This window comes from Triticum aestivum, chromosome 3A (genome assembly GCF_018294505.1).
Source record: "Triticum aestivum cultivar Chinese Spring chromosome 3A, IWGSC CS RefSeq v2.1, whole genome shotgun sequence".
NCBI classification, from domain to species: domain Eukaryota; kingdom Viridiplantae; phylum Streptophyta; class Magnoliopsida; order Poales; family Poaceae; genus Triticum; species Triticum aestivum.
The window spans coordinates 257968728-258040816 of record NC_057800.1 but is presented as its reverse complement, the minus strand read 5'-3'; positions in this window follow the sequence as shown (position 1 = coordinate 258040816).

Below are 72089 nucleotides of genomic sequence, written 5' to 3'. Positions count from 1 at the left end.
CGGCGTTGCCCGGATCCGGCCCGATCTGCTCGCCGGCGACCGGATCCGCCCTTCCCGGCCTCCGTCTGACCACTTCCCCGACGAGCTCCCGTCGATTCCGGTCAGATCCGTTGCCACCTCGTAAACCGTGCCGAGTCAACCCTAGACTCGAGGGTGAGATTTCGTCAAAGTCCCCGAAATTCCCAGTTTCACATGCCCATCTTCATCGCATCGTAACTTTGCATGCATAGCTCCTATTCATGCATATAGCATATCAAAATGTTCGCCTCAGAGAGTACATCATTTCATCTCATTGCATCATTTTCATTTGAGTTCATCTTGAGGCCCGAAATGCTGTTAGAAGACTGCTACTTGAGTTAATTGTCAGATCTGCTGCTCCATTTAGATATTTGTCATTTTCGCCATGATTATTGTGTGCATGATATGCCCATGAGCTCTACATATGTTTTGTTAAGGGCTTTTCCATCTTTCCAGAGGTGTGATCCATGTATTTTTGTGATGTGTGTGGTGACTAGCACGAGCTTGCAAAGTGGTGCACTTGTTAATGCTGATTTCAGGGACTTAGCATTTCCACTAAGTCCTTGGTCTGTTTATCTCATTATGCCATATGTTCATGATGTTTCCTAGTGATCCGTGCCTCTTTTGAGAATGATCAGTCAGGATGTTTTGTTAATCTTGTAGTGATCTATCCATCCATGTCTTTGTTTGCAATTATGGAGCACCTTAGCTTGAGTCAATCGAGCTCTACTTTTGCTATTTCGTTAATCTGGGCAGATTATATACTTGTTAGCAATTTTGCCGAGGATGTTGTAGTTGATCCGTGCATGCTATGTTGTTGTTCTTGCCATGTCTAGCTTGTATAATGTGTATTATTGATGGGTGTATGCTTAGCTTGTCATGACTTGCTCTGTAGTGAGTGCATCGAGCTCGTAAACATGCCTACTTGATATCTATTTCAGCATGCTCCAGTTTTCACTAAGTCTGTGGTCTGATTATGTTTTTGCCATGTTCACATGCTTGCAATTGTATTTTCTGATCCCTTTTGGCTCAAGGTCACTAAGGGACTTCTGTTAAGATCTTTGAGTAGCTCCATGACATGCTTTACTTTTCCATGTTCAGGTCCTGTAGCATATAGTTTTCATGCTCCGAAATGTGCTACCTGATCTGAAATTCCAGACAAGTGTTAATTTCACTAAGTCTGAAATCTGTTTACCATATGCATTTTTGCCATGCTTGTTTGAACCTGTTAATGTATGAATTGGCCGTAGCTCAGTGCTAGACTTTTATTAAGCATCATGAATGGATTCCTGTCATGTATTTTGTTGCCATGTTTGAGTGCCGTAGCATGTTCATCTTGTTGCGTTTAGTTGGCTACTTGCTGTATATCGCAGACCGGTGTCATATTTGAATCGCTTGCCTTTTCCAAACCGTAACTCTGACTCCGGTGATCTTTATATCGTTTTCAAGCAATTTCTTCTCACCTTTCCAGTGGCACCCTTGGATTTCCAAGTTGATTCCAGGTTCAATCATTCCTTGTCAAATCATGCATATGCATCGCATACCGCATCTCGCATATCATACCATGTTCATGTGTTGGTTGTTTACTATGTTGTGTGCTTCTTTCCGGTGTTTGATTCTTCAGGTTGGTTCCGGTAACGTCGCGATTGTGAGGACCCGTTCGTCTACGTCCGTTTGTCTTCTTCATGGACTCGTTCTTCTTCCTTGCGGGATTTCAGGCAAGATGATCATACCCTCGAAATCACTTCTATCTTTGTTCGCTAGTTGCTCGCTTTTTTGCTATGCCTATGTTGCGATACCGACCACTTGCTTATCATGCCTCCCATATTGTTAAACCAATCCTCTAACCCACCTTGTCCTAGCAAATCGTTGTTTGGCTATGTTACCGCTTTGCTCAGCCCCTCTTATAGTGTTGTTAGTTGCAGGTGAAGATTGAAGCTTGTTCCATGTTGGAACATGGATATTTTGTTGGGATATCACGATATATCTTATTTAATTAATGCATCTATATACTTGGTAAAGGGTGGAAGGCTCGGCCTTATGCCTGGTGTTTTGTTCCACTCTTGCCGCCCTAGTTTCCGTCATATCGGTGTTATGTTCCCGAATTTTGCGTTCCTTACGCGGTTGGGTTATAATGGGAACCCCTTGACAGTTTGCTTTGAATAAAACTCCTCTAGCAAGGCCCAACAATGGTTTTACCATTTCCCACCTAGCCTCTTTCTCCCTTGGGTTAGGCCAGCCCAAGGGTCATCTTTATTTTAAACCCCCCCCCCCCCGGGCCAGTGCTTGTCTAAGCGTTGGTCCAAACTAGAGCCCCTTGCAGCGCCACCTTGGGGAAACTCGAGGGCTGGTTTTAGTTGTACGGATTGCTTATCCGGCGTTGCCCTGAGAACGAGATATGTGCAGCTCCTATCGGGATGTCGGCGCATTGGGTGGTCTTGCTGGACTTGTTTTACCATTGTCGAGGATGTTTTCTAGAACCGGGATACCGAGTCTGATCGGAATGTCTCGGGAGGAGGTCTATTCCTTCGTTGACCGTGAGAGCTTGTCATGGGCTAAGTTGGGACACCCCTGCAGGGTTTTGAACTTTCGAAATCCGTGCCCGCGGTTATGGGCAGATGGGAATTTGTTAATGTCCGGTTGTAGAAAACCTGAAGTTGACCTTAATTAAAATGCATCAACCGCGTGTGTAACTGTGATGGTCTCTTTCCGGTGGAGCCCGGAAAGTGAACACGGTGTTGGAGTTATGCTTGATGTAGGTTGTTCTAGGATCACTTCTTGATCATACTTTTATCGATCGTGCTTTGCCTTCTCTTCTCGCTCTCATTTACGTATGTTAGCCACCATATATGCTAGTCGCTTGCTGCAGCTCCACCGCATACCTTTATCTTACCCATAAGCTTAAATAGTCTTGATCGCGAGGGTGCGAGATTGCTGAGTCCCCGTGGCTCACAGACACTTCCAAAACTAGCTTGCAGGTGTCGTTGAACCGTGCAGATGACGCAACCAAGCTCACGGAGGAGCTCGATGAAGATCTTGCCCTTTGGGTTGTTTCGTTCTAGTTGATCAGTAGTGGAGCCCAGTTGGGGTCGATCGGGGACCTTTGTCGCATTTGGGGTTCTTCTTTTATTTTGGTTCCGTAGTCGGACCTTGATTGTATTTGGATGATGTAATGCTTTATTCATGTATTTGTGTGAAGTGGCGATTGTAAGCCAACTATGTATCTCTTTCCCTTATGTATTACATGGGTTGTGTGAAGATTACCTCACTTGCGACATTGCTTTCAATGCGGTTATGCCTCTAAGTCGTGCTTCGACACGTGGGAGATATAGCCGCATCGAGGGCGTTACAATCGTCCTATCAACCAAGCTACAATTCAGAACAAATATCCCCTTCCTCAGATCAATGATCTATATGATCAACTTGCTGGTTCATCAATATTCTCTAAACTCGACTTGAGGTTGGGTTACCACCAGATCCGTGTTTGTGAAGAGGATATTCCAAAGACCGCATTCGTCACTCGTTATGGTTCTTACGATTACACCGTCATGTCTTTTGGCTTGACTAATGCTCCAGCCACATTCTCTCGTATGATGAACTACATATTCATGCATTACCTCGACAAGTTTGTTGTAGTCTATCTGGATGATATCCTGGTATATTCGAAGAACAAAGAAGAACATGCTGAACATCTTTGACTTGTTCTAGAGAAGCTTCGAGAACATCAACTTTATGCCAAGTATTCCAAGTGCGAACTTTGGTTACCTGAAGTCACCTACCTTGGTCATGTCATCTCCAAGGACAGTATTGCCGTCAACCCAGAGCGCGTTCAGGCTATTCTTTACTGGACCCCTCCGAATACTGTCAAGCAAGTCAGAAGCTTTCTCGGTCTTTCCAGCTATTGTCGCCGCTTTGTCGAGAACTTCTCCAGGATCGCCAAGCCACTGACCAATCTGCTTCACAAAGGCATTAAGTTTGATTGGACAGACTAATGTCAGGAAAGTTTCCAGGCACTCAAAGACAAGCTGACATCTGCCCCAGTGCTTGCTCCCCCTGATTCTCGCAAGGACTTTGTCATCTATTCTGATGCTTCACGTCAAGGATTAGGTTGTGTCCTAATGCAAGAGCGTAGAGTGATTGCTTATGCCTCTCATCAAGTGCGTCCTCATGAAGAGAACTACCCAGTTCATGACCTTGAGCTTGCTGCGGTTATCTATGCACTGAAGCTATGGCGACAGTACCTTCTCGGTAATCGTTGCGAGATCTTCACCGATCACCAGAGTCTGAAGTATTTGTTTACTCAGCCAGATCTGAACCTCCGTCAGCAGTGATGGATGGAAGCTATTGCTGACTACAACTTCGGTATATCCTATATCCCTGCTAAGGCTAATGTAATGGCCGATGCCCTGAGTCGTAAGTCTTATTGCAATAACCACATGGTTCATAAAGCTCAGCCTCGCCTTCATGAAGAGATATGCAAGTTGAACCTTCAACTAGTTCCACGGGGTTCTCTGAATAACCTTGTCTTGGAACCAACTCTTCTGAAAACAATTAAGTATGCTCAAGCCAAAGATGCTCATGTTGATCTGATGAAAAAGGATCTTGCCTTAGAGAAATCCAGAGATTTTTCACTTGATGAAGATGGAACCTTATACTTCAGAGATCGCATTGTGGTACCCCGATTCGAGCTTATGACAGAGAAGGTGATGAAAGAAGCGCATGACACCCCTCTCTCTATTCACCCGGGAAGTACCAAGATGCATCTAGACATCCGTCAGAAGTACTGGTGGTCTAACATGAAGCAAGACATTGCTCGATATATTGAAGAATGTGACGTTTGTCGTCGCGTCAAAGCAGAACATCAGAAACCGGCTAGACTTCTACAACCGTTTCCGATTCCTGAATGGAAGTGGGATAAGATCCAAATGGACTTCGTCACTGGCCTTCCCAAGTCTCAAAAAGGTAATGATGCTATCTTTGTCGTCATCGACCAATTATCGAAGGTTGCTAACTTTCTGGCAGTCAAGGAGACTATCACTGTTAGTCAATTAGCAAACTTGTATATCTCCCGAATTGTGTCACTCCACGGCATCCCGAAGGAGATCAGTTCAGACCGTGGTAGTATATTCACTTCGAAGTTGTGGGATAGTTTTGAAGAGGCAATGGGAACTCATATCCCAAGGCCAATTCGAGCGAGTCAATCAAGTTCTTAAATACATGCTTCGGGCTTGTGTTATTTCTTTCGACAAGAAGTGGGAAGAATCTCTCTGTTATGTGGAGTTCTCTTATAACAACAGTTATCAGCCGGCTTGAAGATGGCACCCTTCGAAGTGCTTTATGGACGTAAGTGACGAAGCCCTCTGAATTGGTCAGAAACTTGGGAACGGACGCTCATTGGTCCAGACATTATTCAACAAGCTGAAGAGCAGGTTCGCATTGTCCGGGATAATCTTAAGGCGGCCCAGTCCCGCCAGAAGAGCAACTATGACGGGAAACACTGGGGTTCAACTTATCAACCTGGTGAACAAGCTTATTTGCGTGTCACTCCTTTGGGAGGCACTCGTCGATTTGGAGTCAAGGGCAAGCTAGGTCCTCGCTACATTGGTCCCTTCCGTATTCTCGCCCGTCGTGGACTGGTAGCTTATCAACTGGAGTTGCCACCTCAGTTCTCTCATGTTCATGACGTCTTCCACGTGTCGCATCTTCGTCGATGCTTCAAGGACCCGGAACGTGATGTGGATCCGGAACTGATTGAAGTGCAAGATGATCTCACATACAAAGAGCATCCGATCTGCATTCTTGAAGAAGCTGAACGTCGAACATGCCAGAAGGTTACCAAGTTCCTCAAGGTGCAATGGTCAAATCATTCTAAAGATGAAGCCACTTGGGAACGCGAGGATAACCTCCGTGCTGAATACCCCGACCTATTCCCTTCTACCTCTTAATTCTCAGGACGAGAATTTCTTTTAGAGGAGGAGAGTTGTAACCCCCCGGTGTAATGATGCTACAGTAACCCCTCGGGTTAAGTTAATCTTTTTGCTAAACATGTGCCTGATCATTATTGTCTCATGGTCTTTCAAATTCCAGTTGAATTCAAAATGCTCTGACATGAAAACTAAAATATTCATCATGTGGATAATATTCTTCTGGTAATATTGGTGGTGAACCAACATTTTTGCAAAGGGTTTAAGTGGCCTAAACTACTTAAAACAGTGACCTAAGCAATAAATTAAATGCCCTTTTTAATTTATAAAATTGGCAACTATTCCAAAAGCCTCCCAACCTTTTGTGGCAGTGCACAATAATTCTAGGAATTTGTTTTGGCTAGTGGCATAATTTTGCAAGGTCATTTTTGGCTAAAAGGAAAATGCAAAAGCTACTGAAAATAAAAAGGGAAAAAGAAAAGGAAAAAGGAAAGCAGAGGGGAGAGAGAGAGAGCCCCTGGCCTCCCCTTGGGCTTCGGCCAATCCCAGCAGGCCAGCCCAACTCCCCCCCCCCACCACAGTCGCCTCCCATGTTCCTGCGACCGCATTGCTACAGGGGCTCCTCGTCGCCCGACCACCTCGCCGTCGACGACGAGGGGGAGGATAAGGCCGCCCCGACGCCTCGGGCTCCCTCCCCACTCCACTACAAGAAATATGTCAACTAGTGACCTTCTGTCAATGACCCTGGAAGAATTGGTCATAGATCTACGACCATTTGAGATCAATTGGTCAAAAGTTGTTCGGGGGGCTCGAAACCCTCAACTATATCGACCATTTTGGTCGGAAAGGTCATAATTTCCTTACACGAAATGGTCATAAAGCAGACAACACTGGTATGTTGCCTTATTTTTAGCTGATGACAACCAATATAGATGGTCATAACCTTGTAAATTGTGGTGGATTGCTATGACTAGGCGCCACCTCATCAGTTTTGCATATGTGTCATGTCCATGTGTCAATTTTTGCCCTAGGTTGTGAAGCAACCTATATTTCTGTCATTCCCAAAATTCACCAAAAAATCTCATAAATTATTTGGGTCATATCCGCGTCAAATATGTAAAAATCCTCCCTTGCCTTGTTCAAAAATACTTCAACAATATTCATTTTCATATTCTATTCACAACAATACTTTGTGAAAGAAGTGCTATTTATATATTCTTGATTGCCCTGAAAATTTTTGGGCACTCTTTCCTATCCAAATCATTGCCTCATGAAAAAATTCAGCTCCATTTGCCCAGTAAATATTCCTCGGCAAATTTCCAAAGTTTTTTCCACCTAGAAGCATTGTGAAGGAAGTACCATTTTTATATATCCAAATGACATGAAATTTATATAGTTCCTTCATATGCCTAAAATATCACCCTCCTCCAAATTGCAGCTCAGTCAAATCATCTATGTGAGCCCAGGTTCAATTTATATTTTACGGCCAGGTTGGCACATTGCAAAGCAAGTGTTATCCAGATCCCTCCTATTACCCTCAAATTTTTTGGGCACTCCTCCATACCCAAATCATTGCCACATGATAATACTCAGCTCCATTTTCCTAGTAAATCTTTCTCAGAAAATTTCCAAAGTTTCTATCTCGAGAGAAGCTTTGTGAAGCAAGTACTAGCTAGGCTTACCCAAATGATCTGAAAATTTACCAGGGCATGACCATACCTATGTAACTTACCTACACCAAATTTGAGCTTATTTCATTTATCCAATTTCTCTCTCTAATTTCCCAAGTTTCTGTCTAGGGAATAGCATTGTGAAAGAACTACCACTTTGGCATGTCCAAATGGTTTCAATTTTCTACAGTGCTTTCCTATGCCCAAATAACCATCCCCCACCAAATTCCAGCTCAATCCATTCATTATTTTGAGCCCAGCTTCAACATTCATATTTCTGTCCAGTGTGGTACTTTGCAAAGCAAGTACCACTGAGGATCCTTCTTTTGAGCTAAAAAATTGTGAAGACAATCTCCTTAGTAGATGATCATTCTCAGCCAAAACTCATGCCCATTGGACACGTGTATTTCCCGTATCGCTAATCAAACACTTGGGTGCTAATTCATGTTTGAGCATAGTTTGGTCTCCTCATGAGAATCTTATATTGTAATTTTCTTCCTAGCACCTGCCTGGGGGAGTACCCAACCCCCTAGACATTCCTAGGCCACCCAGAACACATGGCAACGCCATGATCACGCGGTGACCACACGGCGGGCATGCGAGTTTACGCGCTCTAGAGTTGGGGCCCTCAGCCACCATCCAAACCTCGATGTATTGCCACCAAACCATGTATTTCTAATTAAGTAGATACGTATATACCTAGAAATGATTTTTGTAAAAAATAAAGAGCATACTATGAGGCAGCTGCAGTTCACATTTTACCTTCTTCCTACTGAATCGGCAGAAATTTGTCTTTTTCACAAATGGTGGATCAACACTTTTGACACCCAATAATTTTGTCAATTATGAATTAAATATGTCCTAATATTTTATAAAAATGATTTGGTCTAATTTTGCAACAAATATATTGTAGCTCCTTCACAAAAAGAACTCATTTTGGGCATTCAAAAAATGGAAAATGAATTTTTCGTCCAAATAAAATGAAAAAATTCCTTAGCCAACATTGTTTGTCATTCCAAGATGCACCTTTGTACACAATACGAGATCATTTGAACAAACTATGCCATGAATGTGGCCATAAGATTGACCATTTGGCTTGAAAGCCATAAATCTTCACACATGATAGCTAATTTCTAAGAACACTTTTTTAAAATAATCACTATATTACAAGTTTATTATTTTTTATGGTAACTTGGTCACATGTTTCAAAATGCGGTCAAAAGGGCGGGCTTGATAGTTCCTAACTAGTGGTTGAATCTTGGAAAATATTTGATGTTTCTCTGATTAAATAGGTACTTATGTACCTATAAATGATTTTTGGAAAAAATAAAGAGCAAACTACAAGGCAGCTGCAGTTCAAATTTGACCCGCTTCCAACTAAATCGGCAGAAATTTGTCTTTTTCACGAGATGTGGATCAAAACTTTTTACACCCAACCATTTGGTCAATTGTGCATTAAATATGGCCTAGTATTTTAGAAAAATGATTTGGTCCAATTTTGCAACTAATATATGGTAGGTCCTTCACAAAAAAAACTCATTTCGGGCACTCAAAATATGGAAAATGAAATTTCCGTGCAAAGAAAATGAAAACTTTCTTAGGCAACATTGTTTGGAATTCCAAGTTGCACCCTTGTGCACAATATAAGATCATTTGAACAAACTATGCCATGAATGTGGCCATAAGATTTGATCATCTGGCTTGAAAGCCATTGATCTCCTCACATGATAGCTCGTTTCTAAGAACACTTTTTTAAAATGATTATTGTATTACAATTTTTTTTTCTGGCAACTTGGTCACATATAATGACACAATGCAAAGGTTTCCCAAATTTTTGATTTTTTTTGAATTTTTTATGCCCATTTCAAAATGCGGTCAAAATGGAGGGCTTGGCCGTTCTTAGCTAGTGGTTGAATCTTGGAAAACTTTTGATGTTTCTCTGATTAAATATATACTTTTGTACCTAGAAATTATTTTTGGAAAAAATAAATAGCAAACTATGAGGCAGCCGCAGTTCAAATTGACCCACTTCCAACTAAAACAGCAGAAATTTGTCTTTTTCACGAGAGGTGGATCAAATCTTTTGACACCCAACCATTTGGTTAATTGTGCATTAAATATGGCCTATTATTTTATAAAAATGATTTGGTCCAATGTTGCAACAAATATATGGTTGGTCCTTCACAAAAAAACTCAATTTGGGCACTTGAAAAATAGAAAATGAATTTTTCGTCCAAAGAAAATGAAAACTTTCTTAGGCCACATTGTTTATCATCCCAAGATGCACTCTTGTGCACAATATGTGATCATTTGAACAAACTATGCCACGAATGTGGTAAGATTGATAATTTTGCTTGAAAGCATATTACAAGTTTATTATTTTTCCTGATAACTTGGTCACATATAATGACACAATGCAAAGGTTTTCCAAATTTTTGATTTTTTTTAATTCTTTATGCCCGTTTCAAAATTCGTTCAAAATGGCGGGCATGACCGTTCCTAGCTAGTGGTTGAATATTGGAAATTTTTTGGTGTTTCTCTGATTAAATAGATACATTTGAACCTAAACATGACTTTTGAAAAAAATAAAGAGCAAACTATGAGGTAGCCGCTGTTCAAATTTGACCCGCTCTCAACTAAGTCGGCGAAAAATTGTCTTTTTCATGAGAGGTGGATCGAAACTTTCAATACCCAATCATTTGGTCAATTGTACATTAAATATGACCTAATATTTCATAAAATTGATTTGGTCTAATTTTGCAAAAAATGCATGATAGGTCCTTCACAAAAAAAGTCATTTTGGGCACTCAAAAATGGAAAATGAATTTTTCATCGAAAAAAAATGAAAACTTTGTTAGGCAACATTGTTTTTATTACAAGATGCAAACTTGTGCAAAATATAATCTCATTTGACCAAACTATTTCAAGATGCAAACTTATGCAAATATATTCTTTTTAAAAAACATCTCAGGTCACAAAATAGCTGACATGATTTAACACGTTATTTTGAGTCAGCTACGACCAATTTAGATGGTCATGACATCATACTGCATTATGATTGGTCCATAGACATGTCACGCGGATCGTGCATCAAACACCATTGGATGCTCGCTGATCCAACGGCAGTCCTCGATCCTTCCACACCAACCCTAGCTCTATCCTCGTGGTAATTTTTCATCCACCCCCCCCTCCCCCGCCTCCTTTCTTTCCCATCGAACTTCTCGAACCCCTCTCTGCTCTCGCACCCAACCCTAGCTCCTGATAATGCGCCGCCGCCCACCATCTTCCCCCATCATCTGCCTGCTTTGCCACCGCCCCCACCTTCTCCCCCAGATGCAACATCTTTCCCACCGACGCAGCACATCTGGAACGAATGAGCGCAGCACCTCCTCTCCCGGATTCCGTCGCATCCCGTGGTCGCCGCCCTCGTCTCCCTCGGCGCCGCGCTTCCCCACCGACGACCTCGATGCCGATCTCCCCCACCGGCGCCGCCCCCACAAACATTCTCTCTCTCTCTCTCTCTCTTCCCTTGGCCGGCGCAAGCTTGTGGAGGTAGATCCGCGACGCGCCACCTCCGCCCCGTCGGTGGCGGCGGCTGCTCGTCAACGGCCGTGGTCAGAAGCACGGCTTCGCCTGGCCGCGACGGATCTGCGCAAGGGCCATGCTGGGCGAGGAGCCCCCATGCTCGGCCGCCACTTGGTTCGCTCCTCTTCTTTCGGCCGCCGGGAGAGGACCTCGTGACAGCGATGCTACCGGATCCGCGACGGAGGTGCTCGAGGTCGCGCGCAGTGACAGGAGGCCAAAATGTTTTGGTGAGTTTCCTTTGTTGTCTCCATTGCCTAATTACAGGTCTTGCACACTGAATTCTTGTTTCGTGTTGTCAAATGATCCTGGCCGCGAATGATCCTTTTGCTATGGCATTCTTGTGCATCATCTTTTGGCAGATTGTATTGCCAAGGATTCAGGATGTTGTGGAGTACTAGTTTATAGTACTAGCATAGAAATGATCGAGTTTCGGAGTTTCAGAGCAAGGAACAGCCGACAGGGTCAGTACTGGTGTAGAGTGTAGTACTCTGTAGTTTTACCTGAACAGAGTTATAGACTATACTCTCTAGTTTTTGCTGAACAGAGTTAAAAGACTGTACTCTGTGGTTTGTGCTGAACAGAGTTCTATACTGCATTCTATAGCTTGTGATGAATAGAGTGTTTCTAGAAGCAAAAGATTCGTTCGGTTGGTAGCTTCATGTGCTAATGTGCCTCGGTAACCATCTTCTTCATTCTTTTGCAGTTGTGGAGACCACGGATGGGACTATCGTAGTTTCTTCCGCGTTTCGCGAGCATCAGGAAGGTACTAATTACCATTTCCTCTCTCTAGTTCTTACTCACCACAATACAAGGCAAGGCATATCTGACCATCGCAGGGCCCTGTGATACATTTGTTGTTCTATGTAAATGGAGAGCTGCTCAAAAGGCTTTCTTCTATATTCTTATGTTTTGCTTTATTTAACAACGGTACATTATAGGGATCACAAGTTCTTGTTGAAAGCGGTAGAAGAGGGAGTTTACTATGGCCATGGAGGTCTGTTTGGCTCCGACGCCATGGATGCCGCTGCGCTCTCTCATCGTCCTCCTCCCTGACCCTTGGCACATCGGGCCGCTGTGCTTCTTCTAGTTTCACATGTGGACTTTTCAAAGGATTTTGGATGCTGATAATATCAACTTAGTACCTTCAATGTGATATACAGATTCTTCCCTTGTTTTAACTGATTGCAAGAAAATGTACATCCCTGGTTGATAGTCATGAACTTTTATTGTTGGTAATCTAAAATATTCTGCATATTTAGTGTCCAAATACAGTCCAAAGATAAATGTTAGCTATAAATATTCTGCATATATAGTGTTCAATTTGATCTATAAGATCTGAGTTTATTGTACTATTAATGGTGATAAGATTGCTGCTAGTATATTATGTACATTTCTTGTTTGGGTATGGGCTAGAAAATAATGTCAGTTCTGCTCCAGCAAAACTTACCAGTTTCTGCCTTTCCCTACTTCAAACCATCTGAAAAGGCTAGCATGATTATTGAAGCCCGTGACCTTTTGCCCATCCATCCTCGAGATTTTATTTCTGGGTTTTACTTGATCAGAACTTTGTGATGAATTATCAGCAATGTCCCTTTACCGAAGCCCTGTCATTGTAGTAGGGTTGCCTGCGGGGCAGTTGGCACATGCATGATGCTGCATTGCTGCCAATCATGTTTGCTTAGATGTTTGGCTTCCTACTTTTGTATTGTTTTGGAATGTATTATTTTGTATTGTCTGCATCCAAGTCTCGGTCATCCTGCACCGCAAGGAGCTGGACCAAGGGAGCAAGCAGTGCTGCTGGTTCCTTGAGACATGTGCAACACATTTAACTTGTAGTACTCCAGTAATCCAGTAATTTTGCTTAGAGTATTTAACAAGGTTGAACTGTACATGTGTGAAGTAATTTTGCTTGGTGTATTTAACAAGATTCAACAAGATTTCACTTACTTTTCCAGTTAATTAAATGGACGTCTTGGATTAGTTAGAAAATCATGAATTATTTGCAGAAATCCATAGAAGTATTGTACTCTAGTGTGCATTACTTACACAAACTTGCTTGCAAGCTTATTTTCTGACTTGTATATTCTGAAACTGAAAAAGCTTAGTTAACTTCTGTTAAGTTTCAGTAATATGCAGTGGAGTATTTACTGTAAATTTTGCACATCACAGTAATTTCACTTGCCGTTAACTGCTGTAGCATTAGGGGTAGTTTTACTACAGTACTGCTTGATCAGGGTGAATGGAGGGTGAGGAAGTTTTACTGCAGAGTAGGATTGCACAGGGAGTAGTTAGGAGTAGTAGATGTTGATGATCATAGTCAGGAGTAGTTTTGCCTTTGGTGATCATCCAAAAATGTGATGTACTATTGTACTTTGAGTGAAAATGGAATGGTGCGATCCTGCACAACATACTTTGAGTGAATGTTGAGTACTGTATGCACCTGTGTAGTAGATATTTTATTGACTAGATATATACGTGTTGACTGTTCGCCTATTCCTCTAGTTTTCCGATGTGCATGTTTATTTGGATCCACTGAACCTTTGCACGGCTAATCTCTCAAGTTTGTATATACATAGACAGGTTTTCTGAAAGTGTGACTCCATAGTATTGAGAAGTAATTAAGTTGCCTTCAGTTTTCTGATGTGAAAGTTTCTTGAAAGTAGAGCTTTTCTTAACTAATCAAGAACTCGACTATTTTCCCCCAAGATCGTCGTCGCCTTCTTCCGCACCACCATCGGCCACATCCTCTGCTACACCCCGGAGATGGGCTGCATCGACCTCAACAGTTTTCGACCGAATCGAAGCCAAGGCTTTCTCGTCCACCTCAAGGTATGCAAATTTGAGACCCCGCTCCTGCCTTTTGCTTTTGATGATCTGTTCTAGACAATGTTGTACCATAGTCAGTTATCACGAAATCCCTCTCGATTAAGCCTGGATTGTCGAGTAGTTCTGCCGAGTCGAGATGCGATTGATCTTGATTCTGTTAGTCTAGTCTAACTAGGTGCGTAGTTGATTCTGCTCTGAGAGTCAATTTGTTGCTTGCAATAGTACAGTCGATTTAACTAGATTTTGTTAGCTTGTAGTCAAACTTGATCATGAGTCTGTTAGCATGTAGTCAAACTTGAATATGAATCTGTATAGCTCTTTATTGTTCTCAACAAAAATTCTAGACTGTATAGCTCTATATTGTTTTCTTCACTTATTTGTACAGCCAAGGATGCTTACTTAACTGTATAGCTCTTTATTGTTCTTTTCCAGGTATTCTATTTGTGCTCCATCCCGAAATCTATTGTGCACTGCCAAGTCCATGAGGTGAAGCGCTCACTGCTCGACCATTTCTTTACTGAACTGGGAGCAAGAGAGGCAAGATATTTGAAACAAGCTGAAGTCCTTTTGATTCTTCATTTGTGTTATTGGTGGTCATCTAGCTATTGATTTGTTGCTGCAAGTTAGAATACTTATTGTTCTGTGCTGTAGAAGACTACTAAATTATCTAGTTTGCATCCCTTTAATGTCATGTATGCTACTGATTTGTTGTAGGTAATTAGAATGTTGTAGGTTCAGTACTAACATGGCATAATCCATTGGAATAAATTAGATGGGAATATATGGTAGGTTTAGTACAAACGTGGCTTAATCCATTGGAATTTTTGTTTCCAATGGGACAATCAGAATGTTGTAGGTTTAGTACATGACGCCATGGAAGGTTGTTCTTGTTCTGTCCTTCCTCTTCTGATATGCCGGATACTAGAGTTCATGTCTGTACATAGCTCACTGCTCACTCTGGCACTGAAGCACAAATAGTCAATTACATGATGCACATAATCCTGCATGCCAGATTGCTAGTATATAGCTCACTTGCTAGTACGCGCCAGTAGTCAATTACATAGGTTCTCCTCGGCTAGAACAAGCACAGAAGCACACGATGCATCACTGAACAAAGTTCAGTTTATACTGATAAATTATCACAATAGTACTACACTCGGTACAGTCTGCATTTTACCTGTACTATTAAATTTTGTTTATAGATTCAGTTTATAGTGATACGCTTGTGCAGTAGAGTCTTTGCCTTTTGTTTATATAGTTAAATGTTGTTTATATATATAGCTTGTACTAATAAACTTACACGGTCTCTAGCTATTTATACTGTTAAATTTTGTTCTATAACTTAAGCTTTTACTGATAAAATTGCATAGAGCACAGTACAATCTCTGCCTTCTTTTATACTAATAATTGTTGTTTAGTTCTAATTCCTTTTCCACTATACAATTGTATAGATGCAGTCCCACTCACAAGGGAGGCACACATGCAGCATGGCCTCTGCCACGGTGGCTAGATGTTGTACAACAGTACAGGTGCGTGTCCCGATTTACATGCTCACCATTGTACATGTTGCTTTCTGTTTGGAATCTATGATATAAGTGATACTGAGATGCTCATGGGGGAGGTCATTGTTTATGTGCCGTTGGTCCTGGGAATTGCATGCATTGTCTATTTTTAGAGTTGTTGTGTATGTGAAAGATTCCATGTTCACTACATGCTAAATCTTTAACTCATGGATATTCCATGTTCACTGAATGTTTACTTCGTCATGTGCCAACTTAAATGCGCAACTAGGGCTAATAGTGATTAGTGGATGCTCTGTTGATCTTGTTGTAGTAGTAGTAGTAGTTGTTGATCTGATTTGATTTGGTGTAGTAGTTGTTGATCTGATATGCTGTAGTTGTTGTTGATTTGGAGTAGGTTAATGTTGTTGATACTATATGTCGTACTGTTGCTGATCGGATCTGCTGTTGCTATTGCAGGAATGCTGGATCTGCTGTTGTTGCTCGCTGCAGGATCTGGTTATCAACCTGAGATGTTGCTGCTCAAGTCATGGCGACGACCGGGGATGCTCTGCTGAGCTGATCCAACCTGGGATGATGCTGATGATCTGCTGCTCAACAAGGTCATGCTGCTTCGTTCAGCCTCTACGAACATTTACAAAAGCTCTAGCCTGGAAGTGAAGAAGTCAGAAGTATATTTGCAGAGAGCTAGCGACCAATACAGAAGGTCATAGGATCAGCGACCTTTTGTTTTGGTCATGGAATTCCATGACCTCCTCACAGAGAAGGTCGTTAATTTCAGTTTATGAGCGCCAGCTTTTGACCTTCTGTTTTTGGTCACAAAAAGGTCGCAAATGAAAAACAATGACCTTTCAGCAACCAATAGTGATGGTCACAAGTTGACATATTTCTTGTAGTGCTCGCCCACTTGCTCTCTCTCTCTCTCTCTCTCTCTCTCTCTCTCTCTCTCTGCCTCTCCCTCTCCCCACCAGTGCCCCCGCTCGCTTCCTCTCCCCAGGTTCCCCATCCACGCCCGAGCGCGGTCGCCGCCATCCTCCGTCGTTGCCGCGGCCACCGGCCACCCCGCGTCTCGCCGGCACGTCCACGAGACGCGCAGTCCTCGGCTACACCCGCTGCACCAACCGGAGCGAGAAGGGAGCCACCACCGCGAGTCCGATGACCCCTTCTTCCTCCTGCGGCCGTCTTCGTCTCTGGTGCCGATTCGCCGCCGTTGGTCCTCCCTGAGCTCACTGCCACCTCCCTACGGCTCCCGGTGAGCCACTGCATCTTTCCCCTCTCTTTCCTGAACCTTTCCGCCGCCATAGCCCCTCCTCCACGTCGAGCCCGAACGCGGCTCCACGCGAGCTCGTCGCCGGCGTAGCCACGGCGACCATAGGGTCCCGTGCGTGCCACCATCGCGCTCACCGCACTGCGTAGGCCTCGTCTAGCCGCTTGGGTTGCCCGCAAGCGCACCCCAGCCCCGTTCCCGATGACGGCCGAAGTTCGGCGTCCGCCTTGCCTCTCGCCATCGAAGTCCCCAACCTCCACAGCCTCGTCGTCGTCTTCTCGTTCAAACAAGCCCGACCGCGCTAAAAACGGTGTCCCGTAGCGCCGTTTCCGTCGAGCACCCGTACGCGCCGCCGCCTCTGCTCATCGCCGGCGACGATTCCGGCCAAGTCCAGCCGCGCTACCGCCACCACTCGACGCGCGACACCGTCCGCGTTCGAACGCACCTGGCTGGGTGTGAAACGGAGCCCTGTGCTTGTTTTCCGGCCGTCTCCGGCGAAGGGCCGCCGTGGGAGAGACTCGCCGGAGCTCTCTCCGGCGCTGACCCGACATGGCTCAGTGGGCCACGCCCCTCGGTCGCTGACCAGTGGGCTGACTGGGCCGCCCAATGGCACTAACATGCGGGCCCCTCCGCGAATTAAACTAATTAAATTGTATTAATAATTAAAACTAAGTAGTTTACCTAACTAGTCTGTGACAGGTGGGGTGCAGTAGCTAATTAACCTAGGTTCGTTAGTTTAATGCACCGTTAGACTAACAGAGGCTGACATGTGGGTCCTACTGGACCCACATGTCAGGTTTGACCTGGTCAGCCGTTTGTTGACCTGCTGATGTCACTGTGACATCATGTTGACGTCATATATCATTTCTGTAAATAAAATAAATCCAGAAAATTAGAAAATCTTTAGAAATTCATAGAAATTAAACCGTAGCTCGGATGAAAATGTTTTCTATATGAAAGTTGCTCAGAAAAATCCAACGAATCCAAGTGTGCGGTCCTTTCACCTGTCATATGCCCCTAGCATGCTGAACATGGAACCGTCCCCTCTCTTTCATCTGTCCGAAATCCGCCTAACGACGGGAATTCATCCTCGGATGTTTATTCCCTCCGTCTGCAACGTGTAATACTACATTAGGGCAATCCTAGCTCTGCCCGTCGTCATGTTATGCCTTGTGATGCATTGTTTGCTCCATATTTACTGTTTCTTCCCCCTCTTCTCTCTGGTAGACCCCGAGACCGATGATGCTGCTGTGATCGACTACGTCACCGACGACCCCTCCTTCTTGTCTGAGCAACCAGGCAAGCAAACCCCCCTTGAGCATTCCGATATCGCCTATTTCTTTCCCTTTCATGCTTGCATTAGAAGTGCTACTGCTTTCTGTATGATCCTACTCTGATGCATAGCCTGTTGTTGTTACCTGCTTTCATACCGTACCTGCTTATCCTAAACTGCTTAGTATAGGTTGGTTAGAGATCCATCAGTGACCCCACCTTGTCCTAGTTGCCTCGCTTTATGTTCGATGACTCGATCAACATGATCGACGTCCAGGCCCCGACACCGCACATCACCCCCCCCTAGTTGTACGACTCTGCAGAGTTACCATCGAGTGCCGAGGGTGGAACCTCTTACATCACTCTTGATGAGATCTCTGTAGTATATCTATACGGTCGAGGTCATCGAGGGTGATTTCCTCCTTGACCAATTCTGATACGGCTCTGTCGTGCAACCCCTCAAGTGTGAACCTCGAGGGTGGATCCTCTTACATTCACCTTGATGGTTACATCGAGTGAAATTCACCGGGGGTGATTCCTCTGGTTTTCCCCCTTGGTGTTAGACACACAGTTACTATGGTTACTATGACTTTGCACTGGGCCATGTTGCTAAAGATGGGTCAGCCCTGAGGGGTACTCGCACGAGCTTAATAGCGAGTGATGTGGAGTCGGGTTGACCTGGAAGGTGCCCGCAAGATACTTACGAGGCGTGGCCGGGCATTCTTAGCCCTTGCCGCAAGTACTCGAGACGGGGCGATGGGGTCACATCGATCGTGAGTCTCTGCTTGTAACCGCGTGCTCCTAATCCACTACGGTTTGGATATTTGATCTGAGGGGCCTCTGGCCTGATAGCACTAACCATCATGTGGGCATAGTATGGGCGTTCTGCGTCGTATACATCAGCCGAAGCTTAATAGACGTTAGCGACTGAGCGGCGCGCGCCGGGTTGGACTGGTAAGCACCTGCCTTTTTGAAGGAGGTAGCTAGGTCTGCTCACCGGCCGCGTACGCAACGTGCAGGAGTTCCCGGGGAGATGGCCCATGACCCCTGGGGCATAGGATTAGTCCGGCGTGCTGACCTCTCTATTAAGCCTAGGTCGGGTTGCGGCGTATTGTTTGGACGAGGCCGGGCATGACCCAGGAAAGTGTGTCCGGCCGGAGATAATCGAGCGTGGTGGGTAAGTTGGTGCACCCCTACAGGGAAGAAAACATCTATCAATAGCCTATCCTACGGTAACGGACACTTGGAGTTGTATCCCGATCGATACAACTAGAACTGGATACTGGTGATGAGGAATTGTTTGTGATGAGAAATGGATAGTATGGCTCTGGGATTGCTTTCTCGCAGGGAGTTGAGAAAGGATCTCTGGCCGAGGTTGATAACACTACCTACTTTACATTATGTTGATCTGTACTCTTCTATATGCTACAAGATGCTTGAAGATGCTTCAAGAAGCTAGTCTTCGATAGGCTAGGCTTTCCCCTTCCCTTCTGGCATTCTGCAGTTTAGTCCACAGATACAACCCATTCCTTTGATACAGATGCATACTTAGTTTAGATCTGATGTAAGTCTTGCGAGTACTTTGGATGAGTACTCACGGTTGCTTTGCTACTTCTTGTTCCCCATTCCCGATGGTTGTGACCAGATGACGGATCCCAGGAGCTATACGACGCCACTGATGACTAATACTACCCAGAGGATGCCTACTACTACGTGAAGACCGCAGAAAACTAGGAGTAGTTAGGAGGCTCCCAGGCAGGAGGCCTTGCCTTTTCGATCAATGTTGCTTTTGTGCTAGCCTTCTTAAGGCAAAACTTGTCTAACTTATGTCTGTACTCAGATATTATTGCTTAAGCTGACTCTTGTGTATTCGAGCTTATGTATTCATGCCCTCGAGACCCTTGGCTTGTAATATAAAGCTTGTATTATTTTAATTTGTGTCTAGAGTTGTGTTGTGATATCTTCCCGTGAGTCCTTGATCTTGATCGTACACATTTGCGTGGATGATTAGTGTACGATTGAATCGAGGGCGTCACAAGCAAGCACTACGCATATGTGGTGGCTAACATACGCAAATAAGAGCGAGAAGAGAAGCACGCAGCGGTCGTGAACTAGAAGGGATCAAGAAGTGATCCTGAAACTACTTACGTTCAAGCACAACACAAGAACCGTGTTCACTTCCCGGACTGTGCCGGAAAGAGACCATCACGGCTACACACACAGCTGATGCATTTTAATTAAGTCAAGTGTCAAGTTCTCTACAACCGGGCATTAACAAATTCCCATCTTCCACATAACCGCGGGCACGGCTTTCAAAAGTTTATACCCTATAGGGGTGTCCCAGCTTAGCCCATCACAAGCTCTCATGGTCAACGAAGGATATTCCTTCTCCCCGGGAAGACCTGATCAGTCTCGGAATCCCGGTTACAAGACATTTCGACAATTGTAAAACAAGACCAGCAAAGCCGCCCGAATGTGCCGACAAATCCCGATAGGAGCTGCACATATCTCGTTCTCAGGGCACACCGGATGAGCAGTCCGTACAACTAAAACCATCCCTCAAGTTTCCCTGAGGTGGCGCTGCAAGGGGCTCTAGTTCAGACCAACACTTAGAGAAGCACTGGCCCGGGGTGTTAAAATAAAGATGACCCTTAGGTTAATTACTCCCAAGGGAAAGGTATAGGTTGTTAGGCAAATGTAAAACCAAGGTTGGGCCTTGCTGGAGGAGTTTTATTCAAAACGAACTGTCAAGGGGTTCCCATAACACCCAACAGCGTTAGGAACGCAAAAATCAAGGAACATAACACCGATATGATAGAAACTAGGGCAGCAAGATTGGAACAAAACACCAGGAATAAGGTCGAGCCTTCCACCCTTTACCAAGTATATAGATGCATTAATTAAATAAGAGATATTGTGATATCCCAACATAACCATGTTCCAACATGGAACAATCTTCAACTCCACCTGCAACTAGCAACGCTATAATAGGGGCTGAGCAAAAGCGGTAACTTAGCCAAACAACGGTTTGCTAGGAAGGAGGGTTAGAGGCTTGACATGGCAATATGGTAGGCATGATATAACAAGTGGTAGGAAGCGCGACATAGAGATAGAGCAAACAACTAGCAAGCAAATATAGAAGTGATATCGAGGGTATCGTCATCTTTCCTGAGATCCCGCAAGGAAGAAGAACGAGTGCATGAAGAAGGCAAACGGACGTAGTCGAACGAATCCTCACAACTCCGAAACGGAAATGGAGCTAACGAGAGAAGCAACCCGGAAAGAAGCAAGCAACATAGTAAACAACCATCACAGAAACATGGCATGATGCACAACCAAGTATGATGCATGTCCGGTTTAATGAGGCATGGCATGGCAAAATGCACAAACAATACTACAAATTAAGTGGAGCTCAATATGCAACGAGTTGCATATTGGCGAAACACCACATCAATTATTTAGTTCTCTCTCGTTTATCTACCCAACAATATTAAATGTTATTAAACATGGCAAGAAATGAAACATAATAAAACTATACTATCTAAGCAATTTAAATGAGGTCGGAACAACAAACAACTATTCCAGAAAATCCCCATGTGCATATTTTAAGGTTGGTACTGTTCTTCCCAATACACAATTTTAGAGTTATTAAACATGCAAAGTAATGTCACCAAGTTAAACTAGGCATTTTTCTACCCCAATTACATCTAAAGTTTGTTAAGTTTTGAGCTACGGTTATTTAGTTATGACTTAAATCATTTTAACATGGCAATATAGGAAAACAAAGCAAACAACAAGTTTAAACATTTTTACATGCATGAAACTGGCATATTATTAATCTACACATAATTCTAAGCATTTTTCATGTATAAAACATTTTAAACTGATGTACGGTTTGTGAGTTAGGATATGCATGAAGTGCAAGGGCTTTCCTGTAAAACTGCAATACTCTGAAAAAAATAGCTAAATTCGCAGATCTGGGAAAAAAACTAGACATGCCGAATCTATAACTGGAGCAGGCCCAATAGAAGAAAAAAACAAAGGGGCGCTGGGGGGTTTCTCACCATGGGCCAAGCCCAGTCGGTGGAAAGGAGCCCGGTAGGGGTACGCTGGGCCTCGGACATGGTCGGCCCACGCACGCGCGAGGAAGACAGTCTAGCAGGGGAACACTCGTCCTTCTCTACTCGAAGCAGAGGCAGGAGCATGGCACGGGGGCTACCGGCGATGGGGACGGTGGCGCGACGTGTAGGGGACCGGAGGACGACGAGGATGGACGGATCCGAGGTCAGGGGTTCCAGATCCAGTGACGGAGGTGGTCGACGGCGCTCGGGGATGCGGGATCCGGTGAGGTGGAGCTCGTCCATGGTGGTGGGATCCTATGGGGGAGAGAGAGATCGTGAGGGAGAGGGGGTATCACAGGGAAGGATGGAGGAGAGGCAGGGGCGGCATGACCTGGTTGCCGGCGGTGAGGCACCGGCAGGTCGAGGCGGAGGCCGGCAAGGCGAGGCGGCGGCTGGCTCTGGATCGGGTGCCTCCCGATCTGGAGCTCACGCGCGGTTGCTCGGGCGTTGGGAGCCAGGCGGCGATGGCTCCGGGCTCCGATGGGCTCGGCGGGCCCTAGATGGGCCAGGTTGGGCCGCGGGAGGTGGGGGAGCTGCGGCGTGGCGTGGCGGTGTCCGGTTGGCCGCAGGCGTCGTCTGTGGCGGCGGCCTGTGGTGGCGCGCCACTTGGCAGCGGAGGGCTGGCCGGGCACGGATTCCGAGGAGGGAGGGCGGCTGCAGGTAGGAGGTGGCTGGCGGCGCAGAAATTTAGGAGGGGGTACATAGAAGTAGGTGGAGGGGGTTAGGGTTTCAAAAATGGAAGGGGAAGGTCTATATATAGACACAGGGGCTAGGTTAGGGGGATTTGGGGGCTTCCGGAGCCCTCCGATCGAGATCCGACGGTCCGGAGCGGAGGGGAGTGTAGGCGGGCTGCAGGTAGGTTGATGATGGGTTGTGCAAGTGGACTAGTGGGCTGAGAAGAGAGGAAGATGGGCAGCCCGACACATGTTTCCGGATACTGGAAACGTCCGACGTATGACCGGCTATAGTACCGCTATATGTTTAACGATTGGGCTATCAAACGAGCTCTGAATGCGACGAAACTTGACAAGCGGTCTCCCTACAATATAATAAGACAGCACGCCAACTTTCATCCCATTCTAAGAATATTTTTCAGCCAGTTATAAAATAATATTTCGGACGTGCCTCGGGCGCGTGCAAGTGTGTCTGGGCTCAGAGCAGACAACGGAAGGAACTAGGGGAACCTGGACGAATGCAGGTTTTGAAAACATGATGATGCAATGCACATGATGACATGAGAAGATGAAACACACAAGAGAATGACAAGGCAACAACATCGAATAACTGGAAGACACCTGGCGCGTTGGTCTCGTGGCGTTACAACACTCCACCACTACAAGAGGATCTCGTCCCGAGATCTAGGATTGCACCGGAGGGAAACGGAATAGAAAGAGAAGAGGTAAAACTAAGTTGCTTCCTTGACAAAGGAGTGAAACCATAGAACCTTGAGAGGTTGAACAAATTGAAAGAAAGAAAGCAACGAACATGAACAAAGTTGAAAACACTCTGTTAGAAAAGAGGAACAAGGAACATTACTAGAACCTTGTAGGTTGAAATACATAAGAAAAGGGGTACAACGGTCAAGTACATGCAAGCACTCCGGTTGAAAATGGAAGGCATAGAATATGAACTTGGCAAAAGAAAGCACTTGGATGAGACTCCGGTTAGGAGAAGAATGATAAACACAACACTCCAGTTAAAACCAGATAGAGAAGGAATAAGAATGATATAATTTGGACAGCACTCCGACTGTAAATGGAAGGAATCGAACATGAATTTGACAATATGAGAGGATACTTGATGAGATCAACAACACACTGCCTCCAGAACTATTGAAAGAATGGCACAAGGGGTAAGAAAGATTTCAGACGGCACTCTGGTTGAGAAGGGAGGCAAAACTTGATAAGAAGAGAGAACTTGAGAAGAGGGCACGACACTCCAGTTGAATGGATAAGCAAAGGAAAGAACATGATCTTTGTCAAAAAAACGAGATAATGGTTGAAGAGAGCAACATCACAATGACTACGGAAGAAATAATTGAACATAGATCATCGAAATAAAAGAATGGAGAAGAAAATGCCAACTTCTGCCACAAATGAGCTTGGAGAGCACCCTTCCAAGTAGGTTATAACAGAATTGTTGGAAAACCAACAACGAAACGAATAAGCTTGTAGTGGGCTTATGGAAACATCTCAACATTATGAGGTGACAAATGGCCACTAAAGGAAGCCATTTATTTGAGTGAGAGCACCAAGGCGATGAAAAAACTTCTTTCACCGAGAGGATAGGAGAAAACTTGGATAATTCATAAGCACCATAATAGCAACATTCCTTAGGGAAGGCTTTAGGTGAAACATGACACAACATAACTCCAACGAAGAGATTGGTGGATTTAAAATATCTCATTCTTAACAACTGTTGAATCATGACATACGAATGGAAATTGTCAAGAGTGACATAACACCACTTCAAAAGATAAGATAGGAAGAACTACACTTCGGAATGCAAGATGAAGAATGCTTGAACTCCTTAAAACAAGAGATGTGTTGAACAACATGTTTATTTCAGAGTACAGCTCGGCGGATCTTAACTTCGAGAGAAACCTTGAGGACAATTGAAGAATGAAAGGAATCCTTGACGGACAACCATGAAGAAACTCTCAAAGAACTCCGGATAGATAAAAGAAGGTTGCAAGAAAAAGAAGCTTGAAAAGAATAAGATGAATCCTTGCATTGATTAAATAGAGCTTCGTGATGATATAACCGAGGAAAACTTGAAACTCCAGAAAGAAAAGATGAAGCATCTCGAACCGCAACATGTTACATGATGAACACTCTGGAAAGAAGAAACTAGATCACTTGTATGAAACAATAATAAGAATTACGTTATGCGTATCTGTGACGCACCGAGAATGTTGCGCCAGGTGTCTTCTAGTTATTCGCTGTTGTTGCCATGTCATTTGCTTGCGTGTTGCATTTCATCATGTCATCATGTGCATTGCATCATCATGTTTTCAAAACCTGCATCCGTCCGGGTTCCCCCAGTTCCGACTGTTGTCCGTTCTGACCCCAACCACACTTGCATGCGCCCGTGGCATGTCTGAAATAGTATTTTATAAGTGGTCGGAAAATGTTTTCGGATTGGGTTGAAAGATGGCGTGTGGTCTTATTATAGTGGAGATAGACCACCTGTCAAGTTTCATCACATTCGGAGTTCGTTTGATAGCTCAACCGTTAAACTATAGCGGCATTATAGTCGGTCAATCATTGGACGTTTTCGGTCTCCGGAAACAGCCGTCGAGCCTTTCTCTCTTCTCTTTTCTCAGCCTGAGGCCTTCTGCACAGTCCACTACCTACCGCCAGACCCCGAAACCCCCTCCTTGCATAGTGCATCGGCCCTCGTGCGCGTCCGAAACTTCCCCGGACCCGGCCCGGACAGTCGTCACCGTTGGATCTGGATCATCCCCAAACATCTACAAAACGTCTCTGTTTTTCTTTTTGGGATACCTAACCTATTTTTTCCGTCCGTCCGATTACAATCGGAGGGACCTAACCGCCCTATACTGATTTCATCTGCTATAAATATAACGGTCTAACCCTAGCCTACCTTATCCAATCCATCCTTTCCCACCATGCCGCCGCCAGCCAACCAGTCACTCGCCTCCCACCTCGGGATCCTCCTAGATCCAAACCCGCAGCCGACCACCTTCCTGGTTTTCAGCGTCGAGCCAACCCAGTTCCTTCAATCCATCCATCCATCAGTACGGCCGCCTCATCCCTCCAGGAAGCAGTGCGCCATTCCCTTCCTCTGGTTCCCTTCTCTCTCTCTCTCTCTCTCTCTCTCTCTCTCTCTCTCTCTCTCTCTCTCTCGCTCTCTCAAGGTCTCTCTATCTCACCAGGAGCAGGAGCAACAGGAGGACACCCCTGCTGCCATGGCCATTGTTCCGTCGCCCTCTGCAGGTCGAAATCGCCGCCATGGAACCGCAGATCCGCCGTCTGCCTGCTCCTCGCCGGAGTACCTTGCAGCGCCTCGCCTCCCATCCATGCTTCCCGTCCTGGATGCCGAACAAGCTCGCCGGCGTCCTCACGCCGTCCGTCACCAGCAGAACCAGGGTCCCTGCCTCGCGCCCTCCTCCTCGTCGTCCTTCGTCGTCTGGAGTCGCCGGGAGCCCGCACCAAGTCCCTCGCTTCGCCGCCCCTTCGCCTCGCTTGCTGGAGCTCTGTTCCAGGCGCCGCTGCGGCTCTGCTTTTGTCGAGCAGAGGACGCCCGCTCTTCCCTGCTTCGTTGACCGCATCCAGCTACTTCAACGGCGACATCCCACGACCAGATCTGGCCTTCTAGACGCCCTGCACCCTCGAGCCACCGCAGGACCTCCTTCCCCCACGCCAAGTTCACCGTCGCCGGCCCAGCCTCCCCTTGGCCCATCCGCGCAAGCCCAGCGGCCGCGCCAGATCCACTAGTCCAGCCGGCCTGCTAAGGCCCAATGTGAGCAGCTCCCCAGCTCTGTTCCAGATCCAGCTCGTTACGTGTATTTTTTTCGTCCAGCGATTTTCCTTTTATCTCAGGTTTTATAGTTTTACAGAAAAGTCCCTAGACAACATGCATATAATAACTCTCAATTGGTGCATCGGTTTAAAAGGAAATATATATGAAAAATGCTTAGATTTGTGTGTAGGTTAAGTATATCCAACTTTCATGCATGTTTGAAATGTTTAAATTGCCGTTTGGTTAAATTTTCTCATATGCCATGTTAAAATGTTTTAATTCATAACTAAATAACCATAACTCGGAATTTAATAAACTTTATATGTAAATGGGGTAGAAAAATGCCTAGTTTAACATGGTGAAGTTGTTTTGCATGTTTAATAACTCTAAATTTGTGTTTAGGACAGAACAGTACCAAACCTAATTTAGGCATATGGGGTTTTACCGGGTTTGTTGTTTATTATACCCGGCCCCATTTAAATTGTTTAGATGGTGTAGTTTGTTATGCCTCACCTCTTGCCATGCTAAACAACATTTAATATTGTTGGGTACATAAACGAGATCGAACTAAATAACTTGAATGTGGTGTTCCGTCAATATGCAACTCGTTGCATATTGAGCTCCACTTAATTTGTAGGATTGTTTGTGCACTTTGCCATGTCATGTATCTTTAAACCGGACATGCATCATACTTGGTTGTGCATCATGCCACGTTTATGTGATGGTTGTTTACCATGTTGTTTGCTTCTTTCCGGTGTTGCTTCTTCGGGTTAGTTCCGTTAACGTCGCGTTTGTTAGGATCCATTCGACTACCTTCGTTTGTCTTCTTCATGGACTCGTTCTTCTTCCTTGCGGGATTTCAGGCAAGATGACCATACTCTCGAAATCACTTGTATCTTTGCTCGCTCTTTTGCTATGCCTATGCTGCGATACCTACCACTTGCTTATCATGCCTCCCATATTGTTAAGCCAAGCCTCTAACCCACCTTGTCCTAGTAAACCGTTGTTTGGCTATGTTACCGCTTTGCTCAGCCCCTCTTATAGCGTTGTTAGTTACAGGTGAAGATTGGAGTTCGTTCCTTGTTCAAACATGGATATTTTGTTGGGATATCACAATATCTCTTATTTATTTATTGCATCTATATACTTGGTAAAGGGTGGAAGGCTCGGCCTTATGCCTGGTGTTTTGTTCCACTCTTGTCGTCCTAGTTTCCGTCATATCGGTGTTATGTTCGCGGATTTTGCGTTCCTTACACGGTTGGGTTATAATGGGAACCCCTTGACAGTTCTCTTTGAATAAAACTCCTCCAGCAAGGCCCAACCTTAGTTTTACCATTTGCCTCACCACCACCTACATTTCCCTTGGGAGTCGCTCTCTCGAGGATCATCTTTATTTTAACCCCCCCCCCCTAGGCTAGTGCTTATCTAAGTGTTGCTCCGAACTAGAGCCACTTGCGGCGCCACCTCAGGGAAACTTGAGGGCTAGTTTTTGCTGTACGTAGTGTTCATCCGGTGTTGCCCCGAGAACGAGATATGTGCAGCTCCTATCAGGATGTCGGCACATCGGGCGGTCTTGCTGGACTTGTTTTACCATTGTCGAGGATGTCTTGTAACCGGGATGCCGAGTCTGATCGGATTGTCTTGGGAGAAGGAATATCCTTCGTTGACCGTGAGAGCTTGTGATGGGCTAAGTTGGGACACCCCTATAGGGATTGAACTTTCGAAAGTCGTGCCCGTGGTTATGGGCAGATGGGAATTTGTTAATGTCCGGTTGTATAAAACCTGAAACTTATCTTAATTAAAATGCATCAACCGCGTGTGTAACCATGATGGTCTCTTCTCGGCGGAGTCCGGGAAGTGAACACGGTGTTGGAGTAATGCTTGACGTAGGTTGTTCTAGGATCACTTCTTGATCATAGTTGTTCGACCGTGATTTTTCCTTCTCTTCTCCCTCTCATTTGCGTATGTTAGCCACCAAATATGCTAGTCGCTTGCTGCAGCTCCACCTCATACCTTTTACCCTTCCTATAAGCTTAAATAGTCTTGATCGCGAGGGTGTGAGATTGCTGAGTCCCCATGACTCACAGATACTTCCAAAACCAGTTTGCAGATGCCAATGATACCGTGCAGGTGACGCAACTGAGCACAGGAGGAGCTCGATGAAGATCTTGTCCATTGTGTTGTTTCATTTCAGTTGATCAGTAGTGGAGCCCAGTTGGGACGATCGGGGATCTATGTAGCTTTTGGGGTAGTCTTCTTTTATTTTGGTTCCGTAGTCGGACCTTGATTGTATCTGGATGATGTAATGATTTATTCATGTATTGTGTGAAGTGGCGAGTGCAAGCCAACCATGTATCTCTTTCCCTTATGTATTACATGGGTTGTGTGAAGATTATCTCACTTGTGACATTGCTTTCAATGCGGTTATGCCTCTAAGTCGTGCTTCGACACGTGGGAGATATAGCCGCATCGAGGGCGTTACAAGTTGGTAATCAGATCCTTCCCCGACTTAGGAGCCCCTTACTTGATCGAATCGTTGGTGTTCTTGAGTCTAGAAAAATGTTTTGAGTCATTTAGGAATTATATGTTGGAGAGTTAGGAATTCCTTTTACTCCTCAGTCCCTTCGTCGCTCTGGTGAGGCATCCTGACGTAGAGTTTTGACTCTTATCTTCCCACATTTCACTAAAAAATATAGGATCACGCGGGCATCTTGGAATCATTCCGATGGTTTTGTGACGAGAACATTGTTCTTGGTGCCTCCTGACTTTTAGGGGTTGTGGCAGTGTCCCGGGGAGTTGAGCTCCGAGGTGTTGTCGTCACAATTTTATCGTTGCAGTTCTGGAATACCTGAGTTTCGCCGACATCGAAAATCTCTTTTATGCAGTTGTTGGTGAGATAACCTCGACGCCACCTAGTACTGGGGTGGGAGTTCGGGAGTATTGCCATAACTCGTATAACGGATGCTTTTTGAAGGTTGAGGTAAATGATTTCCGAAGGTTTCTTGGTTATGTGTTGAAGGATGGATACAGTTGGATGTAGGATTTATTAGTTTTGGGTGAGATATTATGCTTCCCCTGTATCCCCAACACCTGATTGCATAACCGGAAAAATTTCGGTAGTTTATAAGTGGGAATTCAAGTAGCTCTTAGGATATCTTTCCGACAGACGTCTGATATGAAATTGGGGTTCAACGTCTAGTGGTCCGCCTATCCGTGGTTGGTTTTACAGTGGTCTCGTTGTGTCTTAAAGAGTCGTTGGCTATGCTGACTCGAGGATGCTTCGTATGTCATGTGCACTGCCTTGTACATGATGGTGTTGTACGATCGAGCCTGTGTAGGCCCCACCACAAAAACTTCGGACAAAATCTCCATCATATGTTTGTTCTGGCTTATTTTCCAAGCCAATCCTTTGCTTTTGTTTTGAGTTGTGGTATCCGAGTTGCTTCGAAGTCAAATGTTGATTCCATACCTTTCCTAAGTGGTGTTCTCATATTCCTATGTGAATACTAATCCTTCTTGATTATCGAGATTGTCTTGTCAATCCTTTTCACCGGCGTGTTTCTCTTCAAGTGGATCCGATCATTTCAACATTTGCAAGATCCAATCTCAGTTCTTCTCAACGTTGTTTGGTTCATCCGTCCCATGTTTCCTTTGTTTTCCCACCCTCCCACCCTTTTTCTTCAAGGACTCACATTTCTTAATCATGTATCCTTTTATTGATGGGAAGTCTCTCCATTCCTTTCCGTCAATGTTCTTATCCGGTGATTCTCATGAAGATGCTCTGCAAGTTCATCATTCTTCATTCCTTTTCTTCTCCGGTGGTTTCAAGTCAAGCTTTGTTGATCATATCTTTTCCTCGTTTCAATGCTTACTTATGCCGGTGCACCTCTTAATCTTCCCCGCTTGCTATTCAATTGTTCCGGAGTGTTCAAGATATCTCGAAGATTCGTGTTTGCACTCTCTTTTCGTAATCCTTTCAAGCACTTTCGAGATTGTAATCTCTTTCAAGTCATTTAATTCAACCGGTGCATTCTGCTTTTCAAGTAATCATTTCAACGGTGTATCTTTTGAGTGGGCCCTAACCCACAGGTCTGTAACCAGGATCTTACCTGACTCTTCTAATTTTCTTCCGGAGTTATTTCTCAAATTCTTTTCCAAGTTTCATGTAAGAATGAGTTATCATCAGTCAAATGTATTTCTCCAAGATCTTTCAAATTCTTTTCATCGTTGGCCCATCCTTTCCATTCTTCATTCCAAAGTGCCTCTACAATTCTTGGTGGTGTTTCTCGTCGTCATTTCTCAACATTTGAAGACCGAAGAAGAGTTTTACCTCCATAACTTATTTTTTCTCTCAGAGATTCGTGGATCTAGTTTGAGGCCATCCTCTTATAATTGTTTTGATTGTGAGAATTCTTTTCACATATCCGGAGCAATTCAAGAGTCTTCTCAGTTTGATTATCCAGAGTTCATCAATTCAGGCTTATTCATTCTCAGCTGTCGGTTATCATTCTCCAAATCTTACGGGTGCATTGTTCAAGTGATCTCTAATCAGTTCGTGATCCCTTTGTTCTCATGTATCTAGATTGTCTCAAGTATCTTCGTTCATTTCACAATTATTACCGGTGATTCATCCCTTTACTTCGTTCATTTTCAATTCGTACGGTGGTTCGTTCAAGATTCTCTTCCATGGTTATCATATTAATTCTTTCGTTGTTTCATCCTACCGGTGGTTCTTTGAAGACGTTCTCAAGTTTGATTTATATCTCTCTTAATCTTTTCTACGGGAATAAGTTGTATGCCAAATCCATTGCTTGTCATCAATTTAATTGGTGAAGAATATGCATAACATAATTCTTATTCTTGTTTCATCGAGTAAATTCAATTCCTGCTTTCCGGAGTGGTTCATCATATCACATTCTCGGTTCGAGATGCTTTATCTTTTCTTTTCCAAGAGTTCCAAGCTTTCGTAATTATATCACCATGGAGATTCATCTAAATCAGTACAAGCATTCACTTTGTGTTTTCAACTTCTCCTTTCTTTCGTTTGATCATTCTTTATTACCAGCGTTTTTCATGGAGGTTCTACATGATGGTTCATAAAGGATTTAATTCCTTCTCGAAGTGTTCATCAAGATTCTTTTCAGCGGAGCTCCAGTTTCTTCATCTTGCAATCCGGAGTGCAATCCTTTTTACTGTATCATTGGAGGTGGTATTATGTCATTCTTGATAATTTAAGTTCATGTTTCATGTTTCATGATTCACATGTTGTTAAGAATTAGGTATTTTAAATCCATCAATCTCGTCGTTGGAGTTATCTTGGATTATGTTTCACCTAAAGCCTTCTCTAAGGATTGTTGCTATTTAGGGTGCTTATAAATGATCCAAGTTCTTCATTCATCATCCCGGTGAAATAAGTCTCTCGTCTTCTTGTTCATATCAATCCAATCTTTTGGTTTCCGTTAGTGGCAGAATTTCACCTCATAGTTTTGAGACGTATTCCATAAGACCATATCAAGCTTATTCTTTTCGTTGTTGGATTTCCAACAACTCCGTTCGACCCTTCTCCTAAAGATGCTTTTCAAGCTCATTTGAGGTAGAAGATGTTGCTTTCCTCTCCGTTCTTTTGATTCCATTCTTGCATTCGTTCCGGAGGCATGGTATTGTTGCTATATTCAACATCATCTCGTTTTGTCAAAAATCATGTTCTTTTCGTGCTTATCCATTTAACCGGAGTGTCATGCCCTCTTTTCAAGTTCTTCCCATTCTGTCAAGTTTTTGGCTCCCTTCTCAACTGGAGTGTCATCTGAAATCTTTCTTACCCCTTGTGCCATTCTTTCAATAGTTCCGGAGGTAATGTGTTGTTGATTTCATCAAGTATCATCCAATATTCCCAAGATCATGTTCGATTCCTTTCATTTATAGTTGGAGTGTTGTCCAAATTTACATCAGTCTTATTCCTTCTCTATCTTGTTTTTAACCGGAGTGTTATCGTAATTGATTCTTATCGTTCCTTCTACATTTAGTTTCTATCGGAGTGCTTGTATGTACTTCTTATCTATTGTAACGTTTTTCTTATGTCTTTCAACCTACAAGGTTCTCGTAATGTTCCTTGTTCCTCTTTTCTACCGGTTTGTTTTCAACTACGTTCATCTTTGTTGTTTCCTTTCTCTCAATTTGTTCAAACTCGCAAGGTTCTTTGGTTTCACTCACTTGTCAAAGAAGCAACTTAGCTTTACCTCTTCTCGTCCTCTTCCGTTTCCCTCCAGTGCCATCCTAGATCTCGGGACGAGATCCTCTCGTAGTGGTGGAGAGTTGTGAGGACCCGAGACCGTTGCGCCAGGTGTCTTCCAGTTATTCGCTGTTGTTGCCATGTAATTTTCTTGCGTGTTGCATTTCATGATGTCATCATGTGCATTGCATCATCATGTTTTCAAAACCTGCATCCGTCCGGGTTCCCCCAGTTCCGTCCGTTGTCCGTTCTGAGCCCAACCACACTTGCACGCGCCCGCGGCATGTCTGAAATAGTATTTTATAAGTGGCCGGAAAATGTTTTCTGATTGGGTTGAAAGTTGGCGTGTGGTCTTATTATAGTGCAGATAGACCGCATGTCAAGTTTCATCGCATTCGGAGTTCGTTTGATAGCCCAACCGTTAAACTATAGCGGCATTATAGTCGGTCAATCGTCGGACGTTTTCGGTCTCCGGAAACAGTCGCCGGGCCTTTCTCTCTTCTCTTTTCTCAGCCTGAGGCCTTCTGCACAGTCCACTACCTACCGCCATGCCCCAAAACCCCCTCCTTTCATAGTGCATCGGCCCTCGTGCGCGTCTGCAACTTCCCCGGACCCAACCCAGACAGTCGTCACCGTTGGATCTGGATCATCCCCAAACATCTACAAAACGTCTCCGTTTTTATTTTTGGGCTACCTAACCTATTTTTTCCGTCCGTCCGATTACGATCGGAGGGACCTAACCGCCCTATACTGATTTCATCTGCTATAAATATAATGGTCTAACCCTAGCCTACCTTATCCAATCCACTCTTTCCCACCACGCCGCTGCCAGCCAAACACTCACTCGCCTCCCACCTCGGGATCCTCCCAGATCCAAACCCGCAGCCGACCACCTTCCTATTTTTCAGCGCCGAGCCAACCCAGTTCCTTCATCCATCAATCCATCATTCTGGCCGCGTCGTCCCTCCAGGTCGCAGCGCGCCCTTCCCTTCCTCTGGTTCCCTTCTTTGTCTCTTTCTCTCTCTCTCTCTCTCTCTCTCTCTCGCTCTCGCTCTCTCAAATTCTCTCTCTCTCTCGCCAGAAGCAGGAGCAACAGGAAGACGCCCCTGCTGCCATGGCCATCGTTCTGTCGCCCTCTGCAGGTCGAAATCGCCGCCATGGAACCGCAGATCCGCCGTCTGCCTGCTCCTCGCCGGAGTACCTTGCAGCGCCTCGCCTCCCAGCCATGCTTCCCGTCCTGGATGCCGAACAAGCTCGCCGGCGTCCTCACGCCGTCCGTCACCAGTAGAACCAGGGCCCCTGCCTCGCGCCCTCCTCCTTGTCGTCCTTCGTCGTCTGGAGTCGCCGGGAGCCTGCGGCAAGTCCCTCGCCTCGCCGCCCCTTCCCCTCGCTCGCCGGAGCTCTGCTCCAGGCGCCGCCGCGGCTCTGCTTTGTCGAGCAGAGGACGCCCGCTCGTCCCTTCTTCGTTGACCATGTCTAGCTGCTTTGACGGCGACCTCCCGCGACCAGATCCGGCCTTCCAGACGCCCTGCACCCTCGAGCCACCGCAGGACCTCCTTCCCCCACGCCAAGTTCGCCGTCGCCGGCCCAGCCTCCCCTTGGCCCATCCGCGCAAGCCCAGCGGCCGCGCCAGATCCGCTAGTCCAGCCGGCCTGCTAAGGCCCAATGTGAGCACCTCCCCAGCTCTGTTACAGATCCAGCTTGTAACGTGTTTTTTTCGTCCAGCGATTTTCCTTTTATCTCAGGTTTTACAGTTTTACAGAAAAGTCCCTAGACAACATGCATACTCAATTGGTGCATCGGTTTAAAAGGAATTATATATGAAAAATGCTTAGATTTGTGTGTAGGTTATGTATATCCAACTTTCATGCATGTCTGAAATGTTTAAATTGCCGTTTAGTTAAATTTCCTCATATGCCATGTTAAAATGCTTTAATTCATAACTAAATAACCGTAACTCGGAATTTAATAAACTTTATATGTAAATGGGGTAGAAAAATGCCTAGTTTAACATGGTGTACTTGTTTTGCATGTTTAATAACTCTAAATTTGTGCTTAGGACAGAACAGTACCAAACCTAATTTAGGCATATGGGGTTTTACCGGGTTTGTTGTTTATTATACCCGGCCCCATTTAAATTGTTTAGATGGTGTAGTTTTGTTATGCCTCACCTCTTGCCATGCTAAACAACATTTAATATTGTTGGGTACATAAACGAGATCAAACTAAATAACTTGAATGTGGTGTTCCATCAATATGCAACTCGTTGCATATTGAGCTCCACTTAATTTGTAGGATTGTTTGTGCACTTTGCCATGTCATGTATCTTTAAACCGGACATGCATCATACTTGATGTGCATCATTCCATGTTTATGTGATGGTTGTTTACCATGTTGTTTGCTTCTTTCCGGTGTTGCTTCTTTGGGTTAGTTCCGTTAACGTCGCGTTTGTGAGGATCCGTCGACAATGTTCGTTTGTCTTCTTCATGGACTCGTTCTTCTTCCTTGCGGGATTTCAGGCAAGATGACCATACTCTCGAAATCACTTCTATCTTTGCTTGCTAGATGCTTGCTCTTTTGCTATGCATATGCTGCGATACCTACCACTTGCTTATCATGCCTCCCATATTGTTAAGCCAAGCCTCTAACCCACCTTGTCCTAGCAAATCATTGTTTGGCTATGTTACCGCTTTGCTCAGCCCCTCTTATAGCGTTGTTAGTTGCAGGTGAAGATTGGAGTTCGTTCCTTGTTGGAACATGGATATTTTGTTGGGATATCACAATATATCTTATTTAATTAATGCATCTATATACTTGGTAAAGGGTGGAAGGCTCGGCCTTATGCCTGGTGTTTTGTTCCACTCTTGCCGCCCTAGTTTCCGTCATATCGGTGTTATGTTCCCGGATTTTGCGTTCCTTACACAGTTGGCAGTTGGGTTATAATGGGAACCCCTTGACAGTTCGCTTTGAATAAAACTCCTCCAGCAAGGCCCAACCTTGGTTTTACCATTTGCCTCACCACCACCTACTTTTCCCTTGGGAGTCGCTCTCTCGAGGGTCATCTTTATTTTCACCCCCCCTGGGCCAGTGCTTGTCTAAGTGTTGGTCCAAACTAGAGCCACTTGCGGCGCCACCCCGGGGAAACTTGAGAGCTGGTTTAGCTGTACGTAGTGTTCATCCGGTGTTGCCCTGAGAACGAGATATGTGCAGCTCCTATCAGGATGTCGGTGCATCGGGCAGTCTTGCTGGACTTGTTTTAACATTGTCGGGGATGTCTTGTAACCGGGATGCCGAGTCTGATTAGATTGTCTTGGGAGAAGGAATATCCTTCGTTGACCGTGAGAGCTTGTGATGGGCTAAGTTGGGACACCCCTGTAGGGATTGAACTTTCGAAAGCCGTGCCCGCGGTTATGGGCAGATGGGAATTTGTTAATGTCCGGTTGTAGAAAACCTGAAACTTATCTTAATTAAAATGCATCAAGCGCGTGTGTAACCGTGATGGTCTCTTCTCAGCGGAGTCCAGGAAGTGAACACGGTGTTGGAGTAATGCTTGATGTAGGTTGTTCTCGGATCACTTCTTGATCTTAGTTGTTCGACCGTGCTTTTGCCTTCTCTTCTCGCTCTCATTTGCATATGTTAGCCACCAAATATGCTAGTCGCTTGCTGCAGCTCCACCTCATACCTTTTACCGTTCCTATAAGCTTAAATAGTCTTGATCGCGAGGGTGTGAGATTGTTGAGTCCCCTTGACTCACCGATACTTCCAAAACCAGTTTGCAGGTGCCGATGATACTGTGCAGGTGACGCAGCTGAGCTCAGGAGGAGCTCGATGAAGATCTTGTCCATTGTGTTGTTTCATTTCAGTCGATCAGTAGTGGAGCCCAGTTGGGACGATCGGGGATCTGTGTAGCTTTTGGGGTAGTCTTCTTTTATTTTGGTTCCGTAGTCGGACCTTGATTGTATCTGGATGATGTAATGCTTTATTCATGTATTGTGTGAAGTGGCGAGTGTAAGCCAACTATGTATCTCTTTCCCTTATGTATTACATGGGTTGTGTGAAGATTACCTCACTTGCGACATTGCTTTCAATGCGGTTATGCCTCTAAGCATACTTCGACACGTGGGAGATATTTCCGCATCGAGGGCGTTACAGTATCCTCCACCAATTTAGATTGATGACAAGCAACGGATTTGGCATACTACTTATTCTCGTAAAAAGGATTAAGATAGATATAGCATCACTTGGGAAGGTCTTCAACGAACCACCGGTAGGATTGGAAAGAACGAATGAATTGATATGATAACCAAGGAAGAGAACTCTTGAACGAACCACCGTAAGAATTGAAAATGAAAGTAGGAAAGGCACAATTCACCGGGAAGAATTGGAAAAACGAATGAAGATACTTGAGGGAATTTGATACCTGAGAACGAAGAGATCATTAACTGATTAGAGGATATTTGAATGAAGCATCGGTAAGATTTGGAGAATGAGAGCTGAAAGCTGAGAATGAATAATTCTGAGATGATGGGCTCCAGAGAATCAAACTGAAAAGACTCATGAATTACTCTGGATGGGTGAAAAGAATTCTCGCAATCGAATACATTTATGAGAGGATGGCATCACGCTAGAATCACGAGTCTTTGAGACAATAGATAAGATTTGGAGGAAAACTCTTCTTTGGTCTTCCAAAATTCGAGAATGACGACGAGAAACACCACCATGAATTGTTCAGGCACTCCGGAATGACAATTAGAAAGGTTGAACCAACAATGAAAAGAATTTGAAAGATCTTGGAGAAAGCATTTGACTGATGATAACTCATTCTTACGTCAAACTTGGAAAAGAATTTGAGAGTAACTCCGGGAAAAATAGAAGAGTCAGGTAAGATCCTGGGAAAAACCTGTGGGTTAGGGCCCGCTCAAAAGATACACGGTTGAACGATTTAAAAGAGAGAATGCGTCGGTTGAATTAAATAGCTTGAATGAGATTACAACCTCGAAAGAACTTGAACGAATGCAGAGTGGAAACACGAATCTTCGAGATATCTTCAGCACTCCGGATACAAGAATCGCAATGCTAATGATCAAGAGATGGTTGGATAAGAACTTCCAACACAAGAAAGCATTTGAAAACAAGGAAAGTGATATGATCGACAAAGCTTAAATTTAATCCACCGGAGAAGAAAGAGAATGAATAATGATGAACTTGAGGCTCTGTAAGTATCTTCATGAGAATCACCGGATAAGAACATTGACGGAAAAGAATGGAGAGACTTCCCATCAATAAAAATGAACTTGATTAAGACATCTGATTCCTTGAAGGGGTTGGGAGGGCAGGAAAACAAAGTCAACTGGGGACGAATGAAATAAATAATGTTGAGAAAATTGAGATTGGATCTTGCAAATGGGAAAATGATAGGATCAACTTGAAGAGGAGCACACCGGTTGAGAAGAAATTGAGATGACAATCTCGATGATCAAGAAGGATTTGTATTCACATAGGAATATGAGAACGCCACATAGGAAAGGTATGGAATCAACACTTGACATTGAAGCAACTCGAATACCAAAACTGAAAACAAAACAAAGGATTGGCTTGCAGAATAAGCCGGAACAAACATATGATAGAGATTTCGTCCGAAGTTTTCGTGGTGGGGCCCACACAGGCTCGATCGTATAGCACCATCATGTACAAGGCAGTGCACATAACATACGAAGCGTCCCCGAGTCAGCATTGCCAAGGACTCATTAAGACACAACGAGACCACTGTAAAACAAACCGTGAATAGGCGGACCACTAGATGTCGAACCCCAATTTCATATCATACATCTATCGGAAAGATATCCTAGGAGCTACTTGAATTCCCACCTATAAATTCCCGAAACTTTTTGGTTATGCAATCAGGTGTTGGGGATACAGGGGAAGCATAATATCTCACCCAAACTAACAATCCCTACATCCAGCTGTATCCATCCTTCAACACATAACCAAGAAACCTTCGGAAATCGTGTACCTCAACCTTCGAAAAGCATCTGTTATACGAGTTATGGCATTACTCCCGAACTCCCGCCCAGTACTGGGTGGCGTCGATGTTATCTCACCAACAACTGCATAAAAGAGATTTTCGATGTCGGCGAACTCAGGTATTCCGGAACTGCAGAGATAAAATTGTGACGACAACACCTCAGAGCTCAGCTCCCCGGGACACTATCACAACCCCTAAATGTTAGGAGGCACCAAGAACAATGTTCTCGTCACAAGAATATCAGAACGATCCCATGATACCCACGTGATCCAAAAAAATCGTGAAATTTGAGGAGAGAAAAGTCAAAACTTCTACGTCAGGAGTCCTCACCAGAGCGACAAAGGGACCGAGGAGTAAAAAGAATCCTACTCTCCGATATATATAATCCTAAGACTCAAAACATTTTGTTCTAGACATAACAACGTCAGCGATTCGATCAAGCGGGGGGCTCATAAGTCGGGGATGGCTCTAATACCAACTTGTAACTCCCACAATGCGGCTATATCTCCCACGTGTCGGGGCATGACTTAGAGGCATAGCCGCATGGTAGGCTTGTCGCAAGAGGGGTAATCTTCACACATCCCATGTACTGAATAAGGAAGGGATAAAGAGTTGGTTTACAATCGCCACTTCACACAAATACAAGTTAAACATAAATCATCAGAGTACAATCAAGGTCCTACTACGGAACCAAAATAAATGAAGACAACCCCAAATGCTAGATCCCCGATCGTCCCAAGTGGGCTCCACTACTGATCATCCGGAAAAGAAATAAAACAACGATCAAGATCTTCATCGAGCTCCCACTTGAGCTGGGTTGCATCACCTACACTGGTATCATCGGCACCTGCAACTGTTTGGAAGTATCTGTGAGCCACTAGGACTCAGCAATCTCACACTCGCGAGATCAAGACTATTTAAGCTTAAGGGTAGGAAAGGGTTGTGAGGTGGAGCTGCAGCAAGCACTAAGAATATATGGTGGCTAACATACGCAAATAAAAGCGAGAAGAGAAGCAACGCAGCGGTCGTGAACTAGAAGTGATCAAGAAGTGATCCTGAAACTACTTACGTTAAAGCATAACACAAGAATCGTGTTCACTTCCCGGACTCCGCCAGAAAGAGACCATCACGGCTACACACACGGTTGATGCATTTTAATTAAGTCAAGTGTCAAGTTCTCTACAACCGGACATTAACAAATTCCCATCTGCCACATAACCATGGGCATGGCTTTCAAAAGTTTATAATCTATAGGGGTGTCCCAATGTAGCCCATCACAAGCTCTCATGGTCAATGAAGGATATTCCTTCTCCCGGGAAGACCCGATCATTCTCGGAATCCTGGTTACAAGACATTTCGACAATGGTAAAACAAGACCAGCAAAGCCGCCTAAATGTGCCGACAAATCCCGATAGGAGCTGCACATATCTCGTTCTCAGGGCACACCAGATGAGCAGACCATACAACTAAAACCATCCCTCAAGTTTCCCCGAGGAGGCGCTGCAAGGGGCTCTAGTTTGGACCAACACTTAGAGAAGCACTGGCCCGGGGTGTTACAATAAAGATGACCCTCGGGTTAATTACTCCCAAGGGAAAGGTATAGGTTGTTAGGCAAATGTAAAACCAAGGTTGGGCCTTGCTAGAGGAGTTCTATTCAAAGCGAACTGTCAAGGGGTTCCCATAACACCCAACTGCGTTAGGAACGCAAAAATCAAGGAACATAACACCGGTATGATGGAAACTAGGGCGGCAAGAGTGGAACAAAACACCAGACATAAGGCCGAGCCTTCCACCCTTTACCAAGTATATAGATGCATTAATTAAATAAGAGATATTGTGATATCCCAACATATCCATGTTCCAACATGGAACAATCTTCAACTCCACCTGCAACTAGCAATGCTATAAGAGGGGCTGAACAAAAGCGGTAACTTAGCCAAACAACAGTTTGCTAGGAAGGAGGGTTAGAGGCTTGACATGACAATATGGGAGGTATGATATAACAAGTGGTAGGAAGCGTGACATAGCGATGGAGCGAACAACTAGCAAGCAAAGATAGAAGTGATATTGAGGTTATGGTCATCTTGCCTGAGATCCCGCAAGGAAGAAGAACGAGTCCATGAAGAAGACAAATGGACGTAGTCGAACGAATCCTCACAACTCTGAAACGGAACCGAAGCTAACGAGAGAAGCAACCCGGAAAGAAGCAAGCAACATAGTAAACAACCATCAAATAAACATGGCATGATGCACAACCAAGTATGATGCATGTCCGGTTTAATGAGGCATGGCATGGAAAAATGCACAAACAATACTACAAATTAAGTGGAGCTCAATATGCAACGAGTTGCATATTGACGAAGCACCACATCAATTATTTAGTTCTCTCTCGTTTATGTACCCAACAATATTAAACGTTATTAAACATGGCAAGAGATGAAACATAATAAAACTATACTATCTAAGCAATTTAAAAGAGGCCGGAACAACAAACAACTATTCCAGAAAATCCCCATGTGCATATTTGAAGGTTGGTACTGTTCTGCCCAATACACAATTTTAGATTTATTAAGCATGCAAAGTCATGTCACCAAGTTAAACTAGGCATTTTTCTACCCCAATTACATATAAAGTTTGTTAAGTTTGGAGCTACGGTTATTTAGTTATGACTTAAATCATTTTAACATGGCAATATAGCAAAACAAAGCAAACAACAAGTTTAAACATTTTTAACATGCATGAAAGTGGCATATTATTAATCTAGACATAATTCTAAGCATTTTTCATATATAAAACATTTTAAACCGACGCACGGTTTGTGAGTTAGGATATGCAGGAAGTGCAAGGGCTTTCTTGTAAAACTGGAATACTCTTAAAAAATAGCTAAAGTCGTAGATCTGAGAAAAAAACTACACCGGCCGAGTCTAAAACTGGAGCAGACCCAACAGAAGAAAAAAACAAAGGGGCACTGGGGGTTTCTCACCATGGGCCAAGCCTAGTCGGTGGAAAGGAGACCGGTAGGGGCACGCTGGGCCTCGGACATGGTCGGCCCACGCACGCGCGAGGAAGGCAGCCCAGCAGGGGAGCGTTTGTCCTCCTCTGCTCCAAGCAGAGGCAGGAGCATGGCGCGGCGGCTGCCGACGATAGGGACGGCGGTGCGACGTGTAGGGGACCGGAGGACGACGGGGATGGACGGATCCGAGGACGGGGGTTCTAGATCCGGTGACGGAGGTGGTCGACGGCGCTCGGGATGCGGCATCCGGCGAGGTGGAGCTCGTCCATGGCGATGGGATCCTGCGAGGGAGAGAGAGGTCATGAGGGAGAGGGAGTAGCATAGGGAAGGACGGAGGAGTGGCAGGGGCGGCGCGATCTGGTTGCTGGCGGCGAGGCTCCGGCGGGTCAAGGCGGAGGCCGGCAAGGCGAGGCGGGGGCTGGCTCTGGATCGGGCGCCTCCCGATCTAGAGCTCACGCGCGGTTGCTCGGGCGCTAGGAGCCAGGCGGCGGCGATGGCTCCGGGCTCCGATGGGCTCGGCAGGCCTCAGATGGGCCTGACAGGGCCGCAGGAGGTGGGGGGCTGCGGGGCGACGTGGCGGCATCTGGTTGGCCACGAGCGTCGGCTGCGGCGGAGCGGCCAGTGGTGGCGCGCCACTTGGCAGCGGAGGGCTGGCCGGGCACGGATTCCGAGGAGGGGGCGGCGGCTGCTGGTAGGAGGTGGCTGGCGGCGTGGAAATTGAGGAGGGGGTAGGTACAAGTAGGTGGAGGGGGTTAGGGTTCCAAAAATGGAAGGGGAAGGTCTATATATAGATATAGGGGCTAGGTTAGGGGGGTTTAGGGGCTTCCGGAGCCCTCCGATCGAGATCCGACGGTCCGCGACGGAGGGGAGTGTAGGCGGGCTGCAGGTAGGCTGATGATGGGTTGTGGAAGTGGACTAGTGGGCTAAGAAGAGAGGAAGATGGGCAGCCTGGCACATGTTTCCGGATACGGAAACGTCCGACGTATGGCCGGCTATAGTACCGCTATATGTTTAACGGTTGGGCTATCAAACGAGCTCCGAATGCGCCGAAACTTGACAAGCATTCTACCTACACTATAATAAGACCGCACGCAGCTTTCATCCCATTCCGAGAACATTTTTAGGCCACTTACAAAATAATATTTCGGATGTGCCTCGGGCGCGTGCAAGTGTGTCTTGGCATAGAACGGACAACGGAAGGAACTGGGGGAACTCGGACGAATGCATGTTTTGAAAACATAATGATGCAATGCACATGATGACATGATAAGATGCAACACGTAAGCGAATGACAAGGCAACAACAGCGAATTACTGGAAGACACCTGGCGCGTCGGTCTCGGGGCGTTACATACAAGTAGCTAGTTCTTCTCCAAGAGGAGGTCTTGAATCCACTAGGGGATTTTCCTACAAGGGGTCTTGAATCCACTTGGGGGATCTTCTTCTAGGAGGCCTCAGTCTCCAAAGGGAGTAGTATCAAGTGGATGAGCAATGATCTATCTCTAGTATGAGCTAAACCAATGCTAACCCTAGAAAGAGGAAGGAGGAGGAGGAGTATATATAGTCTAGAGGGAAGAATGGGTACTTGGGCCTCGGCCTTAGTCACTATGCGCAGACAGGCATCAGACTTCCAACCGTTACCATTCGTCCGGTGGCTCACAAGGGTCCGGATGCCCGGTAACGCTCGGACTTCTGGCATTTGGGCTCTGATCAGGTGGGGCCAGACATCAGGAGGTGATCGGTCGTCCAATCGTCGGTCGTCCTAAGGGCTCGGATTTCCGCTATTTTCCTTTTGTGATGTGGCACCCGATTTCTGGAGGGGCTCGGTCATCCGGTCACTGAAGGTGACGGATGTTCGGTCCGTATCGGTCGTCCGACCGCTGTAGCACTCACTGGCTGGGTCCTTGGGCTGGTGGAGTCTCCGGGCATCGGGTGTCCGGCGTGGTCCGGTCGTCCGGTGGTTGTAGTTTTTCTGGCAGCTCCTTCTCTTGGTCCTTGTACTTGGTGTCCTCGTCATCTTGTCCATTGGATGTAATTTTTCCGTGGCTTTCCTCTAAGTACATCGTCACACATAGGGTTTCCGCTTGAGGTAGTAGCCATGTCTCATATGAAGAATGTGTAAGTTCGGAGAGGAATGAGTTCACCTTAGTTTCAATAGCCCTTCTCCGAGATCTAGTCATTGGTCCATGTGGTGTCGTAAGAGATGTAGTTAAGTCCAAGGGAGATGACCGTAGGATGCTCCGCATCAATTCACCGACTGGCCTACACTCTAACCGATTGTGTACCCCGGTCACTCATCTTGACCAGCCCCTCTATGATTGTGGGCCTATGGCTGGTTGGGTCTCTAGCTGGGCTGGACCTTAAGTCGCCATGGGTGTACCTGGTGGGGAATTAGCCGTCAACTAATTCTGTTTGTTTTGCATCAATTTCGTCTATTTTTGTGCTCCCACCTTTTCAAATGGTCTGGACATTTGGTGTCGGTAGCCTAGGAGGTCATGCCTACAAGGTCACTGTTTGATATATACCTCACGTAGTTTAATTAATTTAGTTTAAATTTAGTTAGAGCTTTGTTAAATTTTGTAGGTTCGATTGTACATATATCAAAATTTGAGAAATTTTTGTCCGTTTTGCATAAGTTTCATCTATTTTTGTGCTCCTACCATTTGGAAACCATTTGGACATTTGGTGCCTACGGTCAGAAGGCTAGATAGTGAAGCTCAAAGTTCTTATGACATTTGACGTTGTTTCATTTGGTTATCTACGTTAGAGTTGTCTTAAGGGCATCTCCAATGCGGACCCGTAAACCACTCGCATCTGTTCGGACCGTGGAAGTCATCCAACACGGGCCTCTATCGGTCTGCGGCATAGTCCGAATGCATTTTCTCTCGTGAATTGGAGACAAAGTGGGGTGGGGGTTGCGGGTGTCCCGACACCCGAAACGTAGAACTTCAACACCCCCGGCCCATCCAGTCCCCCTCCCGGTCCCATTTCCTTCCACTCCGGTTCTTCTCCCCCTTGCTTGGCATTCGCGCCCTCTAACTCCGTCGCCGTTGTTGTACGTCTCCGGACGCCACAGAGGCATTGTCGGATGTCCATAACCAGCACTGACGCGCCCGCTCGGCAGAGATGTCCACCCTGGAGCTGTTTGTACACAGGTACACTTTGGCCCCTGTCAACGACCTCCATGGCGGACACCACGCCTGGAAAGTGTTCGGTCAAATGCCATTGAGCTTATTTTTAAATGCTATGTCGTTTTTAGAGTACGAAAGATGATGAGCTACTTGGTCGTTGAGGCTGTGTTGTTGTGCGATGCATGGCTGGCCGTAACCGCGGATTTCATAGGCAGGAGCAGAGGGCAGCCATTGTGGGAGCATGTGCACGAAAAGTTTCACGCACGAAAGCACATTGCGTCCTATGATATGTACATCATTCAATCACGCAACATGAGGTTGTTGTCGTATTGCTGGCATGCTATCCAGATCAGCGTCACCAAGTTTTGCGATGTGGTTCATCAGCTCGAGGCAAGGTGGCCATTGCATGCGGCAGAGGATGAGATCGTAAGTTTTACTTCCTCTTTCTCAACTTGTTGATTGATTCTTTCACTTAATATTGGTCTACACATTATATGTAGTCTGCACACGCTGTCGTGATGTACCATAGGATAAAGGATGGCCATTTACGTGCACACTGTTGGATGAAACTGAGGGGGGGTATGTGTGGAACGACATGACCCATTCATGAAAAACTTGTTGGACATCCGGTATGTAGTTGAATTAGAGACATTGTTGTACTAGACTTAATTTGCATGTTATGTATGAACAATTTGTACTATTTTCTATCCGAACTTTGATGAGTATCGGTCGGTTTGCATGAATTTCTTACGATTAGTTAAAATACGGTTTGAAAAGTATGCGGCTACGGTTGGATGTGGGCCTCCCACATCCGTGTCCGTGCACTGTTCCTTGTCCGTGGACAGAATCAGGAGGGAATTTATAGGTTGATGTTGAAGATGCCCTAAGAGCATCTACAGCCACAGACAGCAAATCCGAACCCTCAAACGCCCGCGGACGCGTCCGGGCGCGTCCGCGAGCACTGACCGGGCACACCACAGATTTGCCTCTCCACATACGTGTATCTCATTTCCGGTACCCTATATCCATACTACGCATGCACATGATGAACTACTCTACATAATCAAACTATGTACAAAGAAATCGGCATGAAACGGAGAACGAAATGCACATAAACCCACTTTACATCATCCAAAAGATCGGCACAGTTCATCGTCGGACAAGTTCAAACACTAAAAACGATAATCAAACATAAATAGAGACCTTCTTCACGACTTCCTTGCCGCCGGCCCTTTGCCCTTCCGGTCTTCGGCGCTGCTGTAGGAGTCGGCGGCTGGTGGAGGATCGTCCAATTCGTCGGACGCCAAGCCATGGTCGTCGGAGGAGGAGGAGGAGGAAGAGTCGACGATGACGAGGCCCTTGAGGCGCTAGACGGCCCGGTCCTGCTGGCGCATGAGCTTGGCCAGCCGAGCCGCCTCCATCGCCTTCTCCCTCGCCTCCCGCTCGGACTGCTCGATGGCAAGCCGGAGAGCCTTCGCGTTCTTCCAGCGGAGCCCCCGAACCTCTCCGTCTCCGTTGCCGCAAGCGACCGGCGGTAGACCCACAGGAGGAGCCGGTCGTCCTCGTCGGGCTTCGCCGGCCCACGCCGGCGGCGGACAGAGCTCTCCACAGCGCCCCTCTCCCTTGCCCGCTGCCTCTCGCGGCGGGCGGCGCGCGCATCCGACTCCTGCGTGCGCGTCCGGGCTGGCAGGGCGGGCACAAGCACCCACCGCTACCCACGAAGGGGAGTAGCAGCCGGCGGGGCGACGGGACGGCGTAGGGGAGGCGCGGATAGTGTCGGCCGCCTGTCGGAGCTGCCCATGGGCCGGGAGGGGCCAGCACCGGTGTCCAAGATGCACTGACGAGGAAGTGGCGGCTGTGGCGAGGCTGCGGATCCGGAGCTGCCCCCGGTGTCCACCTTGGACCGCTCCAAGGCAATACGGAGGGCAAGCTCATACTCCGAATCCACCTCGTCGTTGGAGCGGCTGCCGGAGCTCGACATTAAGCCGGATTTGATCGGAATCGGTGAGAGGAGAGGAGAGGATGGAGCAAGAGAGGAGAGTGAGTGAGCTAGGGTTTCGGACCGACGAGTCCAATGGGGTTTTTTGTGGGACATCCGTGGGGTCCATGGTGGGCGGGCTTGTCAGGCGGACACGCCCGGGCATGCCCGGGCCACCCCATGTCCGTCTCATATTTAGGCTGGATATGGGTGATGTCGGTCAGCCCGGACGTTTGAGATATGTTTGAGACGTTTGTCTGAGCCGAAAAAACGTGACCGGGCAGTGACCAGGCGGCCCACCCGGAACGTATGAAACGGGTTTGAGATGTTCGGTTTTAGATGCTCTAAGCACGCATAGATACGGCTTTATGCTTTTAACCGCTCCCGGATGTTGTTGTAAACACAAAGTGCTACTGAATAAACAATGCGATGGTGGGGGCGCTGAAGCTACTAGGGTGTGAGGTGACGAGAGGCCACTCTGGGTCAGGAAAATAGAATTCTAAACCGACGTGTCGGTAAAAGCACGATTTACCCGAAAAGGCCGAAAAGGTATAGCAGTATTCCATTCCGTGCCTCCAACCACGAAGGCGAGATGCTCCCCCCATGACTCAGCTCAGCTGCTGTTCCCCGGCTACGACAGGAGGAAAGCGAAACACCGCCAAAATGTACTATATATGTTAGTGTTTCTTTTTTGTGGGTGTATATGTTAACAATCGACCGGTCAGCAACCTGCAAATTGATGGGTCGTCCCGTCCGTTTCCCTGGCTTTATCCTTCGGCGATCAACCCGCAACCACACCACGCGAGCAGCTCCTCCTCCAGCAGGAGCGTATCTCGTTCCGCGATCTCTTTTTTGGTTTGACCAATTAACAATGCCTTGGCTGCTTCTGCATCTCCATGCTAACGTTTCCACGTAATAAGTCTAGTTTAAGGAAGGGGTTAGATACGATAGGAGATACGTGACACCATACAAAATTAGCGCTGCCCCAACTGGGTGTGTCTACTGGCCAGTGGGAGCTAACCCTACTCTCGCAACAACAATAAAAAGATAGTAGTGGAAGCTAATCCTGCTTCCGTCGGGGACGTGTGTCGAGGGGAGCGCGTAGCTGCCCTCGGCACGCGGAGGTGCCTTTTATTTTAGAATAATAACTTCTCCTTCTGTACGGTAATATTTATCATTGGAGTAGCTGAAGTTCAGAGAGAGTACATGTTTATTGCAAAAGGTGTATCATGCAAAATTCACGGAAAGGACCTAGGAACACAGTTGTCCCCTACAATTGCACAAAAGCCCTCCAAAAAACAAAGTAAAACTCGGTCCTAAGAAAACCTTGCATCCATCGTCATCTTCGCTTGTTGCTGACCACCGTCATCACTAAAGCGCTATCAGAGATAGAAAAAACGAGCAACCCCACGGACTAGATCCGCCTAAGTACCATAGCTGAAGCAGCGTTGTGAACCGATTAAGCGGCCGCTACAGAATGACAAGGCCGAGCCTCCGTAGCGCGTCGGTCGGGGAACATTCCCATGCTTGTTGGATTGCAGATCCACTGACTCCGCTTGACGCCGTCGAAGGAGAGGATTAGATCTACTCGCCATCTTCCACAAACCCTTGCACGAGGCCATCATATCCCAAGGGCCGCCCATGTTGCCACCATCCAAGGAGGGGCCCAACAACGGCGAGTTCACCCCTAAGCATCCTCCCAGGTCCTCAAGCAGTGTTGGGGAAGACACCACCGAGACGGAGACAGGCCCGGAGGATGATGGACAAGAGCTCGGAAGCCGTCGCCGCCTCGCCGGCTGAGCCCTGCCACCAAGATCTTGCTGGACACACATGACCCTCGAGCTGGCCATAGCTCCCAGATCTATCACCCACTTCTTCGAAGACCAAACGTGATAGATATATTTGAGGCACCCTTATTGACGGCCGCTGCCATCGCCGCCGAAGAAGCCATGACGGTCAGTCAAACCCTAGCTACGAATATAACCTAGACTATAGCCAAAAACTAACAGCGCAACGGATCCAACAACTCCAATCACGATCCAACGAGCATGAGGCCCGCGGGGGAGCAGAGTCGTCGGATTCAAAGCTGGAAGTCCCGTCGCCCCTCAGGTCGCCTTGGAGAGAGATAGGAAGGAGATAGATGGGTCGTGAGCGAATATACACCTGGGCGAGGGAAGAACACCTTAATTGGCGGAGGTGCCTCTGGGTCTCCGCCCGATTACCAACAAGGAGGCCGACCTTTTTCTTTTCGATAAAAGATATTTCATTCAGTTGATATATTGTGATGCCCCAAGACCGGAGCTTCAGATGCCTTCCAGGGTTTCCGAGATTCGTTATGTGATTTGTTTTTTGCTTGCGTGTTGCATTTCTTCTTGTGCATGGCATCATGTCATCATGTCATAAATCTTTTGCATCTCAACTAAATAAAAATGCATAATCTTTGATCTATTTAAATCGAGGGAACTCACATGGTGATTTCTCTATATAACATATCCTCCCAATATATTAGGGAGCTATAATAAATATTCTGCGACATTGCTTTCGATGCGGTTATGCCTCTAAGTCGTGCTTCGACACATGGGAGATATAGCTGCATCGAGGGCGTTACAAGTTGGTAATCAGAGCCTTCCCCGACCTTAGGAGCCCCCTGCTTGATCGAATCGATGGCGTTGTTGAGTCTAGAAAAATGTTTGAGTCATTTAGGAATTATATATCGGAGAGTTAGGAATTCTTTTTACTCCTCAGTCCCTTCGTCGCTCTGGTGAGGCATCTTGACGTAGAGTTTTGACTCTTCTCTTCTCAAATTTTACTAAAAAAAATTTAGGATCACGCGGGTATCTTGGAATCGTTCCGATCGATTTGTGACGAGAACATTGTTCTTGGTGCCTCCTGACATTTAGTGTTTGTGGCAGTGTCCCGGGGAGTTGAGCTCCGAGGTGTTGTCTTCACAATTTTATCGTTGCAGTTCTGGAATACCTGAGTTCGCCGACATTGAAAATCTCTTTTATGCAGTTGGTGGTGAGATAACCTCGACGCCACCCAGTACTGGGGCGGGAGTTCGGGAGTATTGCCATAACTCGTATAACAAATGCTTTTCGAAGGTTGAGGTAAATGATTTCCGAAGGTTTCTTGGTTATGTGTTGAAGGATGGATACAGCTGGATGTAGGATTTGCTAGATTTGCGTGAGATATTATGCTTCCCCTGTATCCCCAACACCCGATTGCATAACTGGAAAGTTTTGGGAGTTTATAAGTGGGAATTCAAGTAGCTCTTAGGATATCTTTCCGACAGATTTATGATATGAAATTGGGGTTCGACGTCTAGTGGTCCGCCTATCCACGGTTGGTTTTACAGTGGTCTCGTTGTGTCTTAAAGAGTCCTTGGCTATGCCGACTCGGGGACACTTGGCATGTCATGTGCACTGCCTTGTATATGATGGTGCTGTACAATCGAGCCCGTGTAGGCCCCACCACGAAAACTTCAGACGAAATCTCTATCATATGTTTGTTCCAGCTTATTTTGTAAGCCAATCCTTTGTTTTGTTTTGGATTGTGGTATTCGAGTTGCTTCGAAGTCAAATGTTGATTCCATACCTTTCCTAAGTGGTGTTCTCATATTCCTATGTGAATACTAATCCTTCTTGATAATCGAGATTGTCATGTAAATCATGTTCAACCGGTGTGTTGTCTCTTCAAGCGGATCCGTTCATTTTCAACACCCTCAAGATTCAATCTCAGCTTTCTCAACGTTGTTCATTTCATCCATCCCAAGTTGTTTTTGTTTTTCCCACCCACCCACCCTTTTTCTTCAAGGACTCAGATTTCTTAATCAAGTATCCTTTGATTCATGTGAAGTCTCTCCATTCTTTTCCTTCATGTTCTTACCGGGTGATTCTCATGAAGATTCTAACGGAGCTTCAAGTTCGTCACTCTTCACTCGTTTTCTTCTCCAGTAGATTCAAATCAAGCTTTTGGTGTTGATCTCATACCCCTTTTTCCTCGTTTAAAATACCTTCTCATACCGATGCACCTCATAATAATTCACTTCTCGCTATTCATTTGTTCAGGAGTGCTGAAGATATCTCAGAAGGCTCATCTTTTCATTCAAGATCCGTTCAACCTATTTCGAGGTTGTTATCTCATTCAAGCCATTTATATCAACCGGTGCAATCTCTCTTCAAAAAATCGTTCAACGATGTATCTTTTGAGTGGGCCCTAACCCACAGGTCTTTTACCAGGATCTTACCTGACTCTTTTCTTTTACCGGAGTTATTCTCAAATTCATTTCAAAAATTGACGTAAGAATGAATTGTCATCAGTCAATTGCCTTTCTCCAAGACCTTTCAAATTATTTTCATTGTTGGTCCAACTTTTCCATTTTTCATCCCGGAGTATCTCAACAATTTGATGGTGTTTCTCATCGTCATTCCCAGATATTGAAGACCGAAGAAGAGTTTCTCTTTAATCTTGCTCCATTCTCTTCAAGATTCATGATTCTAGCTTGATGCCTTCCTCTCATAATTGTTTTCGATTGTGAGAATTCTTTTCACCCATTCGGAGTAATTCAGAGTATTTTCAGTTTGATTCACCGAAGGCCATCATTTCAGGATTATTCATTACAGCTTTCAGCTATTGTTCTCAAAATCTTACCGGTGCATCATTCAAATATCCTTTAATCAGTTCATGATCTCTTCGTTCTCATGTATCTAAATCCTAGCAAGCATTTTTGTTCATTTGCTAATTCATCCCAGTGTTTCTTTATTTTTTTCTTCGTTCATTTTCATTTCTTATGGTGCTTCATTCAAGATTTCTCTTCCTTCTTTATCATGTCAACTTATTCGTTGTTTCTACCCGACCGGTGATTCGTAGAGGACTTTCTCAAGTTTTCGATATATCTAATTTAATCCTTTCTACGAGAATAAGTAATATGCCAAATCCGCTGCTTGTCATCAATTTAAATTGGTGAAGGATAAGCATAATATAATTCTTATTCTTGTTTCATCGAGTAAATTCAATTCCTTATTCCGGAGGCTCATCAAGCTCTCGGTTTTCAATTGTTTCATCTCCTCTTTTTCCCGGAGTTCCAACTTTTTTCAATTATTTCACCACGGAGTTTCATCTAAATCGGTACAAGGATTCACCTTGTGTTTTCAACTTCTCTTTCTTTCCGTTTGACCATTCTTTTGTTTAACGGAGTTCTTCATGGAGGTTCTACATGATGGTTCATCAAGGAATTAATTCCTTCTCGAAGTTTTCATCGAGACTCTTTTCTAAGGAGCTCAAGCATTCTTCATCTTCCTATCCGGAGTGCTATTTTTTCCATATCATTGTAGGTGGTATTATTTCATTCTTGATAATTTGAGTTCATGTTTCATGATTCACATGTTGTCAAGAATGAGGTATATTAAATCCATCAATCCCTTCATTGGAATTACCTTGGGTTATTTCTTTCACCTAAAGCTTTTCCCTAAGGATTGTTGCTAATTATGGTCTTTATAAATGACCCAAGTTCTTCATTTACCCTTCCGGTGAAATAAGCTTCTTGTCTCCTTGTTCATATTAAGCAAATCTTTTGTCTTCTGTTAGTGGCAGAATTTCACCTCATAATTTCGAGATGTTGTCTATAAGCCCACAACAAGCTTACTCTTTTAGTTGTTAGTTTTTCCAACAATTCCGTTCGACCCTACTCCTAAAGATGCTTTTCAAAGGTAGAAGTTGTTGTTCTTCTTCTCCGTTCTTTTGTTCCGACGATCTATCTTCTATTCTTTCTCCAGGAGGCTTTGTGATGTTGCTATTTTCAATCATCATCTCGAAATGGTGAGGGTCGTGTTCTTTCCGTTGCTTATCCATTTAACCGGAGTCTTGTGTACTCTGTTCAAGTTCTTTTCACCTTATCAAGTCTTGCATCTCTTCTACAGGAGTGCTGCCCAAATTTGTTCTTCCTTGTTACTCTTATCTACCGGGGTGCTTTCAACTTTGTTATTCTTTTTTGCATTCTTTCTTTCAATTTGTTCTACCTCTCAAGGTTCCTTGGTTTCACTCATTGGTCAAAGAAGCAACTTAGATTTACCTCTTCTCTTCCTCTTCTGCTTTCCCTCTGGTGCCAGCCTAGATCTCGGGACGAGATCTTCTCGTAGTGGTGGAGTGTTGTGATGCCCCAAGACCGGAGCTTCAGATACCTTCCAGGGTTTCCGAGATTCGTTGTGTGATTTGTTTTTTGCTTGTGTGTTGCATTTCTTCTTGTGCATGGCATGTCATCATGTCATAAATCTTTTGCATCTTAACTAAATAAAAATGCATAGATCTTTGATCTATTTAAATCAAGGGAACTCACATGGTGATTTCTCTATATAACATATCCTCCCAATATATTAGGGAGCTATAATAAATATTCTAACACACATAATTCCATGTATTTTTTCTACTTCAAGTTTGGTCCAAAAACTTTGCCCATAATTTTCTTTCATCGCTTTCCCGATCTCCACAAAATCCCCGAACATTTTTGGACACTTCTCAAACCCGTCCTAGTTGAAACCATTTGAATTAAATTCAAAGGAAATTGAATTTAATTTTTCATTCATGCCCACTCCTATTTTTCTGGGCTCAAGCTCCTTTTTATGAGTCCAAGAAAATTGGCGTCCTGCTCAAATTCTTCTCCTATTTCTCTCTACATTTTCTTAACTCTCTGTTTTTTTTGTTAAACAAGGAGATTAGTCTAAGGGAGAAAGGGAGAGAGAGCCCAGCCTAGATCTCACGCAGGCCCATCTGCGCCTAGGCGAAGCCCCCCTCTCTATTGGGCCGGCCTCCAAGGCCCAACCGTGCCCCTAGTAACCCTAGCCTCCCTGAGGCCTCACCGCCCGCAGTCCACTGCACTAACCTAGCCCGATCCATCTCCCTCCCCGATCCCATCTCTTCCTCACTCGTCTCCCTCTTCCTCCCGTAGCGCCGCGAGAGGAGTAGTGCAGCAGCGCCTCCTGCCTGATTCCCCAATGCCGCCCCTGCCGGAGTCCCTCGCCTCCACCACCCGATCCAGCCGGCCTCCGCCACCTTTGCCCGTTCCCGACCGGATCCCGCCAGCAGGGCCCCGTCCAAGCCTCTGTTTCCTCCACCACCATCGCCTCCGGGTGCTGCACCCACGTTCTACCTCGTCGGAGTAGCCCAGCGGACCAGGACGCCCCTGCTGCACCTCTCATTTTCTTCCCCTGGTTCCCTTCCTCTTTGACTCTCTCTCTCCCGACTCAAATCCCTCCCTCTCTCATCTCTGTAACAGGAAGCCCCAAGGAGCCGCCCTCGTCCCTAACGCCGGCAAGCTCGCTGCTGTCCTTGTGCGCAACACTGGTGCGCCCCACACCCACCTCGTCGGACCCCTACTCCGGCTCCATCTCCACGCGAAGACCGCCCGCCTCTGCTCATGTCGAAGCTTCACCTGCAGCTCTGCATCACTTGTGCCTCCTTCCCGGGCAGAGAAGATCTTGTCTGAGCCGTCCCCTTTGGTCAACCCAGTTGCTACCGCCACTGCCTTAAACTTCCCTGGTGCAGCTCGTTTCCAATGAATGGCGGCCTCAATTTTAACTCCACGCCAAGTACCATGACCTCAAAGGCTGAGAACGCCAAGCACCCCTTCAAGCTATCAAGACCGCAGGCGCCAAGTAACACGATGACCCTCGAAGACTTCGGATTCGACAAGTCCGATGACGCTCTTGTACAACTACGTTGCCGAGACCGGAACCAGCAAGACCGACGACACGGAAACGCCAAGTACCCCTACGCACGAAGACGCCTAAGAACATTTCGGGATTCACCAAGTACCACTACGGCGATATGAACATCTACGAACCGTGTTCAGCTACCGTTTCCTACCTAGAACGACTACCGTCGGCGTGCTTTTCGCCTGAAGGAATTGGAGTCATCAAGTACCTCTCCGAACGAACGTGGACGACTACCATCGCAAGAACGGGACCGGAAAGTCCGAAGACCCCAAGTACCACGACACCGATGACATGAACATCTACGGAAACTCGGGCAACGTTAGACATGTACCACTACCGTCGCCGAGATCGCGAGAACATCTCCCGTCGACCTTAGAGCATGCGAGAACGACTACTTCCCCTACCGCCGTCGCGAGAACTGTCCCGTTCGCACGCTTCAAAGTTATAACCCCGAGACGACCGCCCGTGGACCGTATGCATGTGATGTGTTGTATGAGATGCACCCTATGTTTGCACCATGTCCGAGTTGTCACTTGCTCGATCCTCCTCGTTGCCATGCCGTCCATCCGTGGGACACCCGGTATCCAGGAGTGCCCCACCATCTTTTGCACGCATCCGCACACTTCTTCTTTGCATCGGTATCTCAATCGAGTTACCGGAACCGGAACGCTGCCGTGGCACCGTTTTGTTTTCGTTGCCGTGGCACCCCTTTTCTTTCCACCACGGTGACAAATGCTTCATCTTACTCTTGTCAACATTTTCATAAATTGCATAAGCTTGCACATGTCATCTGCATCATGTTAATAACATTTAAAATGGTTTAAATGGTTGTTTGCATTAATTTGCTAAATGCATATGGGGATTTACCGGAATTTTTGTTTGATGTTTACGGCCCCATTTAAATTGCTTAGATTGTGTAGTTTTGTTATGCTTCACCTCTTGCCATTTTAACCAACATTTAATATTGTTGGGTACATAAACGAGATCGAACTAAATAACTTGAATGTGGTGTTTCTCTCAATATGCAACGGAGTTGCATGTTGAGCTCCACTTATTTGTAGGATTGTTTGTGCATTTTGCCATGCCATGCCTCTTTAAAACCGGACATGCATCATACTTGGTTGTGCATCATGCTATGTTGATGTGGTGGTTGTTTACTATGTTGTGTGTTTCTTTCTGGTGTTGCTTCTTCGGGTTGGTTTCGATAACGTCGCGTTTGTGAGGAACCGTTCGACTACGTCAGTTTGTCTTCTTCATGGACTCGTTCTTCTTCCTTGTGGGATTTCAGGCAAGATGACCATACCCTCAAAATCACTTCTATCTTTGCTTGCTAGTTGTTTGCTCTTTTGCTATTCCTATGTTGCGATACCTACTACATGCTTATCATGCCTCCCATATTGTTGAACCAAGCCTCTAACTCACCTTGTCCTAGCAAACCATTGTTTGGCTATGTTACAACTTTGCTCAGCCCCTCTTATAGCATTGTTAGTTACAGGTGAAGATTGGAACTTGTTCCATGTTTGGAACATGGATATTCTGTTGGGATATCACAATATCTCTTATTTAATTAATGCATCTATATACTTGGTAAAGGGTGGAAGGCTCGGCCTTATGCCTGGTGTTTTGTTCCACTCTTGCCGCCCTAGTTTCCGTCATATCGGTGTTATGTTCCCGGATTTTGCGTTCCTTACGCGGTTGGGTTATAATGCGAACCCCTTGACAGTTCGCCTTGAATAAAACTCCTCCAGCAATGCCCAACCTTGGTTTTACCATTTGCACTAACAACCTACCAACTTCCCTAGGGTTCTGCAGACTCAAGGGTCATCTTTATTTTAACAACCCCGGGCCAGTGCTTCTCTAAGTGTTGGTCCGAACCGAGCTGCCTGTGGGGCCACCTCGGGGAAACTTGGGGTTGGTTTTACTCGTAGCTAGTTCATCTGAGTGTGCCCTGAGAACGGGATATGTGCAGCTCCTATCGGGATTTGTCGGCACATTTGGGCAGTGTTGCTGGACTTGTTTTACCATTGTCAAGGATGTCTTGTAACCTGGATGCCGAGCCTGATCGGATTGTCTTGGGAGAAGGAATATCCTTCGTTGACCGTGAGAGCTTGTGATGGGATAAGTTGGGACACCCCTGCAGGGATTTGAACTTTTGAAAGTCGTGCCCACGGTTATGGGCAGATGGGAATTTGTTAATGTCCGGTTGTAGAAAACCTGAAGTTGACCTTAATTAAAATACATCAACCGCGTGTGTAACCGTGATGGTCTCTTCTCGGCGGAGTCCGGGAAGTGAACACGGTGTTGGAGTTATGCTTCATGTAGGTTGTTCTAGGATCACTTCTTGATCATAGTTGTTCAAGCGTGCTTTTGCCTTCTCTTCTCGCTCTCTTTTGCGTATGTTAGCCACCATATATGCTAGTCGCTTGCTGCAGTCCCACCTCATACCTTTTACCCTTCCTATAAGCTTAAATAGTCTTGATCGCGAGGGTGTGAGATTGCTGAGTCCCCGTGACTCACAGATACTTCCAAAACTAGTTTGCAGGTGCCGTTGAACTGTGCAGTTGACGCAACCAAGCTCAAGGAGGAGGTCATTGAAGATCTTGTCCTTTGTGTTGTTTCGTTCTAGTTGATCAGTAGTGGAGCCTAGTTGGGGTCGATCGGGGATCTGTGTAGCATTTGGGGTAGTCTTCTTTTATTTTGGTTCTGTAGACGGACCTTGACTGTATCTGGATGATGTAATGTTTTATTCAGGTATTGTGTGAAGTGGCGATTGTAAGCCAACTATGTATCTCTTTCCCTTATGTATTACATGGGTTGTGTGAAGATTACCTCACTTGCGACATTGCTTTCGATGCGGTTATGCCTCTAAGTCGTGCTTAGACACGTGGGAGATATAGCCGCATCGAGGGCGTTACATATATCAAAGTGATAAAATCACATTATGACAATGTCTGATCTCTGCATAGCACGATGCACAAACAAACATGTCCATCACAATAAAAACTAAATGATGGTTTCACAATAGTAATTAAAAAAGTCCAGCCCAATGTGAGGTAAATTCTATCCAAAGATTACAACACCAACCATGAAGGGAGAAACCTCTCTGGCCATATGCACTAGCCAGATGGACGCCATCATAGAAATGTCTCTGTCTTTCGGCCTCGACGGGATAGATCAAGTATGAAGTCATCACGTACATGCATGAATAACCTGCACAGGAGATGAAACGCATTTATTATTGAAAACCACATCATATCAAAGTACAATCACATTAAAAAAATGTCTGATCTCTACATAGCATGATGCACAAATAAACATGTCCACCACAATAAAAAACAAATGATGGTTTTACAATAGTAATTAAAAAAGCCCAGCCCAACGTGAGGTAAATTCTATCCGGAGATTACAACACCAACCATGAAGGGAGAAACCTCCTTGGCCATATGCTCTAGCCGGATAGACGCCATCATAGAAATGTCTCTGTCCTCTGGCCTCGACGGGATAGACCAAGTATGGAGTCATCACGTACATGCATGAATAACCTGCACAGGATATGAAGCCGCCCCACAAGAATATGTGCAAAAAAATTGTCAATACCCCACAACCAATTTTCAAGCACATTAAGTGCACTACGTGGGGGTAAAGATTTTAAAAAGCTTGAACTATGGCCCACACCGCACAAGCAAAATTACACCCAAAACATAATTGTTTAATAGACTCGTCATGTTGGCAAAAGGCACATGTCTTGCTACCTTGTCAATTGCGGCGTGCCAGTTTATCTCAAGTTAAGATCACTCATGTGTTTAGAAATCAGAGAAAATATCTTCACCCAAAGAGAAATTTTGAGCTTCCACAATTTATAGTTATCAGCCGGAACAGCGAAATGCCCATAGCATCATGAGAGAACCTACCGTTCTGCTGCAAGTTCCATTGAAACTAGCATCGTCAGATGTATTCTTCCATAAAAGTATTAAGTATAAAGCAGAGTAACACCTTAAGCAAGATGACATGATGTAGACAAAGTAAACCCAATCAATATGAAAAAACCAGTCGTTTTACCCTTAATGGCAACAATAGAAATATGTGTCTTGTCACCTAATTTGTCACTTGGATATAGAGCACCGCAAGATTGAACCTATTACAAAGCACCTCTCCCACTGAAGATAAAATCAATCTAGTTGGCTAAACCAAACGGAAAGATCGGAAAGATATACAAAGCTATAACAATCATGCATAATAAAGTTCAGAAAAGAATCCATTAATATTTGTGAAATATTCAGACCATAAACCCACAATTCATCGGATCCCAACAAACACACCACAAAAGAATATTACATCGGATAGAACTCCAAGAACATCGAAGACATCATTGTATTGAAGATCAAGGAGAGAGAAGAAGCCATCCAGCTACAAGCTATGGACCCGTAGATCTATGGTGAACTACTCACGCATCATTGGAAGGCAGCAAGGATGATGTAGAAGCCCTCCATGATCGATTCAACCTCCAGCAGAGTACCGAAGAAGGCCTTCAGATGGGATCACAGAAGAACAGAAGCTTGCGGCGGCGGAAAAAGTATTTTGGGTGGTTCTCTGTTGGTTTCCCGAATTTAGAGAATTTATAGAGGTGGAATTCGGTCAGATGGAGCCACGAGGGGCCCAGAAGGTAACATGGCGCGCCCTGTTGCCTTGTCATCTCCTTGTTTTCCTTCTGGTCTCCTCCCAAAGATTCTAGGGTCTCTCTTGTCCAAAAAAAATCATCGAAAAGTTTCATAGCATTTGGACTTCGTTTGGTACTGATCAACTAGCACTACGCACTGGGTTAATAGGTTAGTCCTAGAAAATGATATAAAATAGCATATAATTGTATATAAAACATCCAAGATTGATACTCCCTCCATCCCAAAATTCTTGTCTTAGATTTTTCTAAATACGGATGTCTCAAGTCACATTTTAGTATTAGGTACATCCATATCTAGACAAATCTAAGACACGAATTCTGGGATGGAGGGAGTACTATAATAGCATGGAACAATCAAAAATTATAGATATGTTGACGTATCAAGCATCCCCAAGATTAATTCATGCTCGTCCTCAAGTAGGTAAATGATAAAAACAAAATTTTTGATGTGGAATGCTACCTAACATGTTCATCATGTAATCTTTCTTTTAGGGTATGATTATTGAGATCCGAATGATTTAAAGTATGAACCAATTGCTCGGCTGACATCGAGGTTGTACATGATTTATATTTTGTGTTAAGCAGATGGAGCATGACAAGTCTATATGATTTTGTAGGGATAGTGTTCTTTAGCATTTTTATTTTGAAAGGTATGATTGTTTGTTGACATGCTTGCTATTGCCTCGAATCATGTAGATTTTAATGTCATGTTCTTCTATTTATATGGGTAATATCTTTTATGGTCATGCACCCATTGTGAGGGGTTTATTCTTATTGAATCTCGATAGTGATGATACACATGTTTATAACATTGATGCCAAAAGATGTAGAGTTGATAATGATAGTACCACTTTCTTGTGGCACTGCCGCTTAGGTCATATTGGTGTAAAGCGCGTGAAGAAACTCCATGCTGATGAACTTTTTGAGTCACTTGATTCTGAATCACTTGACACATGTGAACCATGCCTCATGGGCAAGATGACTAAGACCTCATTTTCTAGAACAATTGAACAGGCAAGTGACTTGTTGGAAATCATACATACTGATGGGTGCAGTCCAATGAGCGTTGACGCGCGTAGTGGATATCATACTTTCTCACCTTCACCGATGATTTGAGTATATATGGGTATATTTACTTAATGAAGCACAAGTCTGAGACATTTGAAAAGTTCAAGCAATTTTAGAGTGAAGTTGAGAATCATCGTAACAAGAAGATTAAATTCCTATGATTTGATCGAGGGGGAGAGTATCTGAGTTATGAGTTTGGCAATCACTTCAAACAATGTGGAATTGTTTCACAGTTGACACCACCTGGAACACCACAACGTAATGGTGTGTCCGAACGTCATAATCGTACCCTATTGGATATGGTGCATTCTATGATGTCTCTTGCCAATCTACCACTATCATCTTGGGGTTGTGCGTTAGAGACAGCTGCATTCACTTTAAATAGGGCACCATCTAAGTCCATGGAGACGACACCGTATGAACTGTGGTTTGGGAAGAAACTTTGTCGTTTCTTAAGGTTTGGGGCTGCGATGCTTATGTCAAAAGGCTTCAGCCCGAAAGGCTCGAACCCAAAGTGGACAAATGCGTCTTCATATGATACCCAAAAGAGATGGTTGGGTATACCTTCTATGTTAGATCCGAAGGCAAAGTGTTTGTCGCTAAGAACAGGTCCTTTCTCGAGAAAGAGTTTCTCTCAAAAGAATTGAGTGGGAGGAGGATAGAACTTGATGAAGTTGTTAAACCTTTACTTCAACCAAAGAGTACGGCAGCACAGAAAGATGTTTCTATGGCACCTACGTCAGTTGAAGAGGAAGCTAATTATGATGATCAAGAAGCTTCGGATCAAGTTACTATCGAACCTCGTAGGTAGATAACGGTACATATAACTCCTGAGTGGTAAGCTAACCCTATCTTAGAGGTCATGTTGTTGGACAATGGTGAACCTACGAGCTATGGAGAAGCGATGGTGGGCCCGGATTCCAACAAATGGTTAGAGGCCATGAAATCCGAGATGGGATCCATGTATGAAAACAAAGTATGGACTTTGGAAGTATTACCTGAAGGGTGAAAGGCCATTTAGAATAAATGGATCTTTAAGAAGAAGACGGATGTGGACGCTAATGTCATCGTCTATAAAGCTCGACTTGTGGCAAAGGGTTTTTCACAAGTTCAAGGAGTTGACTGTGATGAGACTTTCTCACCTGTAGCGATGCTTAAGTCCGTCAGAATCATGTTGGCAATAGATGCATTTTCTGATTATGAAATCTAGCAGATGGATGTCAAAACAATGTTCCTTAACGGTTTCCTTAAGGAACAGTTGTATATGATGCAACCGGAAGGTTTTGTCGATCCAGACAATGCTGACAAAGTGTGCAAACTCCAGCGGTCCATTTATGGACTGGTGCAAGCATCTCGGAGTTGGAATCTCCGTTTTGATGAGGTGATCAAAGCATTTGGGTTTATACAAGTTTTTGGAGAATCTTGTATTTACAAAAAAGTGAGTGGGAGCACTATAGCATTTCTAATATTATATGTGGATGACATATTGCTGATTGGAAACAATATAGAACTTTTGGAAAACATGAAGAAATATTTGAACACACAATGAAGGACCTTGGAGAAGCTGCTTTCATATTAGGCATCAAGATCTATAGAGATAGATCGTGACGCTTAATAGGACTTTCACAAAGCACATACCTTGATATGATTTTGAAGAAGTTCAAAATGGATCAGTCCAAGAAGGGGTTCTTGCCTGTTTTGCAAGGTGTGAAGTTGAGTCAGACTCAATGCCCAGTGACTACAGAGGGCAGAGGAAAGATGAGTGTCATCCCTTATACTTCTGCCATAGGCTCTATCATGTATGCGATGTTGTGCACAAGACTGGATGTCAGCCTTGCCATAAGTATGGCCGGAAGGTTTCAAAGTAATCCAAGAATGGACCACAGGACAGCGGTGAAGAATATCCTTAAGTACCTGAAAAGGACTAAGGAAATGTTTCTCGTTTATGGAGGTGATCAAGAGCTCGTCGTAAAGGATTACGTCGATGCAGATTTGACACTGAACCGGATGACTCTAAGTCTTAAACCGGATATGTACACATTCTGAATGGCAGAGCGGTAAGCTGGTACGGTTCCAAGCAAAGCATGGTAGCTGATTCTACATGCGAAGTGAAGTACATAGCTGCCTCGAGGCAGTGAAGGAAGGTGTCTGGATGAAGGAGTTCATGACAGATCTTGGAGTTGTGCCTAGTGTACTGAATTCAATGACTCTGTTCTGTGACAACACTGGTGCCATTGCTATAGCCAAGGAACCAAGGTTTCACAAGAGGACCAAAAACATAAAGCAACGCTTCAACTCCATCTGTGATGCAGTCAAGGAGGAGGACATAAACATTTGCAAAGTACATACGGATCTGAATGTTGTAGATCCGTTGACTAAACCTCTTCCACGGGCAAAACATGATCAACACCAGAACTCTATGGGTGTTAGATTCATAACCATGTAATACTAGATTATTGACTCTAGTGCAAGTGGGAGACTGTTGGAAATATGCCCTAGAGGCAATAATAAAGTGGTTATTGTTATGTTTCCTTGTTCATGATAATCGTTAATTATCCATGCTATAATTGTATTGACCGAAAACTCAAATGCATGTGTGGATACATAGACAACAACAAGCCCCTAGTGAACTTCTACCGGACTAGCTCGTTGATCAAAGATGGCTATGGTTTCCTAGCCATAGACATGAGTTGTCATTTGATAACGGGATCATATCATTAGGAGAATGATGTGATGGACAAGAGCCAAACTATGAACATAGCATATGATCGTGTCAAGTTTATTGCTATCGTTTTCTGCATGTCAAGTATATGTTCCTATGACCAAGAGATTGTTGGGGAACGCAGTAATTTCAAAAATTTCCTACGCACACGCAAGATCATGGTAATGCATAGCAACGAGAGGGGAGAGTGTTGTCCACGTACCCTTGTAGACCGTAAGAGGAAGCGTTATGACAACGCGGTTGATGTAGTCGTACCTCTTCACGATCGACCGATCCTAGTACCGAAAGTACGGCACCTCCGTGATCTGCACACGTTCTGCTCGGTGACGTCCCACGAACTCACGATTCAGCAGATTGTCGAGGGAGAGCTTCGTTAGCACGACGACGTGATGACGGTGATGATGATGCTACTGGAACAGGGATTCAGCTGAGCACCGCTATGATATGACCGAGGTGGATTATGGTGGAGGGGGGCACCGCACATGGCTAAGAGAACAATGATCAACTTGTGTGTCTATGGGGTGCCCCCTGGCCACGTATATAAAGGATGGAGGGAGGAGGAGGCCGGCCCTCATAGGGCGCGCCCAAAGTGTGGAGTCCTACTAGGACTCCCTAGTTCTAGTAGGATTCCACCTCCCACATGGAATATGAAAAAGGGAAGGGGGAAGGAGAAGGAAGGAAGGAGGCACCCCCTTTCGCTAGTCCAATTCGGACCAGTCCATGGGGAAGGGGCGCGGCCACCCTTGAGGACTTTCTCTCCTTTCCTGTATGGCCAATTAAGGCCCAATACGAATTCCCATAACTCTCCGGTACTTCGAAAAATATCCGAATCACTCGGAACCTTTCCGATGTCCGAATATAGCCTTCCAATATATCGATCTTTACGTCTCGACCATTTTGAGACTCCTCGTCATGTCCCCGATCTCATCCGGGACTCCGAACAAACTTCGGTACATCAAAACACATAAACTCATAATACTGATCGTCACCAAACGTTAAGCGTGCGGACCCTACGAGTTCGAGAACTATGTAGACATGACCGAGACACGTCTCCGGTCAATAACCAATAGCGGAACCTGGATGTTCATATTGGCTCCCACATATTCTACGAAGATCTTTATCGGTCAAACCGCATAACGATATACGTTGTTCCCTTTGTCATCGATATGTTACTTGCCCGAGGTTCGATCGTCGGTATCCTCATACCTAGTTCAATCTCGTTACCGGCAAGTCTCTTTACTCGTTCCGTAATGCATCATCCCACAACTAACGCATTAGTCACAATGCTTGCAAGGCTTAGAGTGGTGTGCATTACCGTGAGGGCCCAGGGATACCTCTCCGATACACGGAGTGACAAATCCTAATCTCGATCTATGCCGACTCAACAAACACCATCGGAGACACCTGTAGAGCATCTTTATAATCACCTAGTTACATTGTGATGTTTGATAGCACACAAGGTGTTCCTCCGGTATTCGGGAGTTGCATAATCTCATAGTTAGAGGAACATGTATAAGTTATGAAGAAAGTAGTAGCAATAAAACTGAACAATCATTATGCTAAGCTAACGGATGGGTCTTTTCCATCACATCATTCTCTAATGATGTGATTCCATTCATCAAATGACAACACATGTCCATGGCTAGGAAACTTAACCATCTTTGATTAACGAGGTAGTCAAGTAGAGGCATACTAGGGACACTCTGTTTGTCTATGTATTCACACATGTACTAAGTTTCCAGTTAATACAATTCTAGCATGAATAATGAACATTTATCATGATATAAGGAAATACAAATAACAACTTCATTATTGCCTCTAGGGCATATTTCCTTCAGTCTCCCACTTGCACTAGAGTCAATAATCTAGTTCACATCGTCATGTGATTTAACACCAATAGTTCACATCTTTATGTGATTAGTTCGCATCTCCATGTGACTAACACCCAAAGGTTTTAATAGAGGCATAATCTAGTTCACATCGCTATGTGATTAACACCCAAAGAGTGATCATGTTTTGCTTGTGAGAGAAATTTAGTCAATGGGTCTGCCACATTCAGAGCCCTATGTATTTTGCAAATTTTCTATGTCTACAATGCTTTGCACGGAGCTACTCTAGCTAATTGCTCCCACTTTTGGATGTATCTAGATCGAGACTTAGAGTCATCCAGATCGGTGTCAATGCTTGCATCGACGTAACTCTTTACGACGAACTCTTTGTCACCTCCATAACCGAGAAACATTTCCTTATTCCACTAAGGATATTTTTGACCGCTGTCCAGTGATCCACTCCTGGATCACTATTGTACCCTCTTGCCAAACTTATGTTGAGGTACAGAATAGGTCTGGTACACAACATAGCATACTTTATAGAACCTATGACTGAGGCATAGGGAATGACTTTTCATTCTCTTTCTATTTTCTGCCGTGGTCGGGTTTTGAGTCTTTACTCAACTTCACACCTTGAAAAAAAGGCAAAAACTCCTTCTTTGACTTATCCATTTTGAACTACTTCAAAATCTTGTCAAGGTATGTACTCATTGAAAATATATCAAGCGTCTTGATCTACCTCTATAGATCTTGCTGCTCAATATGTAAGTAGCTTCATCGAGGTCTTTCTTTCCAAAACTCTTTTCAAACACTCCTTTATGCTTTCCAGAAAATTCTACATTATTTCTGATGAACAATATGTCATTCACATATACTTATCAGAAATGTTGTAGTGCTACCACTCACTTTCTTGTAAATACAAGCTTCACTGCAAGTCTGTATAAAACCATTGCTTTGATCACTTTATCAAAGTATATATTCCAACTCCGAGAAGCTTGCACCAGTCCATAGATGGATCACTGGAGCTTGCACACTTTGTTAGCACCTTTAGGATTGACAAAACATTCTTGTTGTATCATATACAACTCTTCTTTAAGAAATCCATTAAGGAATGCAGTTTTGACATCCATTTGCCAGATTTCATAAAATGTGGCAATTGCTAACATGATTCGGACAGACTTAAGCATCGCTACGAGTGAGAAAATCTCATCATAGTCAACACCTTGAACTTGTCAAAAACCTTTTGCGACAATTAGAGCTTTGTAGATAGTAACACTAATATCAGTGTCCATCTTCCTCTTGAAAATCCATTTATTCTTAATGGGTCACCGATCAACTGGCAAGTCAATCAAAGTCCATACTTTGTTCTAATACATGGATCTCATCTTAGATTTCATGGATTCAAGCCATTTTGCGAAATTTGGGATCATCATCGCTTCCTCATAGTTCATAGGCTCATCATGGTCAAGTAACATGACCTCCAGAACAAGATTACCATACCACTCTGGTGTGGAACGTATTCTGGTTGACCTACGAGGTTCGGTAGTAACTTGATCTGAAGTTTCATGATCATCATCATTAACTTCCTCACTAATTGGTGTAAGAATCACTAGAACTGATTTCTGTGATGAACTACTTTCCAATTCGGAAGAAGGTACAATTACCTCATCAAGTTTTACATTCCTCCCAATCACTTCTTTCGAGAGAAACTTCTTCTCTAAAAAGGATCCATTCTTAGCAACGAATATCTTGCCTTCGGATCTATAATAGAAGGTGTACCCAACAGTTTCCTTTGGGTATCCTATGAAGACGCATTTCTCCGATTTGGGTTCGAGCTTATCAGGTTGAAACTTTTTCACATAAGCATCATAGCTCCAAACTTTAAGAAACGACGGCTTAGGTTTCTTGTTAAACCACAGTTCATATGGTGTCATCTCAATGGATTTAGATGGTGCCCTATTTAACGTGAATGCAGCTGTCCCTAATGCATAACCCCAGAACGATAGTGATAAATCGGTAAGAAACATCATAGATTGCACCATGTCTAATAAAGTATGGTTATGACGTTTGGACACACCATTACGCTGTGGTGTTCCAGGTGGCGTGAGTTGCGAAACTATTCCGCATTGTTTCAAATGAAGACCAAACTCGTAACTCAAATATTCTCCTCCACGATCAGATCGTAGAAATTTTATTTTCTTGTTACGATAATTTTCCACTTCACTCTGAAATTCTTTGAACTTTTCAAATGTTTTAGACTTATGTTTCATCAAGTAGATATACCCGTATCTGCTCAAATCGTCTGTGAAGATCAGAAAATAACGATACCCGCCGCGAGCCTCAACACTCATCGGGTTGCATAGATCAGTATGTATTATTTTCAATAAGTCAGTTGCTTGCTCCATTGTTCCGGAGAACGGAGTTTTAGTCATCTTGCCCACGAGGCATGGTTTGCAAGCATCAAATGATTCATAATCAAGTGATTCCAAAAGCCCATCAGCATGGAGTTTCTTCATGCGCTTTACACCAATATGACCTAAATGGCAGTGCCACATATAAGTTGCACTATCATTATTAACTTTGCATCTTTTGGCTTCAATATTATGAATATGTGTATTACTACGATCGAGATTCAATAAACAATTCACCTTCGGTGTATGACCTCATAAGGTTTTATTCATGTAAACAGAATAACAATTATCCTTTGACTTAAATGAATAACCTTATTGCAATAAACAATGGCCAAACATGTTATAAACATTGCGCGCCCAAAGTGTGGAATCCTACTAGGACTCCCTAGTTCTAGTAGGATTCCACCTCCCACATGGAATATGAAAAAGGGAAGGGGGAAGGGGCGCCCCCTTTCCCTAGTCCAATTCGGACAAGTCCATGGGGAAGGGGCACGGCCACCCTTGAGGCCTTTCTCTCCTTTCCCGTATGGCCCATTAAGGCACAATACGAATTCCCATAACTCTCCGGTACTCCGAAAAATACCCGAATCACTCGGAACCTTTCCGATGTCCGAATATAGCCTTCCAATATATCGATCTTTACGTCTCGACCATTTTGAGACTCCTCGTCATGTCCCTGATCTCATCCAGGACTCCGAACAAACTTCGGTACATCAAAACACATAAACTCATAATACCGATTGTCACCGAACGTTAAGCATGCGGATCCTATGGGTTCGAGAACTATGTAGACATGACCGAGACACGTCTCCGGTTAATAACAAATAGCGGAACCTGGATGTTCATATTGGCTCCCGCATATTCTACGAAGATCTTTATCGGTCAAACCGCATAACGATATATGTTGTTCCCTTTGTCATCGATATGTTACTTGCCCGAGATTCGATCGTCAGTATCCTCATACCTAGTTCAATCTCGTTACAGGCAAGTCTCTTTACTCGTTCAGTAATGCATCATCCCACAACTAACTCATAGTCACAATTCTTGCAAGGCTTAGAGTGATGTGCATTACCGAGAGGGCCCAGAGATACCTCTCTGATACACGGAGTGATAAATCCTAATCTCGATCTATGACAACTCAACAAACACCATCAGAGACACCTATAGAGCATCTTTATAATCACTCAGTTACGTTGTGACGTTTGATAGCACACAAGGTGTTCCTCCTGTATTCGGGAGTTGCATAATCTCATAGTCATAGGAACATGTATAAGTTATGAAGAAAGCAGTAGCAATGAAACTGAACGGTCATTACACTAAGCTAACGGATGGGTCTTGTCCATCACATCATTCTCTAATGATGTGATCCCGTTCATCAAATGACAACACATATCCATGGCTAGGAAACTTAACCATCTTTGATTAACGAGCTAGTCAATTAGAAGCATACTAGGGACACTTTGTTTGTCTATGTATTCACACATGTACGAAGTTTCCGGTTAATACAATTCTAGCATGAATAATAAACATTTATCATGATATAAGGAAATATAAATAACAACTTTGTTATTTCCTATAGGGCATATTTCCTTTAGAGATCATGCAACTCACTGACACCGGAAGAGTACCCAGTGTGTACCAAACGTCGCGACGTAACTGGGTGACTATAAAGGTGCTCTACATGTATCTCTGAGGGTGTCTGTTCAGTTGGCACGGATCAAGACTGGGATTTGTCACTCTGAGTGACAGAGAAGTATCTCAGGGCCCACTTGATAATACATCATCACATTGAGCTTGCAAGCAATGTGACTAATGGGTTAGCCATGGGATCTTGTATTACGGAACGAGTAAAGAGACTTGCTGGTAATGAGACAGAACTAGGTATGGTGATACCGACGATCGAATCTTGGGCAAGTAACATACCGATAGACAAAGGGAACTGCATACGGGATTATCTGAATCCTTGACATTGAGGTTTGACCGATAAAAATTTTCGTAGAATACGTAGGAACCAATATGGACATCCAGGTCCCGCTATTGGTTATTGGCCGTAGAGGTGTCTCGGCCATGTCTGCATAGTTCTCGAACCCGCAGGGTCTACACACTTAACGTTTGGTGATGATATAAGTGTAGTTGAGTTGTTATGGTGGTAACCGAAGGTTGTTTGGAGTCCCGGATGAGATCCTGAACGTGACGAGGAACTCCATAATGGTCCGGAGGTGAAGATTGATATATAGGACAAAGGGTATTAAAGTCCGGAAGTGTTCGGGGGTATCGGGTTATGGCCAGGAGAACCGAAAAGAGTTTCTGGGGCCCCGACAAGTGTTGGGGGCCTCATGGGCCAAGGGGAGGGAGCACACCAGCCCACTAAGGGGTTGTGCGCCCCCCTCACCCCTTCCCACGATCACCAAAGGAGGTGGGGTGCCTCCCCTAGGGCTGCCTTCACCTGGCTTGGGGGCAAGCCACCCTAGGGTTTCCCTAGGGGCGCCCCATCTGTGGTGGCTGCCGCCCCCCTAGGGGAAACCCTAGGGCGCCCATCCTCCTCCCTTCCCCCTATATATAGAGGGATAGAGGGAGGGCAGCCACACCCCATCTATGCCACGGTGCTGCCCTCCCTCTCCCTCGTAGTCCATCTCCTCTCCGCACAGCTTAGCGAAGCTTTGCCGAGATTTCTCCACCACCACCGCCATCACGCCATCATGTTGCCGGAGGACTCGAGCTACTACTTCACTATCGCTCGCTGGATCAAGGGGGTGAAGGCGTCATCAAGTCATACGTGTGTTAAACGCGGAGGTGCCGTCCTTTCGGCACTTGGATTGGGAGTTTGCGGGATGGATCGTGATTGGATCACGAAGACATTCGACTACATCAACCGCGTTTCTTAATGCTTCCGCTTAGCGACCTACAAGGGTATGTAGATGCAATCTCTCCTCTCGTAGATGTTCATTGATAACCCACAAGTATAGTGGATCGCAACAGTTTTTGAGGGTAGAGTATTCAACCCAAATTTGTAGATTCGACACAAGGGGAGCCAAAGAATATTTGAAGGTATTAGCAGTTGAGTTGTCAATTCAACCACACCTAGAGATTAATTATCTGCAGCAACGTGATCAGTAGCAAAGTAATATGATAGTTTTGATAGTAGTGACAGTATCAATGGTAACGGTAACAGTGATAGCAATAATTTTATAGCAAGTGCAACAGAAATGATAGCAGTAGTAACTTAGCAAGAACTATATAAGATAAATTCGTAGGCATTGGATCGGTGACTTGTTGGATGATACTCATCATGAGACAGTTATAGCCTAGGGCGATACGGCACTAGCTCCAGTTCATAAATATAATGTAGGCATGTATTCCGTAAATAGTCATACGTGCTTATGGAAAGAACTTGCATGCCATCTTTTGTCCTACCCTCCCGTGGTAGCGGGGTCCAATTGGAAACTAAGGGATATTAAGGCCTCCTTTTAATAGAGAACCGGAACAAAGCATTAACACATGGTGAATACATGAACTCCTCAAACTACGATCATCATCGGGAGTGGTCCCGACTATTGTCACTCCGGGGTTGCCGGAACATAACATGTAGTAGGTGACTATAACTTGCACGATTGGATCTAGAACATGGATATAATGGTGATAACATAAACGGTTCAGATCTGAAATCATGGCACCCGGGCCCAATGTGACAAGCATTAAGCATGGCAAAGTCATAGCAACATCAACCTTAGAACATAGTGGATACTAGGGATCAAGCCTCAACAAAACAAACTAGATTACATGATGAATCTCATTCAACTCCTCACCGACCAGTGAGCCTACGAAGGAATTACTCACTCCCTGTGGGGAGCATCATGGAATTGGCGATGGAGAAGGGTTGGTGATGACAAAGAATGAAGATCCCCCTCTCCGGAGCCCCAAACAGACTCCAGATCTGGCCTCCCGATGAAGAACAGGAGGTGACGGCGGCTCCGTCTCGTGGATCGTGATAATTCTTGCTCCCTGATTTTTTCTCCAAATATGTGATTTTATAGTATCAGGGTTGAGGTCTGCGGGGCCACCAGGTGGGGACAACCCACCTGGGCGCGCCAGGAGGGGCGCGCCCTGGTAGGTTGTGCCCACCCAGGTGCCCCCCTCCATTGGATCTTGGCTCCAAAAATTCTCTTTATTTATATAAAAATTCCTCGCAAAGTTTCATTCCATTCCGAGAAGTTTTATTTCTGCACAAAAACAACACCATGGTAGTTCTGCTGAAAACAGCGTCAGTCTGGGGTTAGTTTCATTCAAATCATGCAAATTATAGTCCAAAACAAGAGGAAAAGCGTTAGGAAAAGTAGATACGTTGGAGACGTATCAACTCCCCCAATCTTAAACCTTTGCTTGTCCTCAAGCAATTCAGTTGATAAACTAAAAGTGAAAAAGAAAAACTTTTACGAACTCTTTTGCTCTTGTTTGCATAAATAAGCTTAAACAGCACCCAGGTTTTCAGTCAACATTATAACTAACCATGCCGGCAATAACTCTTAAAAATTATATTAACTCATATCAATGACATAATCAGCTAGCGAGCAATAATAAGATATCTCAAACGACAACACATTGTCAAAAC